The following is a 72,089-nucleotide window of genomic DNA, read 5'->3' as shown; positions in this document are numbered from 1 at the left end:
AGTCAATATGTGATTTATATACCGTGAGATAACTTATAAAGAAATTCGATTAAATAATATATACTCTTAATTTCGTATATTGTAATATTTACTCTTAATCTTGTATATTGTATATATTTTAAGGTATATTGACAATGTTTCAAGGTATATTAACATACATATTAGAACATCAGGGAATATATTACCTCAAAAGTGATGCCTAAGTGTATACATAAATAACTGGTATATAAACCAAATAAATAATGGAATATATTACATAAAACAAATAATACTCAAAACAAACAAGGGGATATATCACTTAATATTAAAAACCAAACATGAAAAATAAAAGACACTAGAAACCATGAAATGGAACATAAAATAATGCATTTTCTCTCTTTAATTGAAAATGAAAAAATATTATATTAAATGTATTTTCTCTCTCCAAATAAAAATTTAAAAAATCATATTAAATTCATTTTCTCCCTCCATAATCAATGTATTTATCTTCCATCATTGAGGAAATTTCGAAAATAAAAAAATAAAGGTGTCTCATTAATGGAAAAAGCACAAATACGCAATTAAATAGGATGAAAATCAAAAATAGAAAACAAATAAGAAAATAGCAATTTTACCCAAAAATAACACTAAAAGTTTTTATTGAAAAAATTCAAAATTAAAGATATTTTTTAGAGTATATGGTGAAAGATGGTTTTTTATATAAAAATGAGTATATGGTGAAAGATGGTGTGTATATTTTCACTTAGTTTGATGATGAATAATGGATACCCCATTTTCTCAAAATAGTGACAAACTATGTGGCTACAACTATGATACAAACAAACAATAATTTTTTGAAGTCGGTCCTATGCCTTCAAATATCATATTTTAACATCACAACACTTTTATTTTCCATTTTCTGTTGGATTATTATTAACCTTTTCTTTTAATATGAAAAGGATCTAAAGTTTTAAAAAAAAATAGTTTTTTTTTTTTAAAAAAAAAATAGTTATTTAGGTCAAATGTAAGGATTAGTCAACATAATTAGTATATATGAAGTTTAAATTCTCAAACCTCCCTTATATAAGTTTGAGAAAAAAAAGGTGACAAGAGAAAAAATGGAGGGTAGAAGAGAAAGGGATAGATGGAATAAAAAGAAAATGGAAAATACATGTATTTAATCTAAAAATATAACATAAAATTAATAAAATTATCCATCTCATTTGAAATTTATCACATAAATATGTTATGTCATTTTCTATTAATCAAGTAATGGTCAAATTAACTTAGGGACCATTTAGAATCATTTTCCAAACTTGGAGGACCTAAAATATAACTTTTGGAACAAAAGAGAGTTGGGTCGAGTTGGTATTTTCTTACCAACTCAATGTTTGACAACCAACTTTAAGTGTGGTGGGGTTGAGTTGGTTATTTTACGAACTCTCCCCAATTCTCTCTCCCTCCAATGTTTTTAATAGTTCCACCCATCAATCTCCGTTGGTGATTGCTGCTACCACACTTTGGCGACATACTCCGATGACCACCTTCAGGTGATCAACTCCGACGACACTCCGACAACCAATTCCGACAACCATCTTGGTAAAAAAAGCTCAGACTTCTACATTCGCACGACCAACTTCGACAAAGAACTTCGGGCTCCACCAACCACCTTCAACGACAATTCTAGCGACTAACTCCAATGACTACCTTCGCACAAGCAACTCCGGCGATATACTCTGCCTACCACCTTTATGTACCCAATTTCGACGACCACTGATAAAAATAAAACAGTGGGTTTAATTATCCATTATTTTATACTCTCACTCTCACCCATTTTCCCACGCGTTTTCATTACTCACCCAACTCCCTCAATTACTTTGTCGTTTCTCTCTATCTCATGCTCTCTTCACATTTACCCCCTTCTCTCATTTTCTCTCTTCTTTTCCCGTCTGGTACGTCTTTCTCATTTTCTCTCTTCTTTCTTTGGCTGGCTCGTATGGGTTTTATTTTTCCCTTTCTTTCTTAACTCCTCCTCTCTCTCTTTTTTCTTTTGGCCGTTCTTTAAAATCAAATTATTTTTCTTCTATTTCATTTTTTTCTTAGATCTTAAAAATATTACATACGACGTTTTATTATTGTTTCACTAAACAAAAATTCAACGATATGTTTTAAACAACTTATCCTTTGATGTTTTCAAATATTACATAATTCTAATAAAATAGTGAAATTGAAAATTATGGCTCATGTTAGACATCAATATTTCTAAATTCATTTTACCGATTTTAGAAAAAAGTAAATCCATATTCCACAAGTTGGTAAAAAAAACTATCTAATAGTTAGTTTTATGATTTGAATTGTAAGATTTTGGTTTTTTCAAGATTAACATTTAAGTGGCATTCCTCCCATCTAAAATAATGTCAATAGTTTCATTTGATGGTACTAATCTTTTCGGTTCTTTTTAATTTTTATGGTAATTAATGATTAAGTTGGGTTTTTGAATTGAATAATCATTTCTATTTGAGTATTTAAAAAATTGAAATCAAAATTTTGTGTTATGTATATGAATATTTTGTAGAGAATTTGTTATGTTTTGAGAATAGAAAAGAATCGGAAGTTTTTTGTTTTTATCCTAGAAAAGTTAGAAAAATATGTGTATAATTGAAGATTAAAATCAACAATAGCAAAAAAAAAAAAAAAAAAAAAAAAAAAAAAGATAAAATCAATTTCATTTACAAAAACAGCACTAGATATCCCAATTCAACTCAACCCTGCATCTAAACACAGACAACAATTACCAACTCAACTCTGCACACCAAACACAAACAATGTAACTCTCCATATAATAATTTCCAACTCAACACAACTCAACTAGATGAATGTTTGATAAAATTTCATAAGTGGTCCATACGGTTTAATAAAATCTCATAAATATTCTTAATGGTTTGATATAATCCTCGTAAATGATCTTTATCATGAGAACTATTTATGAAAGCTTTATCAAGTCATGAGGTTTAAATTTTAATTATAAACTATAGAAACTAAATTCTATTTTTTTTTTTTCAAATGGAACAAATTCTGTAATTTAGAACAAAATTTGTAATATATATATATATATATTGAGGTATGGAGCTTTTTAATTTGTTATTGAATAACATGATTGGAATTAAATTATTGAAGGACAAAGCATGTAGTGCATATAAGGCAGGTGGGATTTGTTTTGGCATGCTCTGTGGGGTCCTATATTTGCTATATTAATTCTTTATCACATCAAACTTTGGCCTCACTTTATTTCTTTTATTAATTAAGGCTTTCACACCTCAACCCAAAGTCAAAAGTGATTCCCCTTTTTTCATCACATTCCAATTGTGTTTTATTTTCAAAAAAAATAATTGTTTGTTTGATTTGAGATCTTCCCCCAAATTGAATTATTTTCCCCTCTTAATTAACATAATACTTAATATTTATATTGACTTTACTCTATGTCGTTATATATTTGCATCATGCATTTATAATAAAATATACCTTAAAAATCACTTTTTGTCCCTAAACTTTTTTTAGAGTAACAATTTAGTCCTTAAGTTTTGGTTTATAACGATTTAGTCCTTATACATTCAATTTTGTAACGATTTGATCATTGAACTTTAGTATGTAACAATTTAGTCTTTATACTTTCAGAATTGTAGCAATTTAGTCCCTCATGTAAACAAATTAATCAAAATTCGATGTCAGTTTTTAATATTTTATGATGTAAATTTTTATATTTTGTAAAAATATTGAGTCTCTAATCAATTTAACGGTCTTTTATGTATGAAATCTCATTAAATATTATCATTAATTTCTATAATAAAGAATAAACTGTTACATAGTAAAGTTCATTAGTTAAATTGTTACAAAATTTAAAGTATAAGGACTAAATTGTTATAAACCAAAGTATATATATATTAGGTTAAATATCACTTTTCATCCCTAACTTTCATAAAAGTAAGAAATACCTAATATATATATATAAAATATATATATATATATATATATATATATAACCATTGTCAAATAAATAAATAATATATATGGTTTTAATCGATGCATGGCATTCAATGTGTTTTAAGCAGCCAATAAACCTAAAACCCATCAAAATTAATTGGTGACTTGAAAAGAAAACTATGGATTATATCAAAACAACAACAATGATAATATGTGGATGGAGATTAATAAAACGTGGCATTGACATATTTTGAATATAACTTGTGGAGTCATTTGAAATCATTTTAAAATAAAAATGAAAATTTACTCTCTTTTTTATATCCTTAAATTTTGAAAGATATATGTATGTTTGATTGGTTTTCAAAATATATCCTTTTAATTTAATCATCAAATTTTTAAGAAACACAATTGATTCATGAACTTTTAAAATGTAACTTTTTAATCGGATCCTTGAATATTTTTTTTGAATAATTATATATATATTTAATTTAGAAAACTAAATTTAATGATGATCTCCTCTCTAAAATTATTTTTTTAAAATTATTTTATCCCTTATGTTTAAGTTTGGTAGCATTTAGTTCCTTGTCGTTAATTTTATGTTAATTAACTAATGTAAAATTGGTGTGATACGCTTTTTAATTAAAACAATGTTTTTAATTATATTAATAATAATTTTTTTAAAATAAGACACTACAAGAATATTAGACTTTAATGTCGGTTTAAAATTGACATTAAAAGGCTTTAATGTTGGTTGACAACCGACATTGAAGATCGTGTTATAAAAGATCTTTAATGTCGGTTTAAAACCAACATTGTATACCTTTAATGTCAATTTTAATGACAACCGACATTGAAGATTGTGTTATAAAAGGTCTTTAATGTCGGTTTTAAATTGACATTAAAGCCTTTTAATGTCAGTTTTAAACCGATATTAAAGCCCAGAATTATTGTCTGTTTTTTTTACATGGCATTGTCCAATTCACTTTAATGTCGGTCAAAAAGTTAAAAACGACATTATAATAATTTATCCACAAAAAATAATTATTTTTATATATTAAAATCTCAACAAACACAAAAATTTAAATCTAATATGAATAATAGTTAGTCCGAAAGAGAATAACAAAATTTATACTTACAAAACAATAGTTGGCGGCTTACGTATCAAAAAATCCCAAAATAAAATCTTAATTGCTTTTGAATATACAACTTAACTTTTAACAAATACAAAAAATTAACTGAAGATTGAGGGAGCTGGTTGTCTACTTTGGAGTGTCATTACTATCCCAAAAAAATCTACAAAGAAGACATGCTTGCTTAAGTATATAAAATCAAGAATAATTTAAAAATAAATGAATCATACTAAAAGAAATTGCCATGAAGTATGGAAACTATATTTATACAAACTTACCACAATAGAGTCGATCATCCAAATCAACAAACTCTTCATCATCTTCATCACTATTTCCACCATATGTCTCGAACATATCCTGCCCGCTAATGATTCCCATATTTTATGACATTAGATTCTTTGATCGATTCTTCGCGTAATATAATGGAGAAATTTGAGAAAATGCATTTTGGAGCAAGTTCACAACACGTGCAACACAAAGTGATTAGCATATTATAAACCTCATTGAACAAATTTATGAGCATACAGTCATCTTGTTTACCAGATGTAGTTTTTTTGTTCATTTTTTTCATGATAACATGAACATACTAAAAAAAGTAGGTAGTTGCATTCAAACTAGTTGTATTTAAATTTATCTTAAATGTTTAAAGAAATAGGTAGACACACCAAGTAAAAATCCCATAACGAAGACAAATAAAAAACAATTAAGCCCTGCCCCCTCTTTTCATGAAGTAAAATCTAATCAAAACCAAACCAGCAATCACAAAAACTTACTCCACCAACAAGGTCGCCAAGAAATGATCTCTTCTTATTCGTCTCTACAACACATTAGGAAAACACACACTATAAGAAACAAAAGCTAACAAATCCCACCACCAACAAAAACAAAACAAAAAACCAAAGAAAAAGAAGAAGCCACAATACCTATGCCTTTCCAAGTCTTCTAACCTCCCTAGTTTTCTTGAACGAGAATTCCCTTCGACATAATTGCAATCTGAAAGGAGAAGAAAAGTGAAACAAGAAGCAAAACCATGATAACATCTAAGGAGTCTAATTCCATATCAATATAAAAGTAAAAGAACAAATGAATAAGCTAGCAATGGCAATGAAGATTGAAGTGTTTATGCATGAGTCCAATCAAAGAGCTCGGTCATTATTACATCAATCATATCCCACCCAATAGCCAAAAACATATATTTTTAGAAACGTGAAGCTCCATGGAAAGTTTTATATCCTAAACAATACACCTACATATTTTACACCTAAATTTCAAACAACATGCCACTCAAAAATCAAAAGGAAGCAAAAACATAGGCTAAAACTTAAAGGTTGCCTTAGTTGATATCATCTCTTCTTGATTACAACTTACAAGCTTCTGTTTCCATAAAGGTATCTAAACGGTTGGTATATTCTACAGTAAGTAACATTCTAAAAGTATGTATGAATATCAATTTGAGCAACTAAATATTATCAATGTGAAGAAAAAAACTAATTAGAAATATAATAAATTATGCAAAAACAACAAAACTTACAAACACAAGAAACTATACAAATTTATCTCCTCAAACAACAAAATTGTATTTTGGAATAGACGAGAAAACTACAAAATTTCATTTCCTCAAACAAAAGTCATTTTTCTTGAAATCTATACTATCAAAACAAAGTTTAGATATTAGAACTAATATGAGCTCAATAGAAATCACAAACAACTTTTCAATCTGAGCAAAAAAAAATTATCACAAAGACAATATTAGTTTTAATCAATATGAGCTTTGTTATGTAACCCTTATGAGCTTTGGTAACTTTGTTTTGATTGTATAGTTTTCAAGAAAGTTTTATTGCATTGAAATCATAAAGATAATCCAAAAAGTGTTATCAGACCTAGCCATAAAACTTGTATTTCTTTGCGTTGAAATCCAAGATGGCCATAAAACTCTTCATCACCAATAATGATAATTCAAATAATAATCCAATCAGGGAGAAAAGCCAATAAAATTCAAATTTGGAGAACGAGAAGGGAATACTAAAACAGAGACGAAATGTCACAGTTGAAGGCAATCAAAGAACGAAACGATATTGTTGAATCATAGAATAAAATTGAATCACCAACTCAATTTCTAAAGTTCCTCAATTATCTCTCCCACTTCTGACCAAAGAACAAGTCCATTTTGTCAACCAAACATGACCAATCATCAGCTACAAAGATCAAAACTTTACAAGTATCTAATCAAAACAACAATCAAAAGAAATTCAAAACTATGTTTCCATCAATATAGCAATATAAAAAGAAATTCAAAACTACGTTTCCATCAATCTAAACAGCAACAATCTTCTTCTAACAGATATGGAGATAGAATTTATAAACTAGATAGATACGTGACAGATAGATACGAGGTTAAGTCTCACGTCATAAATGTTGAAATTCAGAGTACCAACCCCTCTAATCCCAAAAGCTAGCCTTGAAATTGGCATTTAGCTTACAAATAATTGCAAAGAACAAAATATTGACAATTCTAGTATCAAATATCACAAAGCCCTCCTTTTTTTTCTCATTCTAATCAAAAAAATTTAAACAAAAATACTTCTTTCTTCTTAAAGATACAGAGATAGAGAAATTAAGAGAAGAATATAACTAGCCAGATAAGGCATCAAAGAGTCAAGTGGATATTAAGATGAATATTGACAATTCTTGCAAGTGAGTTGTCGGAGAAGTTATGTTACACTGACGAAGAGAAAACGTTAGTGAGTATAAAATTGTGCCAATTCAGAAGTACCTAGAGAGAATCAACAGCGAAAAGAATCAAAAGTGGTCGATTGGGAAATAAATCATAAAGAGGGTGTTAAGACAAGGACTGGTTCTGCTACAGAAATCACGAGTTCATCCTCGACCTCGGCCTTGTCCATTCTAAAACCTCGGGTTAGTCCTCGGCCTTGTTTTCCTTTAACAAAGGTTTATGTGTTGACCTTTGTTGTGATGTAAACTTCCTCTTGACAATCAATGAGAATGCTGACGGACCAAGTCAGAACGATGAAGTCTTTTCCTAAATAAGTCATAGTTGCGTCGGCCATTACGTTTACATTGTTGAAGACAAACTCGTCCTTTCTTTGGTTGCATATTCAGTGATCTACTTAACACAAAAAATTGAGTTAAAGGGGAAGGAGGAAGAGAAGGGGGAGGGGCGGTGGAGAAGGGAGAGAGGAAGAGAAAGGGATGAAAGAGGCTATGGTTTGTTTGATTTTAATAGGACCTTTAATATTAATATTGTTGTTTTCAAAACTTATTAGAGAAATATTGTTGTTTTGAAACTTATTAGAGAAATATTGTTGTTTTGGGAGTTCGAGGCTAGAAGTCGAGGATTGAGGATTCGACTAATGTAGAGGTCGAACGTTGAGAACTCGACAAACAAACAAAAACTTGGAAAAAATACGTAAATTAGGGTTGTTGAGGGGTTGAAGTTTCGACAAACAAAGAAACACTTTAAGGTTGTCGAGGGTTGAAGTTTCGACATACATGGAAATCTCGCTAATTTTGTGATGAGGATCTCGCTCTAGAAGGGAATCTCGCTAATTTTTTATAGTCTTGACAAAGATAAGTCGAAACTTCAACCCTCGACAAGGAAGATAAGTGGGTGAAGTAGATTGTAAGAGAGAGCAAGATTGTAGGAGAGAGCGAGATTTATAGAGCGAGATTGAAGAAGAGAGTGAGACTAAGAGAGCGAGATTGAAAGCGAGATTGTAGGAGAGAGTGAGATTGAAAGCGAAATTGTAGGAGAGAGCGAGATTGAAAGAGAGAGCGGCCATGATTAATGCTCTTTACACAATCAAGATAAGCTTAGTCTAATTAATCCTATACAATCATCTCATATCGTCAACATTTCTCATACATATGTTGTTAAAAGGTTTTAATTAATTTAACCATAAGAACTATCATTAATGGATGCTATGTTATAATTAATTAGTACACTTTGTAGGAGAGAACCGGTCACCGGAGTGATGTACGATGATTGGTTAGAAGTTGGTCAACTGTACCTCGGTGCGACCCCCCTGCCAACAAGATTAAAGGATCGAGGTTAAGTTTAATATGGTTAGGAACACAATTTTGTGAGCTCACAGATGATGCAGACAAGGAAACCGTCATAATATATGCGCGAGCATATATACTACAAATGATGGGTGGAAGTCTATTTTCAAATAAATCAAGCCATTTTGTTCACTTGATGTTCCTGTCACTGTTAGCTAACCTCCATGATGCAGGGCGGTATTCGTGGGGTGGAGCATGCTTGGCATGGTTGTATAGACAACTATGCAAAGCAACAAGACCTGAGGTTCGAGAGATAGTTGGGCCTCTCATACTTTTGCAACTATGGGCTTGGGAGCGATTTTCAACAATGGCTCCACAGCTACATCATGTTACATGATGAAGGATTCAGATATGGGTGGATGATGAAAAATCTATCAAAGTGCATAAATGGAGTCCTCAAAGGAGCTCGAATGTTGCCTATAAATGCTCTTGCTCATATAACATTCTTCAAATGCGTGAACTATTTCGAGAAAAGAAGACAAGAAATAAGGGATGTATTGGAGCGTCAAGATAAATACACCCGATAATATTATTTTATATATATATATATATATTAATAATAATTTATTTCAAACATATTTTATAATACTAAGTGGAGTAAAAATCCAGGTGTGCACACGATAAAATAAATAAATGGGCTGCACGATCTAGTAAACATGAAGTACAATCATACGATCAATATGAAAGTGTGTTTCATGTGAAGACCGAACATCATAGTCTCAATGCCAAAGGAGGAAACGTTCAAATATTGAGGCTAAACAGGTCCGAGCGGTACTATTCATGTAACAAGTGGCAAGCATTCGACATTCCATGCTCGCATTTTATGGTCGTTTGCTCACATTTTAACATGAACTACGAAGATTTTATTGAGGACTACTACAAATTGTCAACGTATGCTGAATGTTACTCTCCTCAATTTCAACCTGTACCGCATGAAGATTTCTGGATCACACACCCTAATATGCCCGTTTTACATCCTGATCCATCGTTGTTGAGAAAACCTGGTAGACCGAAAAGTTCACGTTATCACAACGAGATGGATTGGACAGAACCAGCCACTCGACAACGATGTGGATTTTGTAACCAGTTAGGACATAATCGAAGGAAGTGTCCTTCGTTACTAAGACGGGCTCCAGATAGTTAGGGAATGAAAAATAAATAATTTTGTTACTATATATTTATTTTAGTGTATATTCAATTTTTTTATTATAATTTATTGTATATTCAATTTTTTATTATAATTTATTGTATATTCAATTTTTTTATAATAATCTATTGTATATTCAAATTTTTTTTTATTGTAATCAATAAAGTTTTACATTATTCTTTACCCTCACATTTTTCTCTACTATTCAATTATAGTTAATTTTAATATATATATATATATATATAGATCATGGCTTTAAACCTAGGACCTGTTGATCCCAATGTTTTGTACGACCAGTCCATTCATCAATCATATGTTGTACGGCGAGATCGTACTACTGGAGAAATATCTTGCAGGCGTCGAGAGACAGTTCTCCAGCGTACTATCCCGCTCCACCCTCAAATACTACCGCTACTGCGCACATCTGGATTCTATGGGGTTGCCAGATTAGGATTTATTCAGTTGGACTGGCATCTAATCATAGCCTTGGTCGAGAGATGGAGGTCCGAGAGGCATACATTCCATATGTCTGTTGGAGAGTGCACTATCACTCTACAAGAATAGAAGTGTTGTTGGGGTTACTTGTTGACAGTGAGCCAGTCACCAGAGTGATGTACGATGACTGGTTAGAAGCTTGTCAACTGTACCTCGGTGCGACCTCACCTGCCTACAAGATTAAAGGATCGAGGTTAAGTTTAATATGGTTAGGAACATAATTTCGTGAGCTCACAGATGATGCAGACGAGAAAACCGTCATAAGATATGCTCGAGCATATATACTACAAATGATGGGTGGAAGTCTGTTTTCAAATAAATCAAGTCATTTTGTTCACTTGATGTTCTTGCCACTATTAGCTAACCTCCATGATGCAGGGCAGTATTCGTGGGGTGGAGCATGCTTGGCATGGTTGTATAGACAATTATGCAAAGCAACAAGACCTGAGGTTCGAGAGATAGCTGGGCTCTCATACTTTTGTAACTATGGGCTTGGGAGCGATTTCCAACAATGGTTCCACAGCTACATCATATTAATGACGCTCAGTTAGTTGGACGAGTCTATGGTTCTCAGTATGTTGTTTTAATTCAATTTAATTTTTATATCACTGATCTAGTTAATTTAAATTCTAAATTATCATTTAAAAATTTAGGTGGAGAGACAAATTTTGTGTGACTAGGACAGCCACACATGTAGTCAACCAGTATAGATACATGTTTGATCTGCTTTAACCTGAACAGGTACATTACACTAAACCTAATTGATTATTTTATTCACATTTTTATTGTATTTGTCTTTAATATTCTCTAATATAATATTTTGTGTTTCAGGTTATTTGGGAGCCGTACAAAATTATTATGCATACTTTGCCTAATTTTCGTACGAATGATCAAAACATATGGCGGACGATGAGTCCTCTCATATGTTTTCACATTGGTGAGTGGCATCTTCCTGACACGGTAATGAGACAATTCGGTTTTTAGCAAGATGTCTCATCGCCTTGTAATACTGAACCCGTACTGCATGATATTGACCTAAGAACTGAAGATTGGTCTGAAAAAGTTGCACATTTGGTAGTGCGATGGCACTATCGTGCAAGGTTTATTGCAGTGGGGTTTCTCTTGAACAGTTTGACACAGATGTCACTCCAGAATATATTCATTGGTATAATAATATCACAAGGCGCTACGTCACTCGTCCGGGAGCAGCTGTAGGTCATCTGGTAAATGAATGAATATTATCTAATTATTTTTATTTAAATTTATTTTAAATATTGTCTAATTGTTTTATAATTCACAGAGATCGAACAACAGTAGACTCCGTGAGGTTACGAATGATCCAAACCAGGTTCTTGCTATATGTAGTGATAACCAAAGCTATATGGAGGAAATTCATTATATGTACGATATACCTATTGTTCCTCCACCAGCTCCTAGACGTAGAGGACCTGTTCGAGAAGAGGATGAGTTTGATGAGGTTGCACATAATGTGGAAGAGTTGCCCCATATGATGCAGACGCAGAGTCAAACTGATTATGTTAGTCCGATGATGATGATGCCAACATTTGGTTCAGGACATTATGACTCAGAGGCTGGTCCTTCGTCTTCATACGTGCATGGACATGATCGGAGTCGTGGAGAGCATAATGAATATTTATATTATGAAGCGCCTGCAGAGGTACCAGAGCAACATCAAGAAGAACCCGAGCAACCTCAAGTTCGAAGTCGACGACGACAACCAGCTCGAAATCGACGACGTCCGCCTTGTGGGACACATTGATTTTTGTAATTATTTTTATATAAATGAGATATTTAATTTACATTTTATTTTTATTTTTATGAGTTATTATTTTTTTTAATTTATTCTTTTTAGAGTTTAAATAAAATAATAAAATATTTTTAGAAATTGTTTTTATAAAATGGAAAATTAAAAAAAAAAAAAAGGAAAAAAAAAGAAGAAGGTGGAATGTGTAGTAATTAAAAAAGAACAAAAAAGGAAAATTTGTACGGTATTGAGCTCTCTATCAAAATCTCACTATTTCGCTCTCGCTCTTGCTCAAAATCTCACTCTCGCTCTCTCAAACTCTCACTCTATCAAAATCTCGCTCTCTCTCATAATCTCGCTCTCAAATTTGATTGGGAAGTTCAGTGGAAAAAGGAAGGAAATTCATTAGCTCGTTATTTAGTCAGACTTGCTGAAATGACAGAATCCGTAAAAATTATTCAACAAGCTTTGTAAGGAATTCCAGGGGGACTTTATGAAAATTTAGAAATACGATCTTTTGATAGAGGAAGGTCTCCGGAATGATAATTAAACAGACTCAATAATAATATTAGGAAGGGCAAGGTCGAGGGTTCAAAGTTCGACGTACAAATGAAAGGAAGGTCGAGGGTTCAAAATTCGACCTATCTAGGTCGAATTTTCAACTCTCGACTTATTTAAAAAAAAACAACAACAATGTTTTTACAAATAGTTTGAAAACAACAATATTTTTCTAGATAGTTTCTAAAAGGACAATATCCTTTTAATTTTCTCCATTTTAATATCACATATTTATATAGTTTTTAAAAAAATTAGGGTGGATCTTTAATGTCGGTTTTAAACTGACATTAAAGATCCGTTTTTTTTTAAAAAAAGAAACCGACATTATATATCTGTATTTAGTTTTTCCAACTGACATCAAGGCCCAAATTTCTTGTAGTGAGAGTATCAGTTTTTCATTTGCTAATTATCAAAAACTTAACGACGAGTACCAAAATGCTACCAAACTCAAATCTTATGGCTAAAATATCGAATTTGAAAATTAAGAGATCAAAATGCTACTAAATCCAAACATCATATACCAAAATTGTAATTTTTTTTTTCTAGAGATCAGTATACTCTCTACCTAAAAAAATGGGTCTAATATACTTTTGTCTCTAAAATTGAAGTTTGTTATCTATTTAATTTTTAAGGTAAAAGAAAAACACTTTAGTCTATTAGGGGTGTTCAAAAAACCTGATGACTCGAAAAAACCAATCAACCCAGCCCAACCCGTGTGATTTGAGTTGGGTTATCAACTCATCTGGGTTAGGTTGGATTCAAATAAATGAAAAATTTATGGGTTAAGTTGGTTCATGGATTCACCTAATATAACTCAAACCAACCCGAGCCAACCCGAATTTATTATTAAAGTTACGATAATTTAATTTTTAAAGTTAAAATAGGGTCATGTCATCTTTAGATCTCCTTAGTCCTCTCAAATGATTTGAATGTTCTAGATTGAGATGTTCCAAACTTCTCCCTTCCATATGTAGAAATGGTGATTAAGAAAAAATGACAAACAGCTAGGATTGAACATGTTTCGTATTGTCTATTTTCTCCTTAACTCAAAGTGACTTGTTTTACTTGTTTTTATAGATGTTGTCTTGCAGTTTAGAAGGTTTGTGATTAAAAAAATGGAAGCCTCTAAGGCTATTCAATAAATTAAATTGAAATAGATACGACTACTCTTAAATCATTGATTGACTAAAAATCTTAAGTTGATGGATGAAGATAAATTTAATATAAAGACATTTCTAGACCATCTATTCTTATATTATTTTAAATCATTGATGACCTAAAAACTTAACTGATGGGTGAAGACAGATTTAATATCATATCATCTAACAAGTATACATGTCAAATTGAAAGTTTAGTCTTCAATAAAAATAAAAGTAGATTTAAAATTTAACCGTATATAGAGTGGGGATTAAAAATACATATTTCTAGAAAGAATCTATATAATCTATATTTTTAAAAAGTAAACAAAAAATGATTATAGAAAGTCCATAATTGATAATTGCAATTAATTAAATAATAAATAGAAGAGGGGTTTGGCGTGATTAAACGTTACACGTTAATGATTTGGCGTGCTCCAAATAGGCTTATTTTATTTTATTTTTAAAAAAAAAGGTGGGGGGGGGGCATTTTTCGCGGAAAATTCCAGAAGATTCGATTCCAAGATTTATTTCCTTTTGATTTCTTTTAAGAAAATTTTAAATGATATAATTAATTTTTCAAATAAAAGACCATATATTTAAATGAGTGATTTTCAATATAATTTTCATATAACAAAAATTCTCCAATATTCGAATAAAAATAATAATAGTTCATGTGTTTAAAATATAATTAAGATGTTTAATCATAATTTCTAAAGTTTTTGTTTTTTTTAAGGAATAAAGGTTTAAGATTTTAATAATACAAAAACATATTCTTCCATTTAAATTTTACAAATCATGCTCTCAAATACACAAATCTTCAATTTATAATACACATTTAATATAAAATTTAAAAAGAAAAAAAGAGGAATGGCGAGAAATATATTTTTGGTTCACCCTTGTTTAGTTAACGAATAGAAAATACTTTTCGACCTCTCCCTCCTTTCTCATTTAAATAGACATCTTCTATTTCCATATAATAAATAGGCATCCCTACATTCAACTTATTGTCACATATCTCTTTGTCAATTGCCTTATAGCTTACTCATTTGTCGATGTCATCTTCAAGTTGTCTAGTTGTCGTCCTTGCTCGTCGGTTAACAATTCATTGTAACATGTATTATTTCATTAATGAATTATTTTTAAAATAAGGAGAAATTTCAACGGTTAAATTTTTATGGTAAACTTTTAATTTCACCAAATTACATTTTAAATTTAGATAAGTGTTGCAATCTTAATATTAATTTTTTTAAAAAGTTATAATTTTAACTCTATAATAATTTTTTGTTTGAAATATTGTTAGGAAAAATAGTATTCTCTTATGTGTTCAATGAATTATAGTACAAAGAAATTAAAACATATTCTCTTATGCATTCGATGAATTATAATGCATATGTATGATATGAAATTAATAAGATTTTTCATATAAAAATTGTTGATAACAAAATCTCAGCAAGGAAAAATGCACCAGATTTTTACATGACAGTAACAATAGCTTTATAATTTGAGGAAGAACGTATCCTACAAAATAGGAAGATCTACACACTAACGTGGTGTTTGTCACACCAACTTCAATGTAGTCATCAAGCATATAAGTGCTGCAAGTTGAGAGTTTGAGTATCAAAATAAGTTTGTCCCTCTCTGAAGTTATTACAATGTATTTATAGGTGTAATTGACCTATTAGGTTCTCCCTGATTTGGTTTTAGTGCTACATTAGGATTGTTCTTCCATTTCTCGTGTTTGGGCATTTGAAGGGCGTGCCCCATTTGGCATGTTTTTGCTAGAGTTTCCAAGCACATTCACCTAGGCTCATTTTGGTCTTAAGGTGATCCTTTTGGTTGAGGAATGCATAGGGCATATCCTGTAAAGAATTTTTTATTACACTCAACTTTGGCCATGATCGAGGCCAAGCCAACAGCTTTTTCTTAGGCCTACTTTGTTCTGCTTAGATAAACATCGTGTGAGACTTATAATTTTATTGATTAAACCCCTAAAATTTCATAAGCAGTCCAATTTAGACTCCCAATTATATAAGATTTCTTTTGAAAAGTATCCATACATCAATTTTAATCGTCCATTTTATTAATTTACCATTTGAAGAAGTCTACCAAGTGTAAGAATTGAATGCATAAATGATTATCAAATGTAATATAAAGTGTCTAAATTGATTCACTTATAACAATCTATATAGAAGTTTAATTTAAAACAATTATAAGTTTCACACGATGTTTTTTTAACTAAGCGTGAAGGAAAGTGTTAATTGATACACCTACAAAAGTTTAGGTTAAAATTGATACAATTATTAGTTCAGAGTTTAAACTAATACAATCCCCAAAAGTTTAGAGTGTAAATTAAAATTTTGGTTAAATTATAAATTTAGTTCTTAAACATTCAGATTTATCTCTATTTGCTTCCTCAACTTTAAAATTATTTAATAAGTATTTGAAATTCTAATCATGTTTCAAATAGGTCACTCAAACTTCCAAAAAAAAGTGTAATGATTTTTAAGTTTTCAAATTTATGTTTATTAAGTTCCTAACTATTTTAAAAATAGTGATTAATAGATCCTCAAACTTTGGATTTTATATCCAATAGCCAATTTTTATCTTATAAATCTTTTATCTATTCAACAATTTAAAAAAAAAAAAAATCTCATGTCTAGTAAATATACAATTGAAATTTGGGTTTCATTAGACATAAAATTTAATTTGATCTACATTATCAATTAAATTTTTTAAAAAATATTATTATATCAAAGACATATATATTAGATTAAAAAAATATAGATAAAGTTTATGGACATTATTGTATACAAAATTTTAAATTTTAAAACCTACTGGTACAAAATTAATTTTACCTAATGATTTTCAATAAATTTGAGTTTTTTTAAGTACAATAAAAAGTTAGGAAACAATATGAAACCTAAAAATTATCATATATATATCAAATTTGACAATGTATAGTTTGTCAACCTAAAGAAATTGACTATGTATATTATTCATTAAAAAAATTGATATTAAAATTATCTATTAAAAATGATATTAAAATGATCCAACTGGAATTAATTTAGTAATGATTGACATATATTATTTCTTTAAAATTAAGAGTTTAATCCATAATATTAAATTTTCATCGACATATCTACACTTTCATTATATTGTAAAAAACAACGAAGCCTAAAAAGTTAAGTAACAAAATTTAAGTAATGTAAACATAACATAAATGATAAACATGTTAGCAATGTTTAAAAAACATTATTTATTTACTAATTTAAATATTTTTCTGATTTTTTATTTTTGTTATTTTTCAAAAATATCCATCGACATCGACGCGTTATCGATATTTTTATCGATATTTTCATAAAATTAAGACCTATTTATGTTAACATCAACATTTTAAACCTTGATTCGATCCTTCATCTACATATAATTGTTGTACATAAAAAATGATATTGATATTTTCTTGGGATAATTATTACCTTTTTAGTCCTCGATTTTTTAATAATATATGTGTTTGGTACTTGAGTTTTCAAAACAAATCTTTCTAGTCCTCAAATTTTTTATAATAGGTTAATTTGGTCCCTAAATTTTCAAAATATACCGTTTTAGTTAGTGAGTTCTTAAAAGCAGGTTTAAAAGATCCTTGCAATAAATTTTTTTTATTATTTTAAATTAGAAAATTAATTTTTAAAAATTACCTCTTCACTCTAAGTTTATTTTCCAAACCTAGTTCAAATACCTTTTAAATTGTTTTTGTAATTCAAAATTTTATATAATTAAATGAAATAAAAAATAGTTGAAAGATCTTCTAAACCTATTCTTATAAACTTGAGGACTAAAAAAGTATATTTTAAAAATTCATGAATTATAGATACTTGTTTTAAAAAAAGTATAGACTAAAAAGATATATTTTGAAGAGTCGAAGCCAAATATACCTATCATTCAAAATTCGAGATTAAAAAAAAGTTTTAATGGGTAATTTCTAGAAGGTATCAAAATTTTATTTTACATGATGCGTAAGTAAATTCTAGAAGGGCAATATGCAAATTAATTATCGATATTACATCATAGTACTAATCTTAATCTTATTGATATAGAATAGAAAATAGATAAGTTGATTTTTTTTTTCCTTTTTTAATTGGTCTCGTTTTCAACAATTATTTAATATCATGCATATATCAAAATCATTGATGCTATGGATATTATTAACTATATGATGAATTCTTTAAGTTTTCGTGTAAAAGCAAAAAACTTCCTTAAGGAAGCATTTGTTTTTATATCCAAATAAATAAGAACTCTGTTTAATATAGAAGTTTTTTGTTTTAAGAAAAAACATTTATAGGTTATGATTTTTTTTTTAAATATATTATTATGAAGATTCATTTTCTTATACTCAAATATTTTTTTAGAAATTAAATTATGAATTTCAAACAAAAATAATATAAAATTAGGATAGATTATTTTTTATTAAATTAATTTTGTTCTAGAACTCCCTATTCCATGTATCGGGAGTTCTAGAACAACTCTCGACGGCCTGTTTTATGCGTTGAGAGATCCTCTCCCGACGGATTTTTCCCGACCAAACTCCCAACAATCCATCTATTGTCGGGAGAGGATCTCCCGACGCAATTTCCACCATTTCCCAACGATTTAGGACGTCGGTAGAAGTCCGATTTCTTGTAGTGCTAAATATGCACTTTAAGAATTAAGATTTTAAAAGTTTTCCTAACATCTTTGAACTTCAATTTATAATCTATTGAGGAAAATTTCGTGCCGGATAGAAACTGATAAAAATCTAAAATGATTAAATTTTACTATTTTGTGTAAATAGTTTCCCTTATTTTTCTATTTTTAAAAATCTTCCATCTATTTAGTATATATTCTTTCTATCATCAATTTATTTAGGAAGAGATGAAGAAATGATGTTACAAACTATCTTATATTTTGAAGTATTGACTTCAATTATGTCTTCAAACTTTGATAAACTTTTATTTACCTTGAATTTGAAAATTTGTTTAAAAAATAAACTTATTTTTTCCGTTTAAATAAGATAAAAATTTAACATAATAGCTAGTACGCATAGAATTGAAGAAATATGTATTATATAATCATTTACGATATCACTCACGTATATTGAGATAATAATTAAAGAATAAAAATTGATTATTTAAATGGTCTTAAGATATCTTTTACATGATGTATATTGTACTACAATCTTAACTTTTATTACATGCATATAGAATATTACGTATGTTTCCTAATTTTTATACATCAATTACGTTAATTTTTATTTCTTCTTATAAAGAGATTTTTTTTTCTTTTTGAATAAATTCAAAATTGTATAATATTTTTTAGAATGAATTTTAAAGTTTAAGACTAAGTTGAACTTTAAAAAAAAATGTCAACTCAATTTTAGAGGTATTTTGTATACTTTATTATTTATTATTATTATTTTGAACTTTTTAAAAGAAATCATGAAAATATTATAATAGAATATTTGGGTAAGTATGAAATCAATGATAACTTTAGAATGATGTGGCCAATAGGAAGCTAAAAAGGCTAAAATGTTGATCATTATTTATCATTATGGTATTATGCACATGAATGAGACAAAATTTCCACAAACATTATTTGTAAGTTGTTCATTAAGCATCATTCCTTTGGCTTCCAATGTTTCACAATTAAATTGAATTATTTTAAATTCCCACCTTTATTTCTATCTTTTTTATTGTAAATTAATTATGGAAAATTGATTCTAAGTTTTAACTCTAGTTTCTATTTGATCTCTAGATTTTAAAATATATTTAATCCCTAAATTCCAAAATGTTACAATTTTACTCTTGAAATCTGAATTTTGTTACAATTTTATTCTTGAAATTTGAATTTTGTTTCAATTTGGTCCATAGATTTCAATATTTTATATTTTTAACCTCAATTTTTCATTAAATACTTACTTTCAATCATTGAAGTCAATTCTTATTAATTAATTAAAAATAATTAGAAGTGAAATTCTAAATTTAATTTTAAAAGAGATAAAAATAGTGAAATTTAATTAATTATAATTCTTTTAATGATTTTTAATTTATTAACCTAAATTAAGGAAAGTAAGTATTTAGTGAAAAATTGAGGTTAAAAGTGTAAACCTTGAGGCGTAGAGATCAAATTGAAGCAAAATTCAAATGTCAAAGGTAAAATTGTTAATATTTTGAAATCTATGAACTAAATTAAAACCAAACTCAAAACTTAAGCTTCTTAATAAAAGTAAAGTTTAAATACTATATTGGTTCTTGTACTTTTATTTTTTGTTCATTTTGGTTCATCTACTTTCAAAATGTTTAATTTTGGTCCCTATACTTTCAACTTTGGTTCATATTAATTCTTGTACTTTAAAAATGTTTATTTTCATCATTGTACTTTTAACTTTAGTTCATTTTAGTCTTTGAAGTTAAAAAAAGAGACAATTTTTATCTTTTAAAAGTGAAAATGAAGAGACCAAAATGACGAGTATAAATACCAAAATGAACCAAAGTTAAAAGTATAAAAACTAAAATGAATATTTTTAAAATATAGGGACCAAAATGGTATTTAAATCTAAATATTATAATATTTATTTGGGGTCACATAGAGGGATGACGTGGATAAATAAATACCAGGAGCGAGCAAGGTCTATAAATGCAGAAAGAAAAAAAAAGAAATTAGTCTAAAGTTTCCGATTTTATTGGGCCATGGAACTCAATAGGTATAGGTATAGATAAAGATGATTAACGAAGATTACATGTGGGATGTAATTAAAAGCAATTACCCCACATTTAATTACAACATCTAAGACATCAGTACCTAACTTGTAGAAATTTTGTGTTTAGAGAGGTGCCATTTTCTTCCCTATATGGTCCCATACACTTGTGGCTTCAATGCCAATGTTCCCTTTACTTTATGCATTGTACCCTAGATCAAATCATTGGCTTTCATCTCAACAATTTCCGAATTTCATCATCAAACTTAATCATATTATTTTCCTCCTCTACACCCTTTTTTTTATTTGTATTATACGTTTTCGGCGTGAAACTTAATCATATTTCACTATTAAGTTCTTCATCGTTATTTTAAAAAATCAAATTTCAGTAACTAAAATACTTAAAAGAGAAAAAAAGAGTACACACGCTTAAATAGTATACTCATTTCATTTCGCTTTTAACTCGTCATTTAATGATATATTATTTTATTTTATGGATATATGAAAAAAAAAATTATAGTATTACTTGGTGTAAGATTTTCTTCATAAATATTTTTTAATATCAAAGTACTCCACTTTAAAAAGATAAATAATTAAAAATGTTGACACCACAAATTTTCTATAATAAGATTTCACTAATTCATTAATGGTTAGTAATGCTTTTCTATATTATTATAGAAATAGAAGATTTCACTCATTATGGCTAGTAATGCACTCTTATCTTGGATTAACATTTTGAATTTATTTTGCAATTGATCGCATGACATAAAGATCATTCGTATCTCCACTCAAAATTGTGGTAATAAACTATTACTCCAATATTTATGATAGAAGGACAATTTTATTACATCCATACAATATATAAAAAGTAATAAAGACGAACAAATTTTAACGAATCGAACCATCGATGTTAAAAAGGGTAATAATTATTGATCATCTAGTTAAAACTGACAAAATAAATAGAGGTTCCCACTTCTAAGGTGAAATTTGTGTTTACTTTTACTTTGTTTAAAGACAGTTGAGATATGTTTGGGTTCAAAATTTACAACTTACAAATATTATATCTATTTCAAAAACAACATTGAATCAAATTAATTTTTTTAAAGAAGAAGAAAATATTTCATGCACGTGCGAGAGAGCCAAAGCTTCTTGAGAAACTTCGCTGCATAGAAGAATTGAATCCTAAACAGCCTAAGAGGCCATGTTTGTAAGGCAAACTCGTCTTCTTCCTCAATTCCTCTGAAACTGCTCTGTTCGTTTTGTAATGCAACTCGTGAGGTGAAATCGGTCCTCTCCTTCTCGAACTCGACACTGAACTCAGGCTCTCTATTGACCGGAAGCTTGAGTTCTTCATCTCTTCCACTGTCTTCTTGTCCGTCGCTCGTCCTTCCGATGCGCTTCGGAAAAGTAACAGGTCTCTGATTCTCCATCTTCTCTGACCTCTGGAGAATGAGAATGCGGAAAGAAATGATGCCGATGATGAGATTGAGTGTTTATCGTTGCTTGTGGTGGAAGAAATGGCGGATTTTGTAGGAATTTCAAGATCGGAATCGAGTATGATGTCGGAGACTCGTAGTGGAGATAGCGATCGGCTTCCGCTGCGTTTTATGGATGAAGATGATCGTGAGGAAGAGGAAATATTCGTATTCGCTCTTTCTCTCCCTCGCTTTCCGTCGCCGTTTCTTTGTGTCGTCGCCGTTTCTTGAGCTATTCTCTTTCCCTATTGAAATCGAAACGTTCGGTAAAATTAGGAGAAAAACAGAGAGATCGAAATCAGAGATCTATATTCAATTAATCACGATGAATTTCTGTTGTACCTGTGCGATAGTCGACGATCTCGACGATCTCGGCGACGTTGCATTGGAGGAAATCGAATCAGTCACTCGATTACACGGCGGAGGTTTTAGAGCCCTAATTTTACCGCAATCGAAAAGCTCCTCAGCCGACAAAGAAGTCCGTTCCAATTGTCCACTGAAATCGAATTCAAAATCCTCATCAGCAACACTACTACAACCATCGCCTCCAGATTTCGCAATTCCAGGCAAGTCCTCCCACAGGAAAGGGATTTCCGAAGCGGAAGAACTCCTTCCATCGCCATAACTAGAATCAAACTCGTTGAAATCGTAGTAGAATGCGGCGGCGTGTGAAGGAGAAGTCGGAGCGCTGGAGAAGAAGAAGTTGCCGAAGCGCTGAGGACTGGAAGGAGCGGTCATGTAAGGCGAAGAACAGGCGCTGTCGAAGTTGAAGTCGACGGGAGCGACTGGAACCGCCACTTCCATTGCGAACGGGGATGAGAAATCTCCGAGGTCAGGCTATGGAAGTGGTTTAGGGTCAGGTGAAGAAAAGGGAAGAAGAGAAGGATTTATAACAATGGCGGAAGGGAAGTTGATGAAGAAGAAGAAGAAGAAGAGAGAGGAAAGAGAGAGGAAGGAGAGAGAGTGGAAAAATATTGACTGAAAAATGTGGGAGAGAAAATTAATTGATTGTTAAGATAGGCCGCCTTATAACAAATCCCTTCCCCACTTTTCAAGAATATGACTTTTATATATATATATATATATATAGGTTATTATCCAATATAGAAAAATAGGTTAAGTTATTTATAAATATAACACAATATCGAGAATCTCACGGTAACTTTAATAGTATTTACACCAGTTTTTTTATTTAAAACAATTAGTTTTTTATTTATCTAAAATCTTCTTTAAAAAATTAAAATTTAATTTTTATGTTGACAATTAGAATTTAGTATCAGATTTAATAAACTCTCCTAAATAGTCCTTGCAGTAAAGACTCTGAATGAGTTTTATAAAAGGGATCGTTGTAAATATAGCAACCAGGCTTAAAGAATTAACAGCTATAATATAATGTAAAAAATTATAAATATGACAAAATTTAGATAATCTACTGATAAATTATATCATTGGTAGAAATCAGTGATAGGTTGAATCGCTTGTAAGAGTCTACCAATGATGGAAGGTAAAAGTCTACGATAGAATTCTATATTTATAATTTTTTTTTTTAAAAAAAAATATCTTTATACACTTAGTTATTATCTCTAAAAAAGCTACCAATTTTAGAAATTATTTATGAGGTTTTATCAAACTATAATGATTAAGTTCTAATTTTTAAAACTATAAAAACTAAACTTTAAAAAAAAAATCTCTAAATAAGGACCAAATTTGTTATTGAATTTAAAAGAATTTTAATTTAAGAGTCTTTAGTTTGAGATAACTTTAGTGTAATTGTGATTTTAAAATGCTCACTTTCAATTTCAAACTTTATAAAAGCATATTATGATGTTTTGTTAATTTTGTCGTGATTTAACTATATAATGACCAAATAGATATTAAATATTAAATTCGTTATAAGATAATTATTTTTAAATTTTTAAATGCTTATTGAAAATAAATTTATTTAATTTGAAATATTTTGTCAAAGTTTAACACCAGAAAATTGTTATAAAAAAAAAATTGAACCAATCCAAATTAAGATATTAGAGAATTTCAGAAAAGAGAAAAAGGGGCAAATTTGGAATTTTCAAAATTAACAGGTTTATAGAGAAGTTGAATCCAAAAGATGGGAAGAGCATGATTTTGAAAGTAAGAATAAAATGGAAAGTGCTATTACATAAATTAATAAATAATTTAATTTACCAAACCATTTAAACCTCAAACATGGCATAAATTGGATTTTAATTTGATGAATGAATTTGAAGTTTATGATTAAATTTTGTTCATGGGAAAATGTAGGGAATTCTCAATTTAGTTCCTTAATCCTTTAAAAATTTCAACCAAGTCATTTAATAAAAATTTTGATAATACAAAATTGATATTATTATAAATATTATAAAATGTGTAACATAGATGTCTATGATCAGTGTCCTAAAAATCACGTGTCTTTATTTCCTTACTTCATGTGTTATTCTATATATTGTTCATGTGTTTTATGAATACACACCATTCGGGTTCAAGTCATTCCACTTCTTACTTACCAATTTATCTATAAATAGTGGCATTTAATGGATCTCGAAAAAAAATGCATATTGGTGAGAAATTGAAAGAAGAATTGGAGAATTTTTAGTGAATTTTGAAGGAAGATTTTTTTTAGTGATTTTTTATTTTCCACAAATTTCTTTATTTTATACTTTATATATATTTTTAATTATCTAATTATCATAATATAATTTTTGGGTATCCATTTTCTGTGCTTTAGTTTGCTCCTCAATTTTACAACAGGTGTGCCATTAAAATTTAATTGTATCATTAACTTATTTGAACGTATAGACAAGCTACTTTGAAAAACAAAATTTGTCGTAATTAATAATTTAAGTCTTGTTTGGCAATCATTTATTTTTGTAAAAAAAATTGACAATCAATTAAATGTGTAAACACTCCACTAAAAATATTTTATTTATAAGGTTATATTTAGTAGCTACTTAGACCCCGTTTGGTAACCATTTTGTTTTTTGTTTCTGTTTTTGAAAATTAAGCTTATTTCATCTACATTTCTTACAATGATTTGCATATTTCTTAAATACAATGATTGAATTCTTAGCCAAATTCTAAAAATAAAAACAACTTTTTGGAAGCTACTTTTTTTTCCTCAAAATTTTGTTTAGGTTTTTAAACCATTAGTGAAATGTATATAACAAATGAGGACATCCGGAGATAGAAGAAGTGTTCATAGGCTTAATTTTCAAAGACAAAATGGTTACCAAATGAGACTTTAGTTTTTAGATTTTTAAAATTAAGCCTATAAATACTCCTCTAAATTTCTTGCTTTGTTGTCACTTTTACCAATGTTCTAAAAGATTAAACCAAATTTTGAAAACTAAAAAAAGTAGTTTTTATTTTTAGATTTGGCTAAGAATTCAACTCTTGTACTTAAAAAAATATGCAAACGATTGTAAGAAAATGAACTTAATTTTCAAAAACCAAAAACAAAAAATAAAATAGTCACTAAACGATACCTAAATAAATAAGAACACCTTAGTAAAAATATTGTGAGAAAAGAAGCATAAATTTCAAAAATTAAAAATTATACCTCATTTGGTAACTATTTGATATTCTATTTTTGTTTTTAAAAATTAGCCTATAGACAATACATCCACATCCAACTTCTTCCTTTATTATCTACTTTTAATCAATGATTTAAAAAATTAAGTCAAAATTTGAAAACTAAAAAAATAATTTTTAAGAGCTTGTTTTTGTTTTTGGAATATGACTGAAAATTTAATTATCGTACTTAATAAAATGAAAATTATTATAAGAAATGATGAGAAAATAGTCTTAATTTTCAAAAATAAAAAATAGAAAACGAAATGGTTATGAAATTAGTCATAAATGCACTAACTATTATATTTTTTAAAATACATTTAAGTAAATTTGAGAACCTCAAAATATAAGGGTACACATTATAATAATCTAAAAGGATTAAAGATCATTTTGTAAATTTAGCCTATTGGTTGTTTATTTAAAAGTTAAAATATAGATATACATTGATTGTGTAGAAATTAAAGAAAAAGATATGGTTGAAGTGCGTTTAATAACAAAAGGAAGGAATTGCATATATTTTAGAAAAATATTGTCATAAATCTTAGAGATTAAAAAATTATAAACTTTAGATACTAACATATTCGAAAAAGATTTAAAATGTCCATAGAGATGTTAATTTTACGAAAATTTTGATTTCAAAGAATATTTCAAAAAAATTACAAAAACAAAATATTTAAACTAGTAAATATACATTTTATAATATTTAAGTCAATTAACATGTCTATTATTTATATTAGATTTATATTAATGATTTTTTTATTCTTATTTTTTATATTTCATAGATTTTTTACAATATAATGAAAATATCGATTAACATTTACGTCGATATCGGACCAGTTGAAATGTGGAAATATCCATGAAAATATAATATTATGATTTGAACATAACTTGATAAAAGAAGATGTAATTATTATTCCAAAGGTCAACTATTTGATCGTCACACTATTGATTGTTATAAAAAAAACAAACCTTGAATAATAAGATAAATAAGACAATAAGTTATGTCATTTAAAAAGAAAAAAGCTTTATGACACTGACTCGAGCTAAAATTTATTGAAACATGAGCGGTTAGAATTGATGTATTTTAAATTTGAGTTGTTTCTAAATATAGGAAAATAAATGAAAATATTTACAAACAATATCAAAATATCGCAATCTATTTGTGATAGATTGTAATAGATTACTATCTTTGTCTATCATGACATAAATAAACAGACATAAATAATAATCTATCACTATCTATTACATTTTATCACAGATAAATTGTGATATTTTATTATTATTGATAAATATTTTTAGCAGTTTTATCATTTAAAATAATTTTTCTTTAAATTTTAAGAATGAATCAGAACATAATTTAGGAATAAATACTATATTTCAATCTCATTTATATTTTATTTATTGAATTATGACAAATAATAAAATACATTACTTGGTCAACAAAAGTCTTCTGTAATAAGTTAAAATTCGATTATAAATTAAAAAGGGGAAATGGTTGAATTCACAAATATGGTGACCTCATGATTATTTGTTTTTAATTTTTATTTTTAAGAACTAATTTGTTTACTCTCTCTTTTTATTTTGTAATTTGTTTTGAAAAATATTTCTAATAATTATAGCCATCATTTCCGAACGCCTCTTTTTACTTTTCAATACTTTGATAAAATTCCAAATTTTTCTTTTAAAAATTAGAAAATTTTAATAAACAAACTTATATATTAAAAAAAAAAAAAAAACTTAAAATCTCATTTAATAACCATTTAATTTTTTGTTTTTATTTTTAAATATTAAATCTATTTTATTCACATTTCTTTACAAATTATATATTTTTTTAATACAATTTTTGAATTTTTATCCAATTTTATTTATAAAAAAAACAAAAAACTATCGTTTTTAGTTCTCAAAATTATTACCAAACAAAACCTAAATACTTTGTTGTTTAATGAAGATACTAAATAGATTTTTTTTTTATTTTATTTTTTTAAGATAAGAGAGTTTGTTGGTTGATTTTAGTTGATCAAATCAACCAAAAAAAAATCTAAAAACAACTCTAATTAATTAATTAATTCAAATGATCTTAACTAAATAAAGGAATAAGACAGAAACTTTAAAAAGCCAATATTTAATGTAAAGGTTATATATGATAACCAAATTTTAGTTGTTGGTTTTTGAAATTTTAGGTATGTTTTATTACAATTTCTTTGACATGATTTTCATACTTCTTAACTAAATACTTAAACTTTTAACAAAATTTCAAAAACAAAAACAAGACTTTAACAACTACGGCCCCATTTGGTAATCATTTCGTTTTTTTGTTTTTGTTTATGAAAATTAAGTGTATTTCATCCTATTTTTTACCATGATTTGTATATTTCTTAAATATAATGGTTGAATTCTTAGCCAAATTTTAAAAATAAAAACAAAATTCGAAAATCTATTTTTTTTTCAATTTTTTTTTCTTTTTCAAGTCCAATAACTTTTTAAAGTGTTGAGAAATTAAAACCATCAATTTATCGAATGATAGTTTAATGCTTTATTAACTAAATTAGGCTCGAATTGACAGTGGTGAATATATAAGTTAATATTTTATTTGTTTATCATGTGGGTAGTTGTAAAGTGAAAAAGGCAAAGCTCCAAACTCATTGCATACTTTTAATTAACTGCATGCCAGTACCATAATTTTTCCTTCATCTTTGACTTTTTAATATATACTTTAACCTTTTAGCTGAGTGCTTGAAAAATAGAAGACAACCTGTCCTCCTTTCACCCCAAAAAAAGTCTCTTTTCTTCTTAAAATTTGCTTCTTTTTTTTTTTTCTTTTCTTTTTTGGTATATGGCTTTGTTTGTGAGATATGATAAGTCTTGTACACAAATTGCTTACACTTTTTTTTTTTATAATCTTAGTCAATACAAGTTAAATAGAAAACAATAGGTAGATATATTGATGCAAGATCAGTGAGACTCACGTTCGATCAATAGCCAAGACCAGTGAATCTATAGAGATAAAAGACTTGAAATGGTAGACCAAGACCAGTGAGACTCACGTTCAATTAATAGCCACCCATGGTCTTAAAAAACTAATCCAAGTGGATTGGTTGAGAGTCATGAGGGAGCTTAAGTGTAGCTCAAATAACCCATGAAGATGCTTATAAGTAGCTTTGAGAACTCATGAGGTAGCTTAGATAACCCATGGGTGAAGTTCAGAGAACCAATAGAAGATTTTATAAGAATCCATGACGACCTCTATAGGACTCATGGGCGATACCTCTACAAAACCCATGGAGGACCTCAGAGTGATTGAATTTAGAACGGTCTAGATTTTCAACCAACGATCCATAAAGGAATCGTTGAGGAGTTGAGTGGGTGATATACTTAAGCATCGATTACAACCCAAATGGTGACATTGTAACGTATCTCTCACTGGGTTATGGATTCATGCATCAGTTATGCATTACTAGCCTATATGAACAACTAAAGTCATTAGTCGAAGAGATGCTAAAAGATCCCTTTCTATTCTCTTCTATCAAGTTACTTACAAATCTCTGACTATCTTGAGTGTCAAAGTATGTGTCTTGATACCACACTCGTATTCATCTTTTTTTTTTTTTTTTTGGTTCTTGCAGAATACTTTGACTATTTTTCTCTTAAAATATTTACATTCGATCCATTTTTCCGCATCAACTTACCCAATTAAAAAAAGAAAGTGTATATAAAATTCAGAATATAAATGAAAGATTTGAAGTTTGCTTGTTTTGTGCATGAATGATTAGATTAACTTCAAAAAGAAATATAAAACTTGTTGAATTTTAGTTTCTAAGCTTTTGTTGTAATGTTGAAAATATATTTCTCTACATGAAGTTAATTGTGAAAGAAAGAAAATTAAAAGTTTAAGGTAAGTCATTTTAATTTATTATTGTGAGAGGGAAAAAAAAACTTATTTGAAAAAAAAAAACCTAAAATGTGATATATTATTAAAAATCTTACTTTTTAAAAAATGGAAAAACAAAGAAACAAAAAGGCAAAATAGTTTCCACATATGCAAATAATTTCATGAGAAGAAAAGGTGCATGAAGAAATTAAGGTGTAATGATGAAAAGAAGACAAGAAATAGGGAACCATCCCACAAAAATGTGATTACATCTATTTTGAAACAAAAAGTACAAACAAACAAAAAGATAAAGTGATGAGATCTGCTTGCTTCAAAATTGAATAAAATTCTCCCTAACACAATATTCAAGCAATTTAGAATGAAATATTGAATCTTTTGTGATTACATTTTTCTTCTTTTCCCTCTTTAAAATATTATTCAAATTTTTCCACACACTTTTTTAATATTTGTCCCATCTTATTATTTTCTTAGTATAGTTGTTGACACAATCTAAAAAGCGGAAACAAATAGGAAAATGAAATGTCAAAATGAGCTTAGCTTCCTCCCTAGACGTCGAAGGTTTGATCCTCATCTCCTTAATTATTGTGCTAAAAAAAAAAGAATCTATCAATAATAGAAACTGATAAAAGTTTATTATTGATATCATGTAATAGATGCTAATAGAACTATCATTATTATAATATTTTTTTTTGCTATTTCTGTAAATAGTTTAATATTTTTTCTATTGGTGAAAATTTTTCCAAAATAATAGAGACTCTTCATTTCACAACGTACTAAAATGTAATAAATTAGTACAATCAAAGACTGGATTCGACTCACAATGTAGTAAAATTTAAATACTAGTCACTTTTTGAAAGTATAATGACTAAAATGAATATTCTAAAAGAATAGAATCGAAAATAAACCAAAATTAAACTTACATAAACTAAAATAAATATTTTTAAGTTATAGAGACTAAAATAAATCAAAACTAAAAGTAGTATTTAAACCAAATATGAACCAAACATAAAAGTTATTAATGTAGTTTGGTTAAGTCTCCAACAAATATGTGCAAATATTGCAAATGAGAAAATCATTTAAACATTTATAATAAATCCAAGATTTGAATTCACACTCTAGAAATGAATTTTTTACTTGAAAAAACAAAAAGAGAATGTAATTGGTGCTCAAAAGATTCATAAAAATGGAGGGTTTGATGGAGATGTTGAGAGGGATAGAGGGGGGCTTGGGTGGTTGGTGCCTAAAAAGTCCACATTTTCGGCCCAAGCTGGCCTTTACTTTTTTATGTCGGATCTCATCTACCATTATTTATCTCATACTATTATTTATTTTCTACCTTTTTGTTTATCAAATACTTTCGTGTTCTTTCTTTTTCCTCCAAGGTATTGGAAAATATTTTATTTGGTTGGAAGCAAATAGTTCAAGTTTTGTATTATTATTTTTTTTCCATTTAAAAAATAAAAAATAAAAAATAGATAACAAAATAGAAAATTTTAGGGTTTGTTAGATGGATGACCAGAATTTTAGGAGAAAAAAAATTGTTGAGTTTTATATCCTAAAACTCGTGGTTTGTAAATAATAGCACTTATTATGAAAATTCAATAAAGTTATTAAATATATTGTCTTTTGGAAATCCAACAAACCAAAGTCCCTTGACTATTACATAGTACTTGAACTTTATGTGGAAACATATAAGTGGATTAGGTTCGAGTAATAGTCAAAATGATCTACTATGAATAAGATTGGGTGCCTTATTCTATTAAATGCTACAAACGAAGTGATCCTAATTCGTTCATGTTGGGACATGAAGAGTGAGGGTGTCCTATGCAAATGAGTTTTGTGTAAGATCGGACCACGAAACCAATCACTTTTACTTTATAACGTTGTTTAACTGATTATTTCAAATCGATGACCTAGGTAACTTGACCTTAATCTTGAGCTAATTATGAACTCCTATTTGTTCGGGATTACCCTTTGATCTGCAAACGGTGATAGTAGACCGACTACCTCTGCTCAATAAGCTTACCATTTTGGGATAAGACCGGATGAATAGCTGGGGACATAGGGTACAAGATGAAATTCACTCCTACTCAATTAGGGATAGTAGAGAGGTTGTTCCCTCCAAGTGCTGATTCTGGGTCTTGAACAAGAGGCCCACCCTCTCATTGGCCTGAGAAGGATTCAATTTGTTGATTGGAAACTTACTAATCATGGTTATATCGAGGGGACATAATATATCTACAGTGGAGTTCAACTATAGGTTTTAGTGGAATCACCCATTAGTTAACAAATGGGGGTTAGATCGAACTTTCCAACGAAAACATTTGAGAATAATTTTATAAATTTACATGATGATGTAAGCAAATGTCAAAATTCTTGAGTTTTAAAAAGTTGGGCAAAAATCATTTTGGACTTGAAATTTAAATCTTTTAATCAATCATCTAAAAAATGTATAGGTAGAAGTAGAGTTGGTAGGATTATTAATTTTCTAAAAATCAAAACCAGAAAGTAAGACTTGCTTTTTGTAACCATTTTGTCTTTTTGTCTTGGTTTTTGAAAATTAAGCCTATTTCATTCTCATTTCTTATAATGATTTGCATCTTTTTAAGTAGAATGACTGAATTCTTAACCAAATCGAAAACAAAAACAAGTCGTTAAAAGCTTTTTTTCTTCAAAATTTGGCTTGATTAACCATTGGTTTAGTAGATAACAAAGGAAGAAATTTAGAGGTGGAAGTAGTGTCTATAGACATAATTTTTTTTAAAAAAAAAAAAAAAAACCAAATGGTTATCAAAACGAGACCTAAATGATTATCAAATGGGACCTATTAGGGTTTTACAAAATATTAAAAAAAAAAGTAGATAACAAAAGTATGTACAATGTGAAAGTTAATTAAGTAGACCAATGTGTCCAAATTTTATCCATTACTTACAATCAATTAAATCAATTATATTTTTATTTTTGAAAAAAAAAAACATATTTTTGTTTAAGAAATCAAATATGTTATATTTGTTTCTAATTTTGTTTGCAATATCCATTATTAATAGTTCGATCAACCTCCTCTTCTTAGATGGATGAAACTTGGAGTTACAATTTCTCCTCCTAATTATGTGACCTTAGGATCTCCGTTGAACTCGTTGTCTCGAGTTATATTATTTAGTTATTTAAAATGAAAAAATTATTAGTAGTATAGTAATATGGACAATTTTTCATACTACTCCTATTCATTGAAAGTTACAAAAAGAACATTTAAGAAGTGTATGAGAACCATAAAATAAGATGACATATCATCATATAACGTATCAGACACTTAAAAAAAGGAATATGTACTACAGTAGTACTAGAAATTTTCCCATTATTTTAGACTACCTTAATTGACGCTAATAGATCTCACTTTCAGTATTCAATTTCTTATTGATATAAGATGACAACGATGAAGAGAACGTTATTGTTAATCATGGTAAATCACAGGCTACCACCAAACATATTAGATTAGGAAATAACATGTAAGCATCGACATGTTTATGAAACATCATTATCACTTTTATATCTAAAGTTTTGGTTTTATGCCTTTGTTACCAATGTTGTTCTTCTCATGTCTTGTTTTTTCGACCGCTAGTTGGTTCCCTAATTTTTCTTATCTCTTTCATCCTATGAATGGGCGGTTTTTAGAGAGAGTGGTTGAAAGAGAACAAAGAAAGAGAAGGGAAAATAGCATTAATGTAGGAATAATGGCAAAGACAAGACTTTATGCCACATAAGAAAGAAAGAGAGAGAAAAAAACTAGTAAATATCAATATAAATTATTTTCATATGAAGAGTCACATCATAGTAAGAATACGTCGTTATTCATTAACTACTACTTTATAATTTTTTTTAATAGGTAATATTATTATACAACAACAAGAGAGATCTCACAACTCGAGATCAAGGCACCAGAGCAAAAAGAGCACCTACAAAGACGCACAGTGGCGAAAAAACAGAACCGACAAAAAAGACAATACGAATAAAAAACAAAACATCCAGAAGAATAAAAAACACCCCACAATCCGGGATCTCTGAAACTGGACATACAGAGGTAAAATATCCAAACAAAAAACGAAGAAATCAGACGAACTAGATAAGTACTACTTCATAATTTAGTAATGATTAACAAACAATTAATGTATATTGTCAACTTAACATAATTCAACTAGTTAAAGTATTATACATTTGTTTTAGTGGGACAATTATGCAAATTCTCATATTTAAAGACTATATATGGATTAGTGAAGATTCCACTTCCAGAAGATTGAGCAGACTTTACAATCTTCATAACGTAGATGGATTATTCCTTTCGTTATTGTCAGTTAATTTGGAGGTAGAACCATGTTTATATATATATATATATATATATATTATTGAATACGAGTCCTTTATCTCATAAATTTTTTTTCTTAACATATCCATGAACATAATTCATTCAATCAAGACATTACTTAACTTTTTAGCGCTTAAAATGTTCAAATCTTTTCATCCATATCGAACTTTTTTCTTTTGAAAAATATATTTTCTTTTACTTTTACTTTTATCTTTTTATAAAATCAACCATCGGACTATTTTTAAATATAGAAAAATGAATCAAAATATTTATAAATATATAGCAGAATATTATTACCATTATTTATCAGTGTCTATGAGTGTCTATTGATGATAAATGTCTATATTAGTATATATTACTAACCGATTATAATATTTTGCTATGTTTGAAAATATATTCAATAGTTTGATATTTAAACAAATTATCTACTATTTATTACAGTATTTAAATAAAATAAATAGTATTGCAAAAGGGAAACTACTTCAAAAAAGTTTCCTAAATGACCAGAGCAAACTATCATATATTTTAATATCAAACTTTTCCAGGCTTCAGCATCAATCGTTCTTTTCTCCTTTTCTTTTTTAGTAACGAGTTAATGGAATACATTTCAATTACTAATTTATTTTTATTATTTTTTCCATAAATTTCATATAATGCATTAGATGAGGGTTAATATTATAGTAATTTTCCTATTATATATGAATTCATATATTTCTAATGTGAAACACATTTGTAAAAATCGAAACGTTTTAACATTTGTGTAAAGCCCTGTCCAAAATATTATATAAGTTTCAATTCTATTTTTTATTTGAAATCTTTTATCATTATATTAGTTAAGGGGATTTTCAAAATTAAAAAACATATATAAGAAAAATATTTATATCAATAGTAAAATTTAATTATAGGTTTGATAGACATTCAGTAATAAAAATTGATACAAGTCTATCATTATTAGCCGTTGATAGAAGTCTATCAGTGTTTGTCGATTTTTTTTTTTATTTGACATTTTTCCTGTGAAATTTTTTTTTATTAAATCTCTAAATTTAAATGTCCAAAACTTTATTTTTTAATAATAAAAAGCTATTTTATTCATAAGTATTAACCTTCTATTAATCACTTAACAAAAACTTATATTCATTTTAAAAGATCCAACATCTTGACTTATTACATGGACGATCTTAAATTAACAAGGAATATTCTATATCTTTCTTTTAAAAAAATAAATGAAATAAAGAATTGTGTGTTCCTATGCCAACATTGTCTATGAGCTAATTCTAGAACTCGAAACAAAATTATTGCAAAAAATTTATTTGCAATTACAAATAATGATTTATAATACCGAGGTTTAGAATTTGAAACTTGCAAATTTGTGATTAAACTATCAGTTTAGTTTGGTTTTTTTTTTTTTTTTCTATTTATCCCTGAATTTTTTTTAAGGTGTTTAATAAGTTTATAAACTTCTGATACTTTCAGAAATTCAAACCTTTTAAAATTAATTGATTTATAAAATATAAATTTAATTTTTCTAAATAAAATTCATTTTTATGTCTTCTGAAATTCTAATCTTTCAATATTGTATTTAATCGACCTTTTTACTAAATTCAATTTTAAAAAAATAATTTATTAAATATAAAATTAATCTTTATTATTCTATTATTATTATTATTATTATTATTATTATTATTATGTCTTTTGAAATCTTAAACTTTAAGATTTTATGTCTAGTAGAATCGTGGATTTTAAAAAATTCGTAAGCTTAAGAATTAAACTTTTAATTTAACCAAAATTTTAGAATCATATAGCTAAAATAGTATGAAATTTCAAGACTATGTATGTATGTATATATATATGTATGTATATATATATATATATATATATATATATATATATGTCTTAGAGCCTTGTAATTAATCAGTTATTTGATATAATAATTGATTATTTTATGTATGCGATAATTATTATCCATTTTAAGGAAAAATTCAAGATTATTTCATAAGACTTGAACAATATGTAGTGGACATACAGTTGAATCACGTTTCGAGTAATAACCTAAAGGGTTTATAGTATACGGATTAAGGTTTGGTGTCTTGTCTTAATAACACTACGAATACAGCCCACTTTGTAATTGTTACAAAAATGTTGTAAATGTTACAAACGATTTGATCCAAATCGTTCATGTAAAGACATGCGAGATGGGGTATCATATACAATGAGTTTGTATAGGACTTAAGCGCGAAATACTTAATCTCTCTTTGTAACACCGTTAATGGAAGAGATTAATATTACATAGGATAATCATGTAACTTGATCTCAATCCTGGGTGGGTTATGAACTCTTGCTCATGAGGGTTGTTCTTTGATTTGTATGGGTGAGAATGACCTTAACTGATCAATATGCCTACCATTTTGGGATGACACCGAGTGGGGAGCTAGGAACATAACTACACAAGATGGAATTTGCTCGTTCCCGCCTTTAGGGTAAGTAGATGAGTAGTTCTCTTAAATGTTGATTCCGGGTCTTGAACAAAGGTACCCACCCTCTCATTGGCCTGAGAGGGACTTATTTATGGTAGGACCATAAACAAATTATTCATTAGAGGGATCAATGGTACTTAAAGAGTGAGAGATAATTGCAGGGGTAAAACGACAATTTAGCCCAATTTTAATTACGAACTACTCATGAAATATTTTATAGCGTGAATAGTGCAGTCGTGAGTTTTTAGTGAAGTAGCTCACAGTTAATGAATGCTCATTAATATGATTAAATAATTTAATTAGTTAATGTTGAATCATTAGAGCTTCTAATCTATAGGTTCAATAGGTCCCCGACTAGCAGTTTTGAAATAATTTGATTTTTTCAAATTAAATAAAGGAATAATATTAGTTGTATATGATACAATTAACATAATGTAAATAGATGTATTATAATATAAAGTTAATTGTGAACAAAATTCAAAAATTAAACTTTATAAGATAAAGGGGATTTAATATATTTGAATATGATTCAATTATTAAAATAATATGAATTAGATTCAAATTAAAATTATAGTTAAAATTTAATATGAATGAGATTCATATTAAAACTATAGGTTATGAGAGAGATAAATATTTGAATAAAATTCAAATATATCTAACTAAATATTATATATTTCATTTAGGAAATTAATTAATTAACATTATAATTGAATTAAATAGTTTGATTTAATGTGAAGTGGGTGGTTATCCCACTTTACATTTTCTTTAAAGGGTTGGTTATTGTAGAGATGGTGTTGGGGTTGATATCCTAAATCTCATGGGTTTTGTAGTTTGCAAATTATTTGTACACGAATTATTTATTTAAATAAAATAAAGTTTTATTTTATTTGACATTTAGTTTGCATTAACCCAAATCCAATAAAGTAAGATCTAAGGTTATTTAATGTCATGTATGTGGTGACATATAAGTAGATCATGTTTAAGTAAAAACCTGAATGGTTTATAGTATATGGATAAAGTTGGGTACCTTATCCTGGTGACACTATGGATACGACCTACTTTGTAATTATTACAATTGTTGTAAAGTGTTATAAATGATATGATTCTAATCGTTTATGTGGAGATATGTGAGTAAGGTATTCTATACAAAGAATTTGTATAAGACCAGACCACGAAATGATCAATATCTCTTTACAACACTGTTACTTGAAGAGACTTACATTTCACTGAGATGACTGTAGGTAACTTGACCTTAATCTTGAATGAGTTGTGAACTTCTGCCTGTGAGACCGATCCTTTGTCTGTATGGGTGGGAGTGACCAGATTCACCAACTCAATATGCCTACCATTTTGGGGATTTGTCTAAGTGGGGAGCTGGGAACACAGTTATACAATATGGAATTCATTCCTTCCCGGTCATAGAGTAAGTAGATGAATTGCTCCTTAAGGGCTGATTCTGGATCTTGAACAATGAGGCGTCTCACCCTCTCACTGGCCAGAAAGGGGTCTAGTTTATAGTTGGACTATAACTAATTATTCGTTAAAGGGATCAGTTGTATTTAAAAAGTTAGATGTAACTATAAGAGTAAAACGATAATTTGACTCACCTGTAGTTACAAGCAATTTGTGAATGGTCAACTTACTATCGATTAATTATATCTATGGATTTAAAAATATATCTACAATGTGAAGAGTGTAGTTGTCGGTTTTTAATGGAGTGACTTATAATTAATGAATGTTGATTATTTAATCGAAGAGTTTAGTTAATTAATCTTGTATCATTGGAGCTTCTAATATGTAAGTTCATAAGGTCCATTTGCTAGTTCATTAAGAGTTAAATAAGAATCAATTAATTTTTGAATTAATTTGAACTGTTTAAATTAATTAAGGGAATTAAATGTATGAGATACAATTAACATAATGTATATGGATACTTTATAATATAAAATTTGATGAGAGAAATAAATATTTGAATAGATTCAAGTATTAATTATATGAATGAGATTCATATAAAACTTTAGGTTAAAATTAATATGAATATGATTCATATTAAGACTATAGGTTATATAAATTTAATATAATTGAGGAGTAACTCCCTTGGGAGTTTTTTTTTACCCCCCCCCCCCCCCTCTCTTTTCTACACATAGCATCACAGGAAATTCACAAGTGGTGAAGAACGAATTGTGTTCTTCCCTGCATTATTCTCTCCTAAAAAGATCTTTCTCAAAATCTCACATTTACTCACAAGAGGTGAAGAATCCACAACTCCTTTTTTATCTTGAGAATAGCAAGGAAGAGTTTTGTAGTAGTGTCTTGTGTTGAAGAATCATTCTTGTTGTGTTCGTGAAAGCACTATTCGTGATTTTTGGGAGAGGAGAACGAGAAGAAAGAAATTCATCAAGAGCAAGCATTTCTCTTCTCATTTCTCTCTGCATATTTTCTAAAACATGCTTATACGTGTTTTATGTTTATCCTTCTATATAGTTGTTTTCTCTGATTTTGAGTATTGTCCAAAATGTAATACACTGACACAAGGCGATTACTCACTTTTGCTGAGGATTTAAATCCTTCAGATGGATCCCATCTCTCAATGAATGGCTCATTCTCTCAATTGTCACAGCAAAGTAGTTCTATGTGAAATAGATCTCCAAGACCAAGATCCCTTTCTCTTCTTTCAAAAATCGGTTCCCACAAACTAGTCCTTGCCAAGAGAATAGCGATGAAGATCTGATAGTGGTGTCTCTATTTGTTTGGTAGATTAGTAAGAGAAGACGAATTCTTAAAATTAGAGAAGGCCTAGGAAAGAATTGAAGAATGGTTATTCAAAAATATGTTTTCTTCTCCCCTGTATTTTGTTAAAACAAGCTTAGTCTGTATAATACATATTGTACGTTCTGTATTTCTCTATTTTGTGTCGAGTTTTTTCAGAACAAAAGGGAAGCAACAGATGATCAATCGCTTTTGTTGGGATTCGATCCCTTCATATATATATATATATATATATATATATATATATATATATATATATATATAAAACCAAGTTTTGACCAAAGTCAACTTCATATCCACCAAACTATATGGAGGAATATAAAAATGTCTCATTTATAACATGTGGCTGATTAATTGTCCTTAATCTTTTGTCTTCTTTTCTTTTGAATGTCAAGGTTTTAAAACACTTGCATGTGCAATTGTGAGCATCCACCAACAACCCTTAGAAAAAAAGGGGTCAATTCTGAAAATTCTAAAAAATATATGGGTCATGTAGAAAAGTTTCATCTATTACCTACCATATAAAACTTTTACAATTTTCTTTTTCTATTTTCTTTTTGAGACTTTTGAGTAAATTTTGTACTGCGCTTAGGAGATTGATTGAACAATGGGTCAACTGATGTATGATATTAGATTGGAAGTTTTAAGAAACTTTTTTATTAAATTGCAAATTTTGTCTTAAATTTTGAAAATTTTAACTATTTAACCATAATAATGACGTTTTAGAAAATTCTTGGATTTATTAGATACAAAAATAAAAGTTTAAAGTCTAGAGTTTAGGATTTAGAAACTTTTTTTTTCGCGAAGGTATTAGATTAATATGAAGTAGAGGAATCGAACCTATAACCTCAAGGTTGATAATATAAGCACTATGTCTATTGAGTTATGTTCATTTTAACATACATACAAATTTATGTCTAATAGATCAATTAGTTTTTTTAAATATCGAATTTTTTGGGTACTAATCAAATATAAAATCAAAAGTTATCTATTGGTTACTTTTGAAAATCTATTCAATAATTTGAAAAGTTCTAAAGTCAAATTGACAAAAATTTCATAGTTAAAGTTAGGGGTGTTCATGGGTTGGGTTGTAAATTTTTTCAACCCAAATAACTCTTATTAAAAAATAAACTCAATCCAACCCAATCATGAAATATTTGGGTTGGGTTGATTTTGGTTAATCAGGTCATTTATTTAAAATTTTGTTCTAAAAAGAAGCAAAACATAAATATGCAAAAATCTAATTTAATTATTTTCATATATTGAATTAAGATTAACAACTCAATTTCAATTTATATAGTGAAAATTTTCTTTCTAGAGTGCAAAAAAACTATTTTAAGAGTTGTTGAAGAATAAATTATTCAAGAAAATATTGGAATTAAATAAAATTAAAATCAATATATGTATAAACAATTATGTTATAAGTAATAAAAAAATATTTTAAAGTTAATAATAAATTCGGGTTGGTTCGGGTTATATTATGTGAATCTATGAACCAACCCAATCCATAAAATTTTCATTTATTTGAACTCAACCCAATCCAAATCGCACGAATTGAGTTGGGTTGATCAATTTTTTCTGATCATCGAATTTTTTGAACACCCAAAATTAAAGTACCAAATTGACACAAATATGGAGTCTAAAAAATGTAATTTAACTAACTTCTTTTTAATGAGATCTTGACCAATTTTTTAAATGCCTTTTTGGAAGCTAATGGTTAGGAGTGATTTTAAATGTATTATGTTGATTGCTAATTAAGAAAAGATGATGTATTAAAATGTTAGATGATTTCAAATCATATTTTTACATAAAAATAAAAATTCATAACTGAAATGATAACAGGATTATATATAGTATAAAGTAAGTTACTTATTTAATCTTAGTAAATCTTTTACTTTCTTTTCTTTTCTTTTCTATTCTAGTTACCATCTAAATACATCATTTTAAAAACATTTATTTCAAATCTATAATGTTCCATACAAGATTTAAAAGGAAATATTAAAATTAAAAGCATTTCTTGAGCTCTCTTAGTTCTATATGGAGGGCAACATTCAAAAGTTTTGTCTTATATCTTCCAATGGTTATTTTGATTTTAACATGTTCCTAAATGTTTATTATGTATATGAAATTTATGGCCATAAAATGATGTGAATGGTCAACAACATCATATTATTATTAAGTAGAAATAATCTTTTGCCAAATTAAGTATGGTTCAAGTAGCATACAAATGTGTTAGTGACCAAGAAATCTGTGATTCGAATCTCCCTACCTCTACTATACTAAAAAGAATATAAGTATTTTTGTCATTTTACTGTAAACTATGATGTGACATCATTGTTTCAATGTGAGACTATCTAAGATCAATTTATATCATTTAACACTATCTCGAACCTTTGAACTACCTGATATCATCTTAAAGAAACAATGGACCCAAAAGCTTAATCTTATGATTGAAGATAAATTTTATATTATATCATCTAATAGTCATCATGTCGCTTTGAACATATCAGGATGAAATAGAGTTTTAGTATTATGTTTTTTCTTTCAAATTTAGTGAAGAGATGTTCTTAAATTTTACAATTCATGCGTTGAGTTGCATGTCAAGATATTCAAGTAGTATTGACCATTCTATCTCTTGTAGGGGCTGTTTGGGGCGCTAAAATGATATAGGATATGGGGAGTTCTGATCGAGTATGTTCAAACACTGAGATGATATATGATACATGGAAGGAAAATGACGGTGAGATACGAAACACGTTCCGAAAATGGACCCACAAACAATTAAAATCGGTGAGATAGAATAATGGGCCTCCAAACACGAGATGATATAGGATGTGAGGATATACCATCTCATGTTGAGCCCCCAAACAGCCCGTAGAGTATTCAAATCTTGGGCTAAGAAACTTGTTATGTATTAAGAGCTTTTGATCTTAAGGCAATTCGTATTTAACCTCATCCTTAAAGTTGAAATCAAATCAATTGAAAATCTTAGTGTTTAAGAATTGGGGGTTCATATATCTAAACAGTTCCTAATTCCTATTCACTAGGGATTTCATATCATAAAGTTCCTGAAATCATTAATTTCACAACTCATTGGAATTGCAACAAAAAAAAAAATCATGTTTATTTGTGGCACCATCGAATATGAACGCAGAAGATGCCCCTCTAATCTTGCAACTTGGACGTAGTCTCTTCGATAAACGAAGAGACTTCGATTAGATCCACTTCTTCTTCATCAAGTAGTTTAAATACCTCAAAGCAGTTAGATTCAACAATAATACGTCGAAAAATAAGTGTCAACGTCACATCTGATTTTATGTCACATTTATCTAAAGACAAAGGTGAAAATTGAACTTTCCCTTAAAACTTAAATATTAATTTCAAATATTTATATTTTCAATAAATCTTAGATTTTATTTTAATCTTTATATTTTCAATAAATCTTTAATTTGATCACTCCTATTATTTAGTATTGATTTTATAAAAAAAAAAAATAAATAAATAAACATTTGTATTGGTTTAGATGTTTATATAGCGTTTCTCTCTTGCGTAAAAAATATTATTATTTTTATTTAACTAATTTCAATGAAACCAAAATTGTATTTTAACCAAATAACTTCTCTGCTAATCAAATGAATTTAATCACATACATCGATAGATTAAAATAAAAATAAAATGCTTAACATAAGAATGATAAACAATAAATCAAAAGAGTAAATCAACTTTCTTAAGTTCCAATAGCAAGTGGAAAAAAATGCCTGTGGTCTTTACAATCCCCCTTCCCCCAACAAAAACTACATTTCATACAATAAAAAATTTGTGGAACTTTTATCATGATTAGTGGTGTTAAAAATGTTGAATCCAAATGAGAAGAGAAGAGGTTAAAAGAATGAACTGAATATTACTGAGAAAAAGAAAGAAAAAGGAATAGAATAAAGACAGAATATTAAATCTCTAAGAACAAACAAAAATTGGCATTGTGCCAAAGCCAAAATTGCAACAGAAAGGATGGCTCAATTCCTCCTCCTGTCGGTGATTACCTATGGCACAAAATGATGATGCTATATACATCTTCTTAGCTTGCCAGCCTCCTGGGTTTTGCTCGTTACTTCCGGTAGTCTGCCTTTAAAAAACTCTCGTATTGGCTTCCTTGTAATGCCTTCTGAACGTCTTCCCAGTTCTCGATCTGATTCGACAATGGACCTCGGTGTATCTTCACCTGACGACTCTTCAACTTCCTTCGTGGAACCTTCAGAAAGTCTTGAACATCTCTTAATTTCTACAACCATGGACACAAGAATTTGGTAAGAAAAATGGCTTCCCGAAAACAGAAACGCCGGACAGGAACTCGGTTTAGGGGTTCGAGTAGTGTCTTACAGTGCGGTTCTTAACTACATCTTCGTAATACAAAACAATGTGTCGGGTGCTCTTGAAATACTCCAATGCTTTAGTTGTTGTATCTTCTACTTGCTTCAAATTGGGTATCAGCAGTGTGGCATTTATTACAGGCTTGTATTTTGCGAGTATATCTGCCTGAAACATTTCTATAACAAGCTGAGACCTTCCTTGCTCTATAATCCTCTAGATATACTTTACTGTGTTTTGAGAGATTCTGGAAATTTCCTCAAACTGATTTAAGGAAAAAAATAATGATAATAAAGATAGTGCTTGAGATAAAAGAGCAAAACCTCGTGATGCGAATGCACGTGAGACTTGTGGGTTCCATTCAACAGCTTGGCATCTCGATCGTAAGAATTTGCAAGTACGGAAATCATTCTGCGTAGAAGGTTTCTTCGGAATAGAAAAATAGCAGAAACCCCACGACGTTTGAAGTACTCTACTATGTCTACGTGGTGCTGCATCAACCCCTACAAATAATGACAACAAGTTGCGGCACCATTATTTTTCCATCAACACAATCGAGAGCTCAAATTAAAGATACGCCTCGGTTTGTGATAACATTAGGAAATATAAACATAGAATGAATATACATGATCCACCAATAGAGGGAAAGGAGTGAGGGTTGGGAGAGTGGAGTTGTTAACTCCACTCCTTGTTTGACCCGAGTTTGTGGGTCCACGACTAAAAGACATTGATTTCATGTCTTATTAATTCCTTTCATCATAGACACACGACTAAACAACTAGACTTAACAACTCCACCCCTTACTACAGACACCTCTCAGAGAAGTTGAAACTCGGTTCTTCGAAAATTAGAGGGAGAGATTTGAGGCTGACACGTGTATGTATATCTAGAAGAATACTTAATGAAGCAAATAAAATCTTGATCCCATGAGCAACAAAATAGTACTCTTATAAAGAGAAAAACTAGTAACATAAACAAGGTCGCTACATGGAGAAAATGACTCATAAGTCCAAAATGGACGAAGCTCAACCTTCTAATCAATTCAACCCTCCGGAGGAAACAATCTATAAACTTGAGGTAAATTGGTTAGTTCTCTTGCAAATACCAGAGAAGAACAAAAACACATCTGAATTTCAAAAAGTTTTCATCAACTTTTTTTTCCCGTTCAATAAGAAACTAGAGTTCACTAAACAGTATGAAAGTACAAGACGAATTGTATCAAATGATCAAGAATAAAGTGAAATCAGGCACACAAGCCTGTTACATATCCCGCACCATAAGACCAGCTCCATTTGAGATTCCCAAGAAATTGTATCCTATAGCTACTTCCTCATTATTTCTCCATGGAAATATTTGAACCTTGGCTAATTAATGTCTCATCTCAACCCCTTTAAACCTTAAGGATAGAATACTCCCAGATCCATGCACGTTGAAAAGGTCAAAGGGTATGGGAGTTTTGTACAACTATCAACTATGAAAGTGAACGATTACACCGATAGAGAGCGTTAAATATAACCAGATCCATAAGAGTGTCAAAAGACGAGTGCTTATCATTGAAGATCTGCCCATTTCTTTACATCACACCAAAGAGACTAGAGAAAAGAACGGTCCAACACAAGCCACTACCAACTATGAGAGATGTACAAGGAAAACCATCAACTCTGATAACTAAAGACACTGACCAATCTAAAAAATGCATCAAACACATTTAGCTACACTGTGAAACTTTTAGTCTCTTACAACAGAAGTGCAGCAAATAATTAGTTGCACATGCCAATCAGAATGAGGTAACAATGATCTATTAATAGTTTAAGGAGATTTAGGCATAACGGAACCATCTGAAAAGTTGTGTGTAAAGTTGTGTGTTTATACAAAATCAAGATCCATATGTAACAAATAAAATCGGTCAGAATGAAACTTTCAAAAAGATCAACAACGAAAGAATGGATGTGACATATAAGAACTTTCATCTACCCCACTGTCATAAGTTGTATAATTACAGGTTAGCAAAAAGGTGAATGAATTCAATTATTTTTTCCTTTGCAAATATACTAGAGACCCGCTCATATCATAAGGCATCATAAATCAAAGTAGAAGCTATTTAAAATGAGATAATATTCAGTGAAACAGATAAGTGTATATATAATGTATCACAATAATTCAAGCATCATGCAACACAAGTGCTGCCCATTAAATGGTGGCATAAAATCCTTGTGCATCTCACTCAAATGTTACTTCCCATAGCAGAAGAAACCAAATGAATTGACAGTATGGTTCTTACCTGATTAAGCATCCACTTAAGGCCAACAGCTGCTGTGCACTCATTTTTCGAAGCACTACTAAACCAGTCCAGATTGTAAACTTTATCCAAAGTTTCAACAATGGTTGAAATATTACTTCTCCTAACTTTAACCGAGAATATCTCTCCATTGGAACTTATGTTAGTATGATTATTTAATAATGTCTCAAACCAACCACTGCCTGATCTCTGCATTGACAAAATCGCAAAATATCGAACTGGGTGACAAGCACATTCAGCCCTGAAATGTGCAGAAAATCTATTTGTTACCAATCTATTCAATTTTAATTTCAAGTCAAACTACAAAATGGATATTTCTTTCTACCTGCTATATGTTGTAGGTTTAGGAAAGTGCACAAAAGGAACATCTGAAAGATCAATCTTAGGCTTTGAACAGGGCATGTCAATAACCTCAACTTTCATAAATCCGACCTTTGATCTGGTGCTAATTTGCTTCAGACAAACTGAGCATATAAATATACCACAGACCATGGCGAAGACCAAGACAATCATCCTTAGCATCAATGGGGATTTCTTGGGAACCTTTGAAATAAAAGTTTCCTGCCATTATGAAAAGCACTGTGATGCAAAAGCTACAGACTACTAATCAGAGATTAGAGCCAAACAGATTCACTTCCCAGACTTCAGATATAAAAGATTGTATTCAAATAGAGTTACTAGTACCATAGGATTGGTCATGCACATGCTAGACCCTAAAACATTGGGATCCAATATTCAAACATGGATAAACGCTGCACCACAGAACATGGAGATTTCTTGGCATTATGAAGCACCGAGATGATGCAGGTATTAAAGTCAAACAGATTCAGCTCCCAGACACGAGATATACAAGATTGAATAACAATCAACACCATAGCCAATAGGGTCGACATAGAATTACTCAAAAAATATGTGCTAAACCTTTTATAAAATAAATAAATAAAAAAAAAATGGGTTTCGAAATTCAATAAGGAACAGATGCGAAAAGGGAAACATATGAATATAATAACAAAAAAAATGTTTAGAACAAACCGAAGCAATGATCTCAAAGTCCAACACATTGAACAAGAAAAAAAGAAAAATATAACAGGAAATCCCAGTTGGATTCAGTTTCAGCTCCAATGTAAAAGACAAAATCAAACCCCGGAATTTCAGGAATAAAAGATAGCTTAATGAACAAGCAGATCACAGAGTTTATTACATGATAGAAAGATTAGAGATAACTTTTAAAAAAAAAAAACTAAAACATGGAGTAAAAAGCCAGGAAAAAGACAATAAGGAATGAATGTTAAAAGGGGTATAATGTGTTTTTATTGAATACCTTGGTCAATGAAGAAGGATCGTCCGCCATTGTTAAGAGGGTAAAAGGGAAAAGAAGGAAAAGGGCATTTGGGGGAGCTCAGAATCTTCTTCCAGTTCCTTCTTTTGGCTTTCCCTTTATTTTCTTTCTGGGACTTTTCTTTCCCATCGCTCTGTAGTCTCAGTCAAATAACAGAAAAAAGGGCAAAAAAGAAAGAGAGAAAATTTGAGATGAAAAGAGAGAGAAAGAAGGGGGCAAAACAAAAAACAACGAAAAAAGAGAAATTTGAGAAAAGGGTTGAGAGAGAAAAAAGAAAAAAATTAATGGGTTTTGAGGCTTTCTCGTGAAGAACTTTAAATGGATTTTCAGCCTCGTAAAAAGGCTTCGACCGTTGCAACCTCACTTCCTTCTTCTTCTTCTTCTTCTTCTTCTTTCTTTCTTTCTTTTTTATTTAATTTCTTTTTATTTTTGGCCTTCCGGATTTTTTCAGCCTTGGCTTCGGCGGCGGCGCGGAGTGGGTTCTTCTTCGCCGGAAACGACGGCGTTTCAATCTTCTCTCTCCTTGTCCTCTTACTTCTAGGTTAAAAGGGGAAAACCAAAATAAATAAATAAAAATCAAAAGAAGGTTAGGGACTAACTTCTAAATTTTAAAATCATATTGATAAACTTATAACTGAACTTAATTTAATTTATAATACAACCATAATATATATTTTAATTTTAAAAAATTGACATGAATTTATAACATGACATACTATATTTTTAAATATTTTTATCTTTATTTAATACAATTTTACATTTTAAATTCTAAAATTCAAATTTCATATAAAAATAAAATACAAAAATGTTATTTTCAAAATTTGCACTGTTTGGATCACAAAATCTCAAAACAATTTACATAAATATAATTTAGGTTGCCTGGCAAACCTATTTCGTTGAACTCGATGAATTTAAAAACATAAAACAGAATCCAAATTGTGAACAAAAGAGACATGTAGTTTTTTCCATGTCAAAGGGTATATGTTTTCGATCAATAAATCAAAGGTTCGTTCGAATCTTTATCTATTCTTGTTTATCTAAAAATACAGTTATATATATTTGGAAAATAATTAGGTATATCTAGGACTTCATCAATCTTCGTCATATGATAAATTTTTCTTGAATGTTATCGATTTTTTAATGTAAAACTTGAATGAGCGTAAAAAGATAGATGTAACTCATATGCACGTGAGTAATAATTTTTTTGGACATGATTGATAAACACATGTCATTAATAGAATTAGGTAATGATGCATGATTATATGTGATGTGGTCCAAAACTTTCTATTTATATGGTAGCAATAAGCTTTTCTATTTATATGATATATTGCTAGTATATTGTTTATGTAATAAAGTGATATATCAATTTTTATATCCTTAAATAAGCATAGCTTCTTTTGCTAAACCATTATATTAATGATAAATACAGTGTCATTTGATACTTGTTCTCCATTATCCTTGAATTGTGGAATTAAATAAACACGACTTATTTATTTAAATGCCAAAAAAAAAAAAGGAAAAAAAGTTTAAATCAAATGCGACATTTTTTTTTCTTCATTTTTTAAAAAGTTATTTATTATATATTGATAAGTTGGTCTTGGACCTTTGACTGCGTCTTAAAACGGAGAGGGTTGTCTTTTTTCTTTTTTCTTTTTTCTTTTTTTTTTGTCGATAAATAAATAAATAATATAACATTACAAAATTAGCCTAATGAGAATTCCTCTACGATATTTATTAAAAATTCATTTATAAAATGAACTAAAATACTTATAAATATAATAAAATATCAATGTCTATCAATTATATATATTGATAGATACTGATAAACTACTATCATCTATCACCGATAATAGAAAATTTAGTTCACACAAGAGAATATGGAATACGAGGAGGAAACTAGTATTTTTTTTTTCTAGTAACTTGAATTTTTGGTTAATTACTTTTTATCTTTTATATATGTGAGTGTTCGGGTCAACTTACGCACATCTCTACTAGTCTCATAGGACAACCCGTCTAACCTTACAACACTCGAGTGTCAAGGAACTCATGACCTTTTAACCCTTTATCAAGTGAATGTTCTCTTATCCACCACTAGAATAACCCATGAATCTATGATAGTTGATTAATTACTCATAGTTAAATCTATGTTTGTGTAAAATATCAAAGAAATTCCATATAGTGAAAAATCCAATTTGATAACACTTTTTTTTCTCTACATTCTACTTTTAAAGAGAACAAAAATAACGGTTTTCCTTTTTTGTTTTATAAGGAGTTGAAAGTAAATATAAATGTTAAATAGAGCAAATTATGTGGAGAAATAAGAGGGATGACTAAATTGAATAAGAAATGTGATATGTTAATTTAATTTCAATTATTTAATCATAATTTGTCATGTGATGAATTTTTATTACTTATTTTTAAAAAATATTTTAAAATTTGTTGCATTTGTGATTGGAATGGGATGCGCTTAAGAATTTATAGATAAGACTATTAACTCATACAAGAATAATTCAACATTTAGATATGTCGCATGTTATTATAATCTCAGACCCTTTTCAGTTCAATCTGAACGTCATAAAAGATACTTTTGTAGAAAACTTGAACATATAAATTTAGTAGATAAGTTATTGATTACCATTTTAAAAATGGATAAATTGGTTTTCACCTTTATCGAACTAAAGAGTAACTTTTAAACATTAAAATTTAAATGATCATATAAGATTTCAAATCAAATTCGAAAGATTGAAATAATAAAAAAAAGTTGAGCTAAGAGACAAGAGAAATTATGTAAAGTGTAAAACTCAGGTTTGAGGTAGAGTGTAGAACTAGTACACATATTACCATTTTGTGGCTAATAACTTCTCTATGATTAGATGAACCATTTGTTAGTCAATGACGTGAGTTCTTAGTCCATCTCCAATTTTTCCATTGAATAAAAGTAAAGAAAAAAAAAAAGGTTCAACATAATTTGGCAATATCTCATAGTTTTGAAGGCTAACTTATGAAAAGATATCTTTTAAATTTCGCTATTTGCCTAAACAAAAGTTTAGAGATGATTATGGATCGAGCTGGATTTTAGACATGATTTCAATTGTTCGAATTAGGCGGGGAATGGGGAGGGAGTGGAGAAAAAAAACTGTATCAATTAAAATAATATTTACAAGCTAATGAACCCATCCCAAACCAATCAAATCATGTAACATTTAAGTCGGGTTAGTTTGAGTTGTTTGGATAATTTTTTTTTTTTAAATAAAATGTTAATATTTAAAGCATCTATTTATTCTCCTGTGTTCAAACATGGAATTAAGATAAGTAACTCGATTTCAAGTTATATTAATTATAAGAAATTATGTTTTAAATACAATTTTTTTTAAATCTCGTGTGAGAGATAATCCAAAAAGAATTATGAATATATGCAATTCACAAGTAAAGAAGATGTTATTAAATTTAACAATGTCTTGGAGTTGGATATGTTGATCTCAAGCTAATTTTAAGCGAACTTTCGAACCACATCCATTCACATGCAATTTTCATTTACCTGAACCTAACTCAAATAAGATTATAACCCATTATTTTTTACTTTTGGTTTGATCGAGAAGCTTGGTTTTCTTTTCATTTGAGTTTCGTCGAGCTATGACCGATAGAGAATGGATAGAGTTTATCTCTTTGTCATCGTTGTTGAGGTAGTTTTAACTTTATGCGTGAGAGAAAAGATTCTGTGTCTAGAATATTGACCCTCGGGGGATTTCTCCCGTAAATACTTTTTTCTCGTTTGCTAGATAACTTCTCCTTTTTGGTGAGTTCATGTTTTTCAACCAATTATGGATTTGAAATCTTCGTGAGCTAAACGGGGAAGGGGAAGGGCCCCAATTAGTTTCTACATATTTATTTAGTATAATTATCTAATGTTATGTTGTTATTATTATAATATAAATATTACATTTAAATTTCAAATTTGATTATTTATTGGGAAAGATAATGAATATGTTTGAATTTAATATTTAAATGTAGATTATATATGTGAATAATTTGATTTATATTTATTTATTTATATTAAAAGAAATTAATTGGCTTTTTTGGGCCAAAATTTGAGTATTTTTAAATTCAAATTGTCATATAAAACTAATATAATAAACAATTTAGTAATAAAATTAATTATTTAATTAAAATTTATTCATCTCCGATCCTATTCCATCTTGTGGACATAACTTGAGTTGATTCGAAGGTCAGTCTTTTAAATATTTATAATTATAACTTTTTCACAAATATTTTCAAAATTAAAGTGAAACTAGTTTCAAAATGTCTACGAGAAAAATATTATTGTATTTTCTTCAATAATTTGATAGCATTTTATAATTTTAGGCATGAATTGAAACCCAAAAAGAAATTAACCAAGGAATTTTCTTAGGCGAGTTTTAGCGCCACTCGTAAACCTCCCATCCTCACACAATCAGCCTTCAGCCCCATTGAACCCCCTATCTTCATCTTTCTCTCTTTCGTTCTCAAACTGTCAATCAAAATCCATCAATGGAGAAATCTGTTCTTCTCCGTTCTCTCACCTGTTCATCCTTAGTTTGCAACAGAATCTTCTTCCGCTCAGCTCACCGGTTGTCTCGCTCTACATTACCGCCATGTTCCTCCTTTGTTTCCAGGAAGTTACACCGTCTCAATCCCAGCCTCACCAGACGCTCACTACCCCGTCGTCAATTGAGATTACTGCCGCCTTATTCGCAATCTTGTTCACTTCACTTCGGAAAGCAGTTCTCGTCTCTGGCTCCGCGTGCTGTTGCTTCTCCCCCTGCTCACTCCCCTCCAGGTTTCAGTTTCATTTCTGTTTTGTTTTTCAATTAATTCCGTGTTTTACTCTTACCCAATTCGTGAAAACAAGTTTCAATTTAATGTTTCTTTTTGTGCTTTAGTTTATAGGATTTGAGTCTATATTTGATGGGACTGAGTGTTTTTTGTTTGTTTTTTTGAATGAAGAGTTTGCAGAAGTGTCCGATGAGGTTGCTCAGAAGCTTGGATTCGAGAAGGTATCTGAGGAATTTATTGGTGAGTGCAAATCAAAAGCTGTGCTTTTTAGACATAAGAAGACTGGTGCGGAGGTTATGTCCGTGGCGAATGATGATGAGAATAAGGTCTTTGGGATCGTATTCCGTACACCACCGTAAGTTAGACTTCGAATTTTGACTTTTCTGTTTGATTATTTGCTGGTATTTTTTTCATTTTGATGAAAAAGCAACTGATAAGTGAAAGAAGAAAACATGAGGTATATGAAAGGACATGTAATGTCATTCTTAGTTGTCTCTGTTCTATCTCAAGTTATAAATATTTCACAGGAATGATTCTACTGGAATTCCACACATATTAGAACACAGTGTATTGTGTGGATCAAGGAAGTACCCAGTGAAGGAGCCTTTTGTTGAATTATTGAAAGGAAGCTTACATACATTCTTAAATGCATTTACATATCCTGATAGGACATGCTACCCAGTTGCTTCAACAAATACAAAGGTAAGCATGAGTCACAGGCAAGATTGTAGTGGCTGAGATGCGAATTGTTCAGTTTTCAGTGGACTGAAAATGACTTTGTTTTTATTTCTAGGATTTTTATAATCTTGTTGATGTATACTTGGATGCGGTCTTCTTTCCTAAGTGCGTGGAGGACTTTAAGACATTTCAACAAGAGGGTTGGCATTATGAACTAAACGACCCTTCAGAAGACATTTCTTATAAAGGTAATTTCTGATGCATATACTCATCATGGTGCATTATTCTCTCAACTTATAGGAGAGAAATTCTAGATTCTTTTTTCTTCACTAAAGTTTTCCTCCATGCTAGGGGTGGTGTTCAATGAAATGAAAGGAGTTTACTCCCAGCCTGACAATATCCTAGGACGAGTTACTCAGCAGGCAAGGACCATTTTGTTGTTTTTCTCCCTCTGGTTTTGTTTTTCCCCTCCTAAATTCTGGAACCTTTGATCATGTTGTTCGTCTGTCTTTCTTTATGACTAGAAAGAAACCTTAACCTTAGAGTACTGGCTCTAATTCCATGACGATTATAAGGATATTGGAGGAAAGATTCATTTTGTTGTATGTTCCAATGGTCGTGTACAGCCTAGTTCTCATGGAGTCATTTAGAATAGGAAAGAAAGGGAGATGGCATCCATCGGAAATTCAACTACTCATGCAAAAGTAAACTTAAGATCAAATAAGAAATATATAAATCAATCTTTCAAAATCATATCCAACTAGTATCTACTTGATTTAGGGCAGATGGAGATGGGAGAAATTGAGAGGCTATTTTATTGTTTTCCGTGTAGTTATAGTTACTTATGTTTTCGGGTGCATCTCCTAATCCTTAGTGGTTTATTTGGTTCACGTCTCTCTGTAATCTGAGCTTTGCTCTTTTCATTATGTCAATGAAAAGTTCTGTTTCTATTAAGAAAAAGTTATAGATACTTATGTTGCAGCTGTTAACCTTGCCCATAAATTTTTTTTAATGTTGAGACACGAAAGAAGAATTTAAAATATGACCTTCTAAGAGCCCTAAAAGAAGCAAAATTATGGAATCTTTTAAAAAACAAGGGCCAAAAAATATTTGAGTGTTGAGATAGTGAGAGAGGTTTGGAATCTCTAACCTTCCAAAGGGTCCTAAAAGATGATGAAATTCTTGATCTCACGTATCTTCTTTGAAGAATAGTTGCTATTAATCCTCCTAGATTGAAGATAAAAGAATATGGTTACTTGGAAATAAGAGTATGTTTGGGCCAAGGAGTATTGTAATTATAGCCATTTGATGATTATTTGTTAAAAATAAAAGAATAGGGAAGAGAATAACAACACAGTTACGTGGAAACCCTAGTACAGGGAGAAAAACCACGATAGACACTGATTTTTATTATTAATTTTGATACACAAAGTACAAGAGAATATGCCAAATAAATAGACTAGTGGGAAGCCCTAGGATACACACAATTACTAAAAATGCCCCTAGGGTTACAAGTTGCTTTTTCGACACTCCCCCTCAAGTTGGGGCGTAAATATCAATAAGACCCAACTTGCTGACACAGTAATCAAAACTTTGTTTCAGTAATCCTTTTGTGAGCACATATGCAATTTGCTGATTTAAGGGAACATAAGGAATGCATATACTTCCGTTGTCAAGTCTTTCCTTGATGAAGTGTCGGTCGATCTCAACGTGTTTTGTTCTGTCATGCTGAACAGGATTATTTGCAATATTTATTACTGCCTTATTGTCACAAAACAGTTTCATTGGGAGCTCATTGTCTTGATGAAGATTTGACAACACTTTCATCAACCAGATCTCTTCACATATCCCTAAACTCATGACTCAATACTCAGCTTCTGCACTACTTTTGGCCACAACTCCCTGTTTCTTGCTCCTCCAGGTCACAAGATTACCCCAAACAAATGTGTAATACCCTGATGTTGATTTTCTATCAACAACAGACCCTGCCCAATCAGAATCAGTGTAGACTTCAATGCAGCGTTTATCGGACTTCTTGAACGTTAACCCCTTACCTGGTGTACCTTTCAGATATCGAAGGATGCGTTCAACTGCTGTCATGTGTTCTTCACAAGGAGCCTGCATAAACTGACTGACGACACTCACTGCATATGAAATATCAGGTCTCATATGAGATAAGTATATCAATTTCCCAACTAACCGCTGATACCTTTCTTTATTGACCGGAACACTGTTATTAGTATTGCTGAGTTTTGAATTATATTCAACTGGGGTGTCAGCAGGTTTGCACCCAGTCATTCCTATTTTCGTTAGAAGATCAATCGTGTATTTTCGTTGGGACACTGAGATTCCGTCCCTAGATCGGGCTACTTCCATTCCGAGAAAGTATCTTAACTTCCCAAGGTCTTTAATTTCAAACTCTTTGGCCATCTTTGCTTTGAGTTTCACAATTTCAACATCATCATCACCGGAGAGCACAATAACGTCAATGTACACAATGAGAACTGCTACCTTCCTTGAAGTTGACTTCTTTGTAAAAAGTGTATGATTTGAGTACCCTTGGGTATACCCTTGTCCTTTGACAAAGGTGGCAAATCTGTCAAACCAGGCTCTCGGAGATTGTTTCAACCCATATAGCGACTTTCTCAGCCGGCAGACTCGCTGTTTGAACTGATCTTCAAATCCGGGAGGAGGATTCATGTGGACTTCCTTCTCAAGTTCTCCATTGAGAAAGGCATTCTTTACATCCATTTGATGCAAAGGCCAATCTTTGTTAACTGCAACTGATAGCAATACTCGGATAGTATTGAGTTTGGCTACGGGAGAGAATGTCTCGGAGTAATCTACCCCAAAGGTTTGAGTAAACCCTTTGGCAACTAACATGGCTTTGTATCGATCAACAGTCCCATCTGACTTGTACTTTATAGTGAAAACCCATTTGCACCCAACCGTCTTGTGCCCTTTAGGTAGGATCACCTGGTCTCACGTTCCATTTTTCTCCACAGCTCTCATCTCCTCCATAACAGCAGCTTTCCAAACTTCAGTTCCCATTGCTTCCTGTATGTTACTCGGTATCACCCCTGCATCTAAACTAGTGGTAAAGGCCCTAAATTCAGATGACAGGTTACTGTATGTCATGTAACTATGCATGGGGTACCTTGTACATGACCGAATACCTTTCCTCAGGGCTATTGGAAGATCAAGAGAAGCATCATATTCCTTCAAACTGTCAGAATTTCCATTGTGATCACTAGTCTCCTCTTCCTGTTTCTCATCTTCAGAAATCACACATTTTTCATGTTTAGTATCACTCACATTTTCTAGAGATGTGTCTGAATTGTCATTCACTGTCGTCTTCCCATCTGCTATAGTGGTGTTATCAGCACCTTTCCTTCCTTTTTCCTTTCTGCACTTGTTAGTACAAGTATCAATCTCATTAATTTCAGGAATACACGTACTTGATGTCGGGTTTGACTCATGGACCGGAGCCGGAGATGCAACAGGTGACGCTGCTTCCTTCCTGATATTCTTCCTATAGTATGTTATCCATGAGACTTGATTGGTAGGAAGGATAGGACCAACATGTTCGGGAATAGGGGCAGACTCCAAGGGAATTGTATATGTGGATCAGTTAGTCTCTTCATTAGAGGTCTCCCCCTGGAGATGGCTAACAGGGAAGAAGGGCTGATCCTTAAGGAAGGTGATATCCATGGAAACGAAATATTTGCGAGAGGATGGGTGGTAACATTTATACCCGCGCTGATGAAGTGGATACCCAACAAAGACACACTTTTGAGCATGGGTGGTAAATTTCGTGCGGTTTGGACAATGAGAGTGAACAAAGGCAACACAGCCAAAAACTCGAAGTGGTACATCGGAGACTAAACGAGTTGTAGGGTATGACTTTTTTAAACAGTCTAAGGGGTTTTGAAAATTGAGGACCCGGGAAGGCATTCGGTTGATTAAGTGAGCAGTAGTAAGGATGGCATCACCCCATAGGTAAGACGAGAGTGATGTGGATAGCATTAAGGACCTAGCAACTTCAACCAAATGACGATTTTTCCTCTCTGCTACCCCATTTTGTTGGGGAGTGTAGGCACACGAACTCTGGTGGATAATCTCTTTGGAAGCAAGAAACTCCTGGAAGGAAGCGTTAAAGAATTCCCACCCATTGTCACTTCTCAAAATACCAATCCTGACATTAAACTGGGTTTCCACAGTGGCATAAAATTGTTGGAATATAGATAACACCTCAGACTTATTAGTGAGAAGAAAGACCCAAGTAAGCCGAGTGTGGTCGTCTATAAAAGTGACAAACCAGTGTTTCCCTGTGGAGGTTGTGGTTGGTGAGGGACCCCAAACATCACTGTGGACTAAGGTGAAGGGTTTGGATGGTTTATAGGGCTGGGAGTGGAAGGAGACACGACTCTGTTTGGCATGAATACACACTTCACACTTTAAAGAAGACACATTAATATTGCGAAATACATGCGGAAATAAGTGTTTCATGTACTGAAAGTTCGGATGCCCTAAGCGGTAATGCCATAACAGAAAATCATTCTCAGAGGTAGAAAAATTTAAGGAGACAAGGCTAGTCCTATAATCATTCCTAGAGGAAACATCATCAGTTAGGAAGTAGAGTCCCCCATCGTGCCGGGCAGTGTCAATCGTCGTCCCCAAGCTTAGATCCTGAAATAAAACAGAGTCGGGTGAAAAAATTGCCTGACAATTCAAATCTCTTGTAATCTTACTGATGGATAACAAATTATATGAAATTTTAGGAACATGTAAAACGTCCCGCAAAACCAAACCCTCAAACGGAGATAAATCCCCTTTTCCTGCAACAGGTGCGAACGACCCATCTGCAATCCTAATTCGTTCGTCTTGGATAATATGAGAGAAACTGATCAGAGGTACCAGTAGGATGATCCGTCGCCCTTGAGTCAACAATCCAAGGTTTTTTACCGTTCACATTAATAAGACCAAAAGACTGTATATTGCCTGACTGGGCGATGGTACTGATTCCAACCGTACTCAGGCAGGTCGTATTGTCAACTGAGGGAAACACAAGCAAGATATTTGTAGTAGGTAAAATAGGGAAAGAATTTACCGGGTTTTCATCTGGGTATTGGGTCAAGCCACAACCGGTTGGAAACGGGGCAGCCACTAACGGCTGGAAGGAGATCGATGGCTGGAGAGGGGTCACTGGCTGAAGGTGGTTGCCAGCTCGTTGTTGGTCGAATGCGTCTAGGGCAGAATCGGAGAGGTCCTGTTCTCCTTGCCGGACAAGTGGGTTCGCCGGATCTGACGCGAAAACCCTAGGGTACGCCGGCGCGGTCGAGTTTTTTCCTGTCGAAGTTGAAGCCCTAGGCGCGATCAGAAGCTGGATAGACGAATGCCCGGCTTGTTCGTCGAGAATCTGCGGTCGAAGGCGCGATCTGAAGCTGTCGAAGAGACTTTGTTTGCCGAAAGGTTGCTACGGATGCGAACTTCCCCGATCGGAGCCGGATCTGATCCACCTTGTGGTGGGTCTGAGGGGTTGCTGTGGCCATACCTGATCTGAGCCGGATCAGTCGACGGTGGCGCGAGACGAGGCTGATTGGCTCCGTTAGCGTATTCTTCAGATCTGTCCGTGTGCGGCTCCCATTGACGGCGGCTCTCTGTTGACTGCAACTGGACGGCAGAAATTAATTCCGGTAAGACAGCTTGAAAACATTCCTTTACCGCAGCCCGAATAGTAATTTTCATATCAAAACTCGAAGATCCACCAGCTGAAGGCGACTGTGAATGGTTCTCTTTCATAATGGCTAGGGTTTCGTCCCTTTGCTTTGATACCATGTTAAAAATAAAAGAATAGGGAAGAGAATAACAACACAGTTACGTGGAAACCCTAGTACAGGGAGAAAAACCACGATAGACACTGATTTTTACTATTAATTCTGATATACAAAGTACAAGAGAATAGGCCAAATAAATAGACTAGTGGGAAGCCCTAGAGTACACACAATTACTAAAAATGCCCCTAGGGTTACAAGCTACTTTTTCGACATTATTAATAATCGGTAGACTTTTCTTTGTCAATTTTTTAGGAAAAGGTTATCTCTACCTTTTGCCCTTAACTTGTTCTTTGGTTCTTTTGATGAATATACATCTTCGTTGCTTATATAAAAGAAATAATCTTTGATCCTTCACGTTTCTGTTTAGTAGGTCTCTGAACTTTCAATTTTAAATCTCATAGTTTCCAAAACTGAGATTCTGTGTCTAATATGTCATTTACCTTTAAATTATGTGTCTAGTAGGTAAGTGACCTATTTGACCCTTTTTAAAAATTCATTTTTCTATTATGTACAAAATTGAAAGTTGTGGGCTTTATTAACAAACTTGAAAGTTTAGAGACCTGTTAAATATTTTTTTAAAGTTCTAGACCTTCTAGACCCAACTTTAAACTTTGTAATTTAACCTAAGAAGAACCATTAAATTCATTTTCAATGCTTAGGTGTAAGTTGAAAAAAAAATCTCTTGTTGTATATGTAGCTGGTTGTTCATTGATAAAAGTTTTTGCAGGCTCTTTTTCCGGACAATACATATGGAGTTGATAGTGGAGGAGACCCACGAGTTATTCCCAAGCTTACATTTGAGGAGTTCAAGGTTATTTTCTTAGCATACTTTTATTGGAATTGATTGCAAAATTTGCGTTTTGAAAATTGTAAAATAAAAAACTGGATATGTCATTGATGAAAGAACAAAGGAAGTACTGTAGAAGGGAGCTTAGAAGAACGTTCGCCAGTTCGATAATAAAATGAAAAATGTAAATCCTGAAGTTGCAACCACTTTTCACGATCTCTTTTGGTAAATGCTTGTCGTGTGGCCTGCGGGTTGCTTTCTGTTATCTTGTGCATGTCGTCTGTTGAAAGTTGGTTATTTCTTAAAGAATATGAAGTATTTTATTTTACAAAACATTATTAAGAAATTTAACCTAACTTTATGCCATTCATTATGAAATTTAAGTTTACTGCCAGAATTTCCAGCTCCAAGGGTGTTGATTTTTTTTTTTGTTGTTTTTTAGTTGGAGTAGGATTGTATCAATCCATAACTATCATTTTGCGCAACTGAATCTTTGATGTACTTATTTGTTTGATTAACTTTATAGAGTTAAGACTCAAGGATAGCTCTATCTGATTAGTTAAGATTCCAAAAGGACTGGACTCTTTCTCTTCAACAATGTGCATGCACGTATGTGACTATATTTCCCATTGAAGTTAAACCGTAAACCTTATCTCTGCCCACACATATTTCTTTCACTTACTTTTGGGTTGATCTTAAAGTTATATGTTCTCCTTTTTGTGTTTTCTCATTTTTCATGCCTGCAGGAATTTCACAGTAAGTTTTACCACCCAGGAAATGCAAGGATCTGGTTTTATGGAGATGATGATCCAGTTGAACGTTTGCGCATTTTGAAAGGTAATTAATGGAGAATAATATATATATATATATATTTATTATTATTTTTTACTATTTATATATATATATATTTAAAGAAAAGGCAATTAATTTTTTTTTGTCCATCATTGTTCTAATTTATTATAGTATTTGAATTCTATGTATTTATTATTATTATTATCATTATTTGAGTAAAATGTACGGATCTGTACGTGCAATAAAATAAGGCGTGAGTATGAATTTTCTTGATCTATTTTTTTTTTTTTTTGCCTTTAAATATTTCTTCCTTTAAGTAAAACTGTTTCTTGCCAAAAAGTATCGAGTATTACGTACTTTTAATGAAGTCTAGTTTCTTATTTTTTCAAAGTGAACAAGCATAGAGTGATACCTACATGCACACAGACACCCAAAGCCCTCATTAATTGTTGTTTTAGAAAATTCTCTCATTTATGCTGATTTTCACACATATTTTTTATTTTTTATTCTTTCCTCTTACTTCTCTAACACTTACACTTGTCTTTGTTTGTGTTTTATTTTTAATTTATTATTATTATTATTTTTTACAAAATTTGTTTAATGATATTTTGATTTGTTTATTGACATAAGGTTTTTTTTCTTGTTTAGATTGAAATATCATTCTCATGTTTTAGCCTTACTTTCAATATAGACCATAGTTTGTTGAAGATTTTAGCTTGTTAAAAATTTTATTTTCATCTGTATCATTTGGTTAAAACTTATTTGATGTTCTTGCCATGATGGAGGAATAAAGTAGATCAAATGTGACAAGTTCTTTCTGTGTATGTGACATGACCTGATATTTTTATTTTGAAAATGTAAAAGTTTGACAAGTTATATTAATTGGAAAACATGAATTTGGGTTAGGTTTTGAGGCCCTATTTCGATTAAGATGCAGAAAGAGGGCTTGGTTAATCATGTTTTGGAGGGTCAACAATAACGTTTGTTTGATTTTTGTGACTTCTTTTGGACTGCATTAACTATTAATTTATTATGATAGATTTTTACTACTACTTATTAATGACAGGGGTGTCTCTTAAGATACAATCTAAGGATAAAAGATAAAATTTGAGAAGTACTGTAATTATGATATTATACTTAAAGCGGACCCTGTTATTTAACCACAGAGTCTTTGTTATTGGATATGTATTTTATCAAGTAGTGACTAGTTTTGTCACCTCTCTGCCTCCATCACAGAGTATCTAGATATGTTTGATGCAAGTCCTGTTTCCAACCAATCTAAGATCGAGCAACAAAGGCTATTCTCAGAGCCAGTTAGGATTGTTGAGAAGTTTCCTTCTGGTGATGGAGGTGATTTGAGGAAAAAGCATATGGTCTGCGTCAATTGGTTGCTTTCTGAAAAGCCATTAGACTTGGAAACTGAGCTTACTCTTGGGTTTTTGGACCATCTTATGCTGGGAACTCCTGCCTCTCCGCTGAGGAAAATCTTACTGGAGAGTGGTCTAGGAGATGCCATTGTTGGTGGTGGGATTGAAGATGAGCTCTTACAACCGCAGTTTAGTATTGGATTGAAGGGTGTTTTGGATGATGACATTCCAAAAGTAGAAGAATTAATTCTAAATACCTTTAAGAAATTAGCAGAGGAAGGTTTTGACAACGATGCAGTAGAGGCTTCCATGAATACCATTGAGTTTTCCCTGCGGGAAAATAACACTGGATCTTTCCCTCGAGGCTTATCACTTATGCTTCGATCCATTGTAAGCTAGAACCAGCTCTTTTTATTGTCTATGTTAATCAAATTTTGAAGTTTGTTGGCTTATAATTCTTTAAAATTAAAATCAACAGGGTAAATGGATATATGATATGGATCCATTTGAACCATTGAAGTATGAAGAGCCACTGAAAGCCTTGAAAGCCAGAATAGCCACAGAAGGTCCCAAAGCTGTTTTTTCTCCATTGATAGAAAAATTCATCTTGAACAACCCTCATCGTGTAACTGTCGAGATGCAGGTAAAGTAGGTTGAATCTTATCACTCAGAATTTCATTCACTATGTCATGATATTTAATTTTATTAGTTTTCATTTTGCCTTCCTTTTGCAGCCTGATCCAGAGAAAGCTTCTCGTGATGAAGCAGCTGAAAAAGAAATCTTGCAGAAAGTTAAAGAAAGCATGACTGAAGAAGATCTTGCTGAACTAGCACGTGCTACACAGGAATTACGGCTGAAACAGGAAACGCCTGATCCACCAGAAGCTTTAAAATGTGTTCCATGCCTTTGCCTTGAAGATATTCCGAAAGAACCTACTCGTGTTCCAACAGAAGTAACCACTTCAATCCATATTTGACTGCAGTGGACAATATGCATTATAGTTTAATTTCCAATCTCATACTCTTTAATATAATCTGCCTGCAGATTGGGAATGTTAATGGAGTAACCGTCTTACAACATGAACTCTTCACAAATGATGTTCTTTATTCTGAAGTTGTTTTTGATATGGGTTCGCTGAAGCAGGAGCTTCTTCCTTTTGTACCTTTATTTTGGTAAGTGATGGAACTTCATTAGTTTGTTTTTCACTGCAGATAGCTTTAACCTTTTCAATTTCCACAAATATGTAGTGATGTATCAAATCATCATTATAGGGAAGGAAATAGGTGCCTTATCTACTGAGCGCTCGGATTGATAAATAGCTTTTCATTTGTATTCCTATTTTTTAACCTTGCAAAAGATCATTGACCCGAAGAATTCTTGTGTGCCTCCTCAAAATTGCAATTATTAATTTGTGAGATTCCTTTAGGAAATTCAGAAGGCAGATGGGAATTATATTATCTGTGACTTTTGAAGGCATTTTGCTTGAAGATGTTGCAGAGAGAGATCGACCATAGTTTGAACTTTAACTTTAAATTTAGATACAGCAGTTCTCTCGTCATAATGTTGCAATTGTAGCCAAGAGATTTAAGACCACAGCCCGGGATAGAAGAACTTTTATTTTTGAGCTTTTGACTTTCATAAACACGTTATATTTGTCACAATAAGAGGGAAAAAGTAATAGAATTTCTGTAATAATAAAATATAATCTTACCCATAGAAAAAAAACGTTAAACAGAACATTCTGTGTATGCTCCGTTGATGTTGAGATATATACAAGTGGTCTGAGCTAGCTCCCCATACTTTTAGACTTTCAGTAGCCTATTATCTTATAGATGATATCAATCATTAAAGTATAGTGGGCCTTAAGCATTTGATCGGATCGGAATTTGGGAGTGGTTTGAACTGAACCATAACATTCCTTGCCATTCTCTGTGAGTATATATTTTTGACTTCCAAATGTTCTTTGCAGTCAATCTTTGTTAGAGATGGGCACAAAAGACTTGACTTTTGTGCAACTTAATCAGTTAATTGGAAGGAAAACTGGTGGGATATCAGTTTATCCATTTACGTCATCTATACGTGGCAATGACAAGGCATGCACTCATATGATTGTGAGAGGCAAGGCTATGTCAGGATGTACTGAAGACTTGTTCAACCTGGTATATAACTTCAGAGCTTTTATTCTTTATATATATACATATATATATATGCACTGCTTATATTCATGTGTAGAATTCCATCTAAAAACAATTTTGTGGGGGGGGGGGGGTGTGGGTGGAGATAGTGGTGGTGGTGTAGGGGTGGGGGTTTGGTCTGTAATAACTAAGTTAACTAAGTTTATTTCTTTCTCTTTTGTAATTATTCGCTTGGTCCTTTTCGGCTTGATTAGAGGTCTTTCTTTTAGGTTGTCTCATTTGTGGGTTCTCTCTCTTTCTATTTGTTTAATTCTTTCATCTTTTTTCTCAATTAAAGTTCATTCATTCATCTAAAAATAATGTGAAGTTTCTATTTGCTGTTACTATTGGTTTTTAATTTATGACCCAAAGTTAGCGGCTTCCTGATAAACAACTTAAATAGTTTGTTTCTTTTTATGGTGTAGATGAACTGCATCCTTCAAGAAGTACAGTTTACTGATCAACAACGTTTTAAGCAGTTTGTATCTCAGAGCAAGTCACGAATGGAGGTACATAAAATGAATAGACGACTAAAACGCCGATGCCCACAATTGTGGTATGTAAAGTACTAATTGTATGTGATGTCTATCAGAATCGGTTAAGGGGTAGTGGTCATGGAATTGCTGCTGCTAGGATGGATGCAAAGTTGAACAGTGCAGGGTGGATCTCTGAACAAATGGGTGGTCTCAGGTTGGGATCATTTTTCTTTTTGGTCTCTTTTGGTGCTATATTTCTGACGTGTGTGCTCCCTGTGGCCATTTTAACTCTTTACATGGTAGTGGAACTTTTGTTGGGATTTGACATATGGTCTAGCAATTTATCTGATGGTTTTTAATAGGAACCAGAAACCAAAATAAAAATGAACATAAAATAGTATTAATATAAAGGACAATTACAAGTTTTTGAAGCACTTAGAGAAGCTTGCCTCCAAACTCCTACGGGGTACAGATTATTTCTAGAAACTTATTGGCCTCAAGCTCCTCAACCTATAAGGGCACATATTAAAACGGAATAATTCCTCATATGAGACTGATTGAGAATTGTGCTATAGCTACTTCTCTGGAAGCATCCCTTAGGTCGTGAAAAAAAGATTTTCGGGGTGGTGGAAGACACAAAAAGGAGAATTCATGGTAATATTGATGATATTGGAGCACTTATGGAAGAGAGAAATAATCTGTAAACAGAGTTGCTGGATCTTTTATAATCAGAACATAAAAAGTGAGCTCAAAAGGGTAAAAAGAGGGGGGAACGGAAATTCTAACTTTTTGCATAGATGGGCATCACATAGAAATTAGAAAACGCAGAAACTTTATTTCCATTTATGGATATAAATGAGCTTCGCAAGAATGCCAAAGCTCTTTTGTGACTTCATATCTCGTGCCTTCTTTTGGGTTCTTTGGAAGGAAAGAAACCAAAAAGTCTTCATGGACAAGGATAAGCTCTTCAACACTTTTTTTTTACCTTGTCATTTATTATGCTATATCTTGGTGTAAAAGTTCTCATCTTTTTGCTTCATTATCACATGCATCCCTTCTTATCAACTGGGATTTCTTATTGTAATGCCATGGATTGTATATCCTGTTTGTAATTTCAAACATCAACAAAATTGGTTCTTAAAAAAAAAAACTGCACACTTCGGATATGGAGGTTCAACGGGAGATGGATGGTTAGCTCCTTTGGGAGGAGGTTTTCTCTTCCCCCTGCCTATAAGTTGTATCTCTTCTGTTTTGTGTAATACATATGTTTCTGATAAAAAAAAAAATCCGGATTTGCTGATTTTTCAAAAACAGTAGCTCTAAAGAAGTTCATCACAAGCAAAAATCCGGATTTAGTCTAGAGATATTGGTTGGACATTTGTGGAATGCTTTGGAAAATCAGGAGCCAATAATTGATAAAATTCAGAAAAAGCTGTTCAGATGGAGGCGTTTTAGTTTGTCAAGGGGAGGTAAATTCACTTTGATCAAGGCAGTTCTCTCAAGTATTCCAATTTATTACTTGTCTTCTTTTGCAATGCCTTTGAAAGTGAACAGAGAATTAGAGAAGACTATGAGAAAGTTCTTTTGGGAAGGTTCAGATGGAAGCAAGATTAATCACCTTGTCAAATGGGAGATAGTTTCCAAACAACAAAAACATGGAGGCCTTGGTTTTGGTGATCTAAAAAACCAAAATGTGGCTCTGTTGGCAAAATGGGGTTGGAGGTTTATGCATGAGTAAGAAGCTCTTTGGTGTAGGGTAGTAAAAAATATTCATGGTAGTGATTCATTTGAATGGCATACGGCTGGAAAAGAAGGGAGAATCCTTAGAAGTCCTTGGATACTATTTCTCGAGTTTGTCCAAAAGTTGCATCATTTGCATCTTGTAAACTTGGTAATGGCTTTACAATTTCTTTTTGGCATCACAACTGGTTGAGTTCCTCTCCACTGAGTTCTTTGTTTCCAAAATTATATAGAATTACCATGTCTCCTAAAAGTTCAGTCTTTCAACATTGGGATTCAACTACTTTATCATGGTCAATTACTCTAAGAAGATTACTGAAAGACTGTCTCCTAAAAGTTCAGTTTTTCAACATTGGGCTTCAACTACTTTATCTTGGTCAATTACTCTAAGATTACTAAAAGATGATGAAATTCAGGATTTTCAAAATCTTTTATTTTTATTAGAAGGTAAAAGGATAGTTGATGGGCAAGATTGTAGATCTTAGTCTTTAGATGCTTTAGGTGCTTTTTCGGTGAAATCATTATTCAAGCATTTGAATTCATCTTCACCAATAATAGACGGTCTTTTGTACAAAAACTTATGGAAATCAAGCTGTCCATGGAGAATAAATATTATAATTTGGGTAATGATTTATGGTTTTCTCAATTGCTCAAACTCTTCAAAGGAAGCTGCCAGACCATTATATTTTGCTCTCAATCTGCCCCCTGTGTGTGCAGAATTCTGAAGACAGCCAGCATATCTTCTTTGAATGTCATTACTCTTTGGAATTATGGAGGAAATTGTTTGCAACATTTAATCTTCGTTGGGTTTTCAGCAATGTTTTCAAGGACAATGTGGCTCAGCTTATCATCGGTCCTTTTTTAAAAGCTCGCTCGCTTCAGTTATGGATTAATGCAATTAAAGCAGTTTTGACAGAAATTTGGTTTGAGAGAAATCAACGTATTTTTCAAGGAAAGTCTCTTTAATGGTTTGACTGTTATGAGATTGCAAGAGTTAAAGCTTCTTGGTTTTCACTTTCCAAGATTTTTTCGGATATTCTATTCAAGATATTTGTCTTAATTGGAATGCTTTAATTCATTCTTATGTAATGGTATTTTTAGACGTATGGTTTTCTATTGTATTCAAAATGTGTTCATTTTGGGTTATGATGAGGATGCTATGGGTGTGTCAACCTAGTTGAGATAGTCAGGTGCATCTATTGAGACAACCTAGTTGTAATGGTTTTCTTATGTTTAGTAGTTTCTTGTAATTCGAGCATTACTCTTTTTTCATTTCATCAATGAAAAGTGGTAGAGGACTGATGTGTACTTAATATTTTAAATAAAATTTATTCTAATAATATTTTTAACAATTTTTCCTTGAGCTAAATGAGCTTTGAACACAGCATGTATATATCATCTTATCTGAAATGTTCCGGGAAAGTAGTAGATTAATTTCTACCTCCTTTTCTTGTTTTGTTTATCGTACATAGTTATCTGGAATTTCTGCAAACTCTTGAAGAGAAAGTTGATCAAAACTGGGCTGAAATTTCTTCATCACTTGAGGAAATTCGCCAATCCTTACTTTCGAGGAAAAATTGCCTAGTCAACATTACTGCTGATGGCAAAAATCTCATAAAGTCGGAGAAGTTTATTGGCAAATTTCTTGATTTGCTTCCTAATCAACCCGTCATTAAGAACAGCACTTGGAATGCCCGCCTTCCTTCAGATAATGAAGCCATCGTGATACCTACTCAGGTAAGAGCACTCTTTTGTTATTTTTTGACTCTTTTTTTCCCCTCAACTATTCGTTAATAGCTACCTCCTCCAGGTTAATTACGTTGGAAAAGCTGCTAACATTTATGAAACTGGCTATCAACTTGATGGAAGTGCCTATGTTATTTCAAAGTTCATTAGTAATACTTGGCTGTGGGATCGTGTTAGAGTAAGTGGAGGTGCTTATGGAGGGTTTTGTGATTTCGATACTCATTCAGGTACAACATCGTGCTACCATCTTTTTGCCAGTGCATTAAATACCAATAGGTAATCTTACCCTAGACGAATTGTATTTGCAGGAGTATTCTCCTTTTTATCTTATCGTGACCCAAATTTGTTAAAGACACTTGATGTATATGATGGAACCGTTGATTTTCTACGTGAATTGGATTTGGATGACGACACTCTAGCAAAAGCCATAATTGGAACCATTGGAGATGTTGATTCATACCAGCTTCCTGATGCTAAAGGTTATAGTAGGTATGGCAGCACCCTGCTTATTTCTCCTCGTTCTACAGTCAGCCTGTTCTTTGCAATGCATCACGGTGTTTTGTATTGCTGGTCTTTTGTCTCTTTGTCAAATGTCCATTCTGTTTGAATTGTATTTACCATCTATATTTTTTCTTTTCAGCTTGTTGCGGTATTTATTAGGAATTACAGAAGAAGAAAGGCAAAGGAGAAGGGAAGAAATTTTATCGACCAGGTAAGAATGACTGCTACCTAATGTTTTTATTTAGCAAGCTGAACCTAGCCCTCAGAAACACTGTTGGCTGTGCTGAAGTATAATAAGTTTAGCAATAGATTGGCTTGGAGATTCTTTTAATTTATCGTGTCAATAAAGATCCAACTGTAGCAGCACCGTCCGCTAAAATTTGCCCTTAATCAATTTTTAGCCAAGCTGCATGTTAGATGTTTTTACAGCTCTTGTTTGTCTATCTCAACTGGAAATTGTAAAAAGTCAATATCATGTTCACCTCCATTCTCTGTCTTTGCTTTTTACTCTCATCCAGACGTGGATTCTTTCCCCTATAGTCCTATATTCAATACCTCTATCACCAAACCTTTCTTTTTTTTTTTACCTTGGCTTTTTAGAGAATCCCGCTCCTGTGTCGTGGGACTTGTAGCGCAGCAGTTCACTGGATGGGTTTGTTTATCCTTCCCGTTTCGAGTGTCTTCTTGGATAGTTATAGCGGCCCATGTACCTTGTGTTTCCTACTTTCTTTTCTTCATATATATTTGTTGGTCACCTCCTTGTTGGATCCATTTTTTGGAGGAAAAATCTGAAGTCAAACTTCATTATTTTCTATTATATTATGAACGATGAGTTTAGAACAGAAAATAGAGTCCTTAACCTTGGAACCAAATAAAGGGGGTGAGTTTTCCCATCATATTCTGCATTAGTTTTCTATAGTCTAAGCAAGTCTACCACCTAAATATGCTCGCTTAACTCACATTCTTCTGGGGACATTTTAGGGTGCAAGTTTGGCATCTTTAAATCCTATTTTGTTCTGGTCTTGAACTTTCATATTTTTTGATCAACTCACAAACTTTGCATTAGTTTTTACCATAATTTTTCACATAATCATGCAATAAAAACTTGATGCAGCATGTCTTTTGCTTATTTAGTTGATGAGTTGAAGTCGACACAGTCCATTATTTGTTCCTAGATGTAGCAGGTCATGTGTGTGGATCAGGATATTGAGGCAGGTAGCAAGATAGTTTGTAGGACGAATTGACCCTTGTTGTTAGGCCAAAATGGTCATTAGGTAAGGTTAGGCTATATTGCGATAGTGCGCAAGGCTCCTCTGCTCCAAAGGGAGACATGTCAAAGTTCTTTGAATAATCTTATGGGCCTTTTGGTTTGAGGGAATAGAGGGTGGGAATAGGCATAGATGTATAAACTCCTTGTTTGGTTGAAGAATTTGAAGTATTTATCTAGGAAAACGTTTTCCAAGGCATTAAGGATGTCTCTCTCTGCATGCTTTTTATCCTACCGTAATTGATGGGTTTTTAATAAACCTCCACTTTTTTTGCTTCTTCCTTTTTTTTCCTCCGTTTTTATTCCCTTTTCCATCTATTTTTTTCTCTTTTTTATTCATTGTTTTCCTCCTTTTTTTTATTTTATTATTTTTTTATTTTTTTAATATATTTATTATTTCAACTTTTTTTAATCATTTTTCTGCTTTAGATATTTTTACATGTTTTTCTTTTCTATTTTTTCTTTAATATATTTATTTTTTCCTTCTTCATTATATTTATTATTCATCTTTTTCTCTTTTTTTTTTTCCTTTTAATTTTATTATTTTATTTCTTTTCATTCTCATGTTTTTCTATTCTATGAATGAAGATTAAATTAAATTATTTTGTTTAAAATTATTATGGTGTAAATTAATTATTGAAAGGTAAATTTGGTTTAATTTAATACTTTATAATTGCTCATTATTCTAGTAACTTTAATTATAAATTACTCATTTTAAATACTTGTAATTAATAATTTTATTATTATTATTATTTGATTGTTAAATAATTATTTTTCTCAAAATTTTGAATTAAATTTATTGTTTATCAACTAATCTATAAAATTTTATGGAGTTGTCACAATTAATTTTATAAATTACATACAAAGTTAGTTTGTTCCCATCAAACTCAGATAGCATTTCCATGCACAACCAAATACAATCATCCTTGATTCCCATCAATCTTATTCCAGTTTATAATTCTCAGTCATCTAGAAAATCTTAAACTAAACGGCCTCTTACAGATTTTCTTTTCCTGTTTCTGGGTTTTATAATCTGGTTCATAAGAGATTTCTATCAACCAATTAAATGAAGTTCAATGACAAGGGGTAAAATAGACTAAAACCAAACATTTTAAGATTTGGTACCTAAACTAGTTGAGTATCATTATCCTTTGTTAGCAGGTCCATTGAGATAAAAGTAGAATAAGTATTACATACTAGAGACCAAAATAAGATTTAAACATAATTTTATTATAACGTAGAACTAGAAACTTTCCAAATATAATATAAATGACTGCCGTGTACATGTTTAACTTCATGTTGTTTAAAGTTATTAACACACTAGCATCATCAATATATATATAAAGAAAGACTCTCTTTTCCATGAGGAAGACGGTCTTCAGAGCATTGTCCAGGACAGAATTAATGCTTGCAAATACTCTATAAATATCTTACAATGATTTTTCAATTGATTGTGAGGAGCAATCTTATATTGTCTTCTAACACAGATAGATTCTTTACTCTTTTGCAATACTCCTGACACATCTCTCTCTCACAACAGCTTGAAAGATTTCAAGAACTTCGCCGATTCACTCGAGGCAGTTAGAAACAAAGGAGTGGTAGTTTCAGTTGCATCTCCTGAAGACGTAGAAACCGCACACGGCGAACGCCCAGGCTTTTTCCAAGTGAAGAAGGCCCTTTAAGATGCAACCCTTCAAGCTCCCATTGCAGCACCATCCCCACTTCCATAATCTACAAAGAAAGAGAAGAGAAACAGAACAAATTCTAGAGAAAGAAAGAAAAAGAAAGAAAAAAGGTAACCAGCATTATTGATTCATTTTCACATTACTGTTATGCCATGAACAAAAACATTGCATTGTTTCAAAAAAATTCAAGAGGAGACAAAAAAAGTTAATATTTTACGCAGCGGGAAATGATTGTTGTGTACGGAACATGGGGATTTGATAGTTGATAAAAGGGGATTTTGTACTCTTAAATGCTGTTATCAGTGGTCTGTGTTCATTGATAAGTATGAACTGAAGAAATGGTGATGTATTTAATTCTTGCATCTTCTCTATTCACTTGCTCTCAATTTTCTTATCAAGTTTTGTTGTTCTGACTTTCGCCCCCATTTCAATTTAATAAAAGAAGCATATTTATTATATATATATAACATTCATTTGATATTTGGATCCACTTGGTCGTTCATTGATTTGAATTCTTACAGTTCTTAAAGCCCAAACCAAATTGAATGATGGCTTATTGAATAATATATGAGAAAGTTGCCATTAATAGGTGAGGTTTTTTTTTTTTTCCTTCCAAGTACATCTGACTTGCTTTTATTTTATTTAGGTGTAATTATAACTCTAGTATTTG

At 30.9% G+C, this 72,089-nt stretch overlaps 3 protein-coding genes across 4 annotated transcripts; 1 reads left to right on the top strand and 2 right to left on the bottom strand.

Annotated features, from left to right (window-relative positions):
• Positions 1-21,980: 21,980 nt before the first annotated feature.
• Positions 21,981-23,540, bottom strand: LOC120077163 (calmodulin-binding protein (DUF1645)). Its single transcript, XM_039031069.2, has 2 exons — positions 22,822-23,540; positions 21,981-22,724 (listed from the first exon to the last, which is right to left on the bottom strand). Exons 1-2 carry the CDS (start codon positions 23,281-23,283, stop codon positions 22,125-22,127), a joined length of 1,062 nt encoding a protein of 353 aa, XP_038886997.1. The 5' UTR covers positions 23,284-23,540; the 3' UTR covers positions 21,981-22,124.
• A 19,727-nt stretch (positions 23,541-43,267) lies between these two features.
• Positions 43,268-48,127, bottom strand: LOC120078467 (uncharacterized). 2 transcript variants are annotated; one of them, XR_016529469.1, is made up of 6 exons: positions 47,539-48,127; positions 46,543-46,778; positions 46,200-46,458; positions 44,242-44,421; positions 43,931-44,165; positions 43,268-43,832 (listed from the first exon to the last, which is right to left on the bottom strand). XR_016529469.1 is itself a non-coding variant. In XM_039032734.2 (6 exons), the coding sequence occupies exons 1-6, from the start codon at positions 47,566-47,568 to the stop codon at positions 43,659-43,661; spliced, it is 1,035 nt and encodes a 344-aa protein (XP_038888662.1). In that variant the 5' UTR covers positions 47,569-48,127; the 3' UTR covers positions 43,268-43,658. The 2 variants fall into 2 exon arrangements, 1 of the variants encoding a protein (XP_038888662.1); XM_039032734.2 differs by having other exon boundaries at positions 43,931-44,086.
• Positions 48,128-51,912: 3,785 nt separating this feature from the next.
• Positions 51,913-71,781, top strand: LOC120077722 (presequence protease 1, chloroplastic/mitochondrial-like). The gene is made up of 19 exons (XM_039031685.2): positions 51,913-52,372; positions 52,540-52,723; positions 52,896-53,070; positions 53,162-53,294; positions 53,398-53,468; positions 59,611-59,694; positions 60,417-60,507; positions 61,699-62,219; positions 62,308-62,472; positions 62,564-62,782; positions 62,875-63,002; positions 63,800-63,989; positions 64,430-64,513; positions 64,597-64,694; positions 67,693-67,957; positions 68,031-68,193; positions 68,275-68,455; positions 68,607-68,678; positions 71,275-71,781. Exons 1-19 carry the CDS (start codon positions 52,084-52,086, stop codon positions 71,414-71,416), a joined length of 3,255 nt encoding a protein of 1,084 aa, XP_038887613.1. The 5' UTR covers positions 51,913-52,083; the 3' UTR covers positions 71,417-71,781.
• Positions 71,782-72,089: the final 308 nt, after the last annotated feature.

The sequence above is a fragment of the Benincasa hispida genome, chromosome 5 (assembly GCF_027475165.1).
Source record: "Benincasa hispida cultivar pf3 chromosome 5, pf3_genome.v1.1, whole genome shotgun sequence".
NCBI lineage: Eukaryota > Viridiplantae > Streptophyta > Magnoliopsida > Cucurbitales > Cucurbitaceae > Benincasa > Benincasa hispida.
The sequence above is the reverse complement of the archived record's forward strand: the minus strand, read 5'-3'. Positions and strand labels throughout refer to the sequence as shown.

Coding starts and splice junctions, on each gene's coding strand:
- LOC120077163 (XM_039031069.2), bottom strand. CDS start 23,283: ATGGAAGTGGCGGTTCCAGTCGCTCCCGTCGACTTCAACTTCGACAGC. Junction 22,725..22,821: donor GATCGTCGACTATCGCACAG/GTACAACAGAAA, acceptor CGATTTCAATAG/GGAAAGAGAATAGCTCAAGA.
- LOC120078467 (XM_039032734.2), bottom strand. CDS start 47,568: ATGGCGGACGATCCTTCTTCATTGACCAAG. Junction 46,779..47,538: donor ATCCTTCTTCATTGACCAAG/GTATTCAATAAA, acceptor TCATAATGGCAG/GAAACTTTTATTTCAAAGGT. Junction 43,833..43,930: donor ATGTAGTTAAGAACCGCACT/GTAAGACACTAC, acceptor CCATGGTTGTAG/AAATTAAGAGATGTTCAAGA.
- LOC120077722 (XM_039031685.2), top strand. CDS start 52,084: ATGGAGAAATCTGTTCTTCTCCGTTCTCTCACCTGTTCATCCTTAGTT. Junction 52,373..52,539: donor CCCTGCTCACTCCCCTCCAG/GTTTCAGTTTCA, acceptor TTTTGAATGAAG/AGTTTGCAGAAGTGTCCGAT. Junction 68,194..68,274: donor TGATTTCGATACTCATTCAG/GTACAACATCGT, acceptor TTGTATTTGCAG/GAGTATTCTCCTTTTTATCT.